General features: G+C 38.8%; 1 protein-coding gene across 2 annotated transcripts; it reads left to right on the forward strand.

Moving 5' to 3' along the window:
* On the forward strand, positions 43,618-56,840 carry LOC109716172 (soluble starch synthase 1, chloroplastic/amyloplastic). Of its 2 annotated transcripts, XR_002217864.1 has the most exons (16): positions 43,618-43,876; positions 45,587-45,945; positions 46,358-46,435; positions 46,741-46,865; positions 47,796-47,877; positions 47,962-48,135; positions 48,216-48,297; positions 48,378-48,469; positions 48,612-48,674; positions 48,758-48,847; positions 49,305-49,429; positions 49,502-49,610; positions 49,705-49,760; positions 49,964-50,003; positions 55,679-55,942; positions 56,215-56,351. XR_002217864.1 is itself a non-coding variant. In XM_020241495.1 (15 exons), the coding sequence occupies exons 1-15, from the start codon at positions 43,774-43,776 to the stop codon at positions 56,371-56,373; spliced, it is 1,737 nt and encodes a 578-aa protein (XP_020097084.1). In that variant the 5' UTR covers positions 43,622-43,773; the 3' UTR covers positions 56,374-56,840. The 2 variants fall into 2 exon arrangements, 1 of the variants encoding a protein (XP_020097084.1); XM_020241495.1 differs by lacking the exon at positions 55,679-55,942 and having other exon boundaries at positions 43,622-43,876; positions 56,215-56,840.

Below are 71,297 nucleotides of genomic sequence, written 5' to 3' on the forward strand. Positions count from 1 at the left end.
TCTCAAGTTTTAACCTATATATTTAGAGATATTAAAAATTATTACGAATTAAACATGCCTTTCTAATATTGTCACGCCCGGGTACCAGCGGAAGCATATCCGGCACGTGCACAGACCCGCCATACACCTGCAGTATATAAGGCGTCTACAAAGAAAGCAAGTCGATAGGAAGTGAAACAACGAAAGTCCTGTCCTGATATCAGAGCAATGTATAAGTCTGTATACTAACAGTAAAAGAACAAAGGAAACTACAATCCCAAAATATCGACTAAAGGGCAAGTATCACAACAGAAACATCTGGATCAACAGTAAATATACATCACGGGTATACAAAAATAGGTACAATGGTGGTCACTCTATACAATGGACATCACCCTCGGCCGTAGCCCGAGTAACAAGGTGATCGACTAGCACGCTCCTAGTAGTGCCTAGCTAGGCGCGACTCCCTTGCCACGATCCCTAGAGCATGATTCTAACATTTCCACGTTACGACAGCTGTATTATCACGTTACCAATTCCTTAGGACTGCGCAGCCCACTTGTCTGGCTTGTCGTTTGTGCCCCACACCGCTTATCGCACCTTATAATGCAAAAGTCGCGCGCCCGTGTAAATTACGAACGCCTTTGCATGCATGTCATAGCACATGCAATATCACAGAGAAGCCGAGTGGCTTCTCTGTGGCCGCACATATAGCTTCGACGGAGCCCTTCAATTCCGCTGATAAGTTTGCATAAAAGCAAATCAAATTTATACGCAAGATGTCTAAGTAATGGGATTTTCCGCAACGTGTCAATAATCGTAATAACGTGATAAGTTTTGTATCAATGTGAGAAAAAAAAGTCTCAACAAGTTAAAAAGTATAATCAATTTGAACGAAATGATTATTAATGTACATTAGTGGTTTATCCCTCTATTAAAATGTGACGCATTAGTGAGCGACGACGTAATTACACTGCGTTTTTCATATGTTTGCCATTACGTAACATGACGTAACGTGATAATGCTGCTTACAATGAGATCATAACCTTGTCATAACCTGCGAATCTTCGAAAGAACGTGAGAAAATCGTGTACAACGTGATAATAACGACGAATTGCAACGTGATAATAATATGCCAACTTTCTTCCATCACTCGTCAAAATTCTATCATAATCGATGAACTCAACTCATTATTGATCAAAGGCAAGGGCGTCTTTTCAGCTTTAAGCGCGCGTAATTATCCGTCACTGGATTTACCAATGTGTTGGGGGGTCAGCAAGCTATCGCAGAGAAGTTCGCGGAAAAGCAAAACATATTTTGCCAAAAAGTCTACGTAACGACCATCGTAATGATGTATATCTTTCCTGAGATATCCCTGAACCCGTTGGCTGCTGTTTCTTTACCGCTACTATCTCCATGTGCTCTGCTCCCCTCTCTAAGCTTACTCTGGAGCTGCTGCTCCGCCGAAACAGCATTAGCCTCCTAGCTCGTTGCTCCGCAATTCTAACTAAGCGAGATAAACCTCATAACACGAACCAAACGCTGATCGGTGGAGATATAATCCAAGAATTTAAGACGTCTGGAAAAAAGAATATCTAGCTAGCTAGGATTCGAAAAAGACTGATATGAAAAAGAAATGCTTGTTATATCATGGTCTTGCCGTTAGGCTTTCCCACGAGCAGGGGTACTAGCTCCGAGAGTAGAGCCGTTAGTAGAAGACGAGAAAGAGGGTCGTAGTATAAGGAAAACCTTCTTGTCACCGCGGCCAAGTCACGCGCAGCTAAAAGGACGGTCGAAACTACTATTAAGACATGAAAACATTTTACTTTCTCTAGGTCAACATATTAAACAATGATATAATTATTTCTCTTGGAAAAGTAATGTAACAATGCTGAATTACATTTGTGTAGACATATATAGTAATAAAACAACGTGGCTAAACTCTACATTCTGTGATAATGTTACCTACAACGTGATAATTATGGCGACGCCATGGGAATGTTAGGTATAAATTTGTTTATACCCAACATTCCCATGCTTATCATAACACTATTCTACTTATATTGTCACGTTTATTCATGTAATTCTTCTCTTGCTTGTCGTTTGTGAAATCTAAGGTGAATTTCCCCAACGTGGCAATAATCGCATAACGTGATAATTTTTGCATTAACGTAACGTGACAATGCAGCTTACAATGAGACAAGGGGCATGTCATAACGTGGAAATCTAAGTAATAACGTGAGAAACTAACAAGCAACGTGATAATGTTTTTATATGAACTAGTTAATAAGAGATGCAATGTGATAATGGTTAATCGAAACTTGATAAAGTTATTCCTCACACCTACAATCCTACAAAGGACGCCACGCGGGCGCCTACAACAGCGCGCGCCGATCAAACGAGAGCGGTCTCCTCCCAAGAACGTACTGGAAAACAACACGGGGGTGGAGACCGTTAAGGGCATGGCGAAGAAATAATTCGGCAATCGTTACCTGAGAGAGGCGTGTTGGAAGGAAGACGGGCTAACATACGGGTGCAAACCGCTGGCGCCGTCTTGTTGCAATGAACCATAACATCCGGTAACGAGAAACGAAGACCAGCCCCCCTGCGTCAGCAACATCCAACGCGCTATTCAGCTACAGAACTTGGTCAGGAGCTGTTTTAGTATGCCTAGGGCGTCGGATTTACTTTAACGAGGGTACCACACTAATATACCTTACGACAGTTACAGAGTAGCGAACGTCCTTGTACAGTAAAACCTTTCTAGGTGTTGTAGGCATGCCAGCCCACGTTAATGGACTTTTTGTTGTTTGGTCTAGTTTCCTACCCTGTTTATCACGTTACTCATGTATATTTGATGTATAATATGAAAGTAATGTGATCACGTTGTTATACATTATACCATGTTGTGCAGGTTTGAAACCATATTGTCTAACTATTCATCACATTCTATGACAATTTTACCACGTTTTATCTGCTATTACGGACTTTCTCCTGTAGCCAGCTTCCCAAGTTGCACATTTTCGCCCTGGGAAGGGAGTTTGAGGGATTTTAGAAAAGACGTATCCCGCAATCATGTGAACATTATAAGAGGGGTCGTAAAAAAGAGACCATTTTTATTGTTCGACAAAAGAAAGCACAAAGGAGCTGTTCCATACATTAACCTTCCGGGAAATTTACAGCTTATTATAACAAATAGCAGAGCCGTGCCAACCTTCACTCGTAACTTATTGCGGAAGGTTCCTTCGTTACCCATCGGGTGGATACGGCTCCTTCGAACTGGTGTATAAACATGACAAGCCCCAATTTGAGGAAGTAGAAGAGGTACAAAAGCAACTTGAGGAGCTGTCACATACGTGCGCGGCGGCGGGTTTTAGAAGAAGTGCATCCACATAAGAAACCACGCACGCCCTCTAACCATCTGTCTATCATTTACGTTATTGGTACTCGACGTAGATCTTTTTGTAGTCTATGTTGAAGTTAGTTTGGAAAAACCGCCAACCTTTGTTATCATTCATGTGACAAACGAGACGAGTGCAGCGCTAATGGCTGCTGCGGTAGGGCGTTGACAAGGTCTTTGATCACGGTCCTTATCGCTAAAAGTGGAAGGTGTTGACGGGTGCGATTACCGTTATACGTCAATAAAGGTAGTTATGTACTGCGGTAGTCGTCTAGTGGAGATTTGAATGGTCAATCCTTCCATGGACCTTCTTAATGTTTCGCACATATAATAACACATTAGTACATTTTATGACATAAAGTAAGTAGTTAATTTATATGTTATTACGTTATATCACTATATTACCACACTTTCAACGCATTATCACGTTATTGCATGGTAGGTCAGGTTAGTCGCCGGACGTCACGAAGAACTTACGAGCTTAGCGACGTGGCTTACTGGTCTTTTTTGCCTCCTTTGCTGGGAGCAGGACCATTTCATCGACTTCTGTACAAAGACGTAGAGATGAGGAGTCGAGAGCGTACATGCTCCCTTCACGTCGCTTGCTCGGGAGCTTTAGTGGCGCGTGGAGAACTTCCTGGGAAAGAGATCGGGCCATCCGAAAGGTTATCTTTTAAAAATGTGGCACGACGGCCTCTTAGAGCCAGACTTGGTAGAAGCCGCACATAAAGAGCAAACAGTGCTGGACGAGGGGTTGTTTACGACGCTATTTTCGGCGTAGCGTTAAGGACACCGGGTTAGGGGGATAACGGGATGATGTTCATACAACGCTTAGTTTAAAGAAGTGGGTGGTAACTCGTTCAGGACCATGAACTGTGCGGAAATGAGAGGTGCCTGTTAGACACTGTGCTGTAGCACGCCAATAGAATTCCTGCAACGTAAACCAGACACGCATGAGTTTTGAAGAAAAGTAACGCATACGAAACTCTCGAGTAAACTTCAGCGGACCGCAGAACATCTCGACCGGGAGCACCTGTAGCAAGAGTAGACGCTTCAGTGATTGACTGAGGTAGCATCGCAACAAGTGTTACTCCAGAAGAAGGTAGAGCAGCAGCGGTTTAACTAGTCGTCATTCAGGGTGACGTAGCGAAACCACGTTACCCTCCTGTAGGTACCGCGACATACAGGCTACTTCAGGCAGCCCTCTTCTGCGCTGCTATGCCTACGATCACAGCCTTAGGCAGAGCAGAAAATCTAGTCGCTATTATTTTGGCGGCAGTGACAGACGGCGTAGGCGTAGTAGCTACTCTTATCCTACCCTTCTAGACGTCGTGTTCACTTTCGTTCGTCACGTAATATTTATCATTCATCACGTTTTTATATACATCTTGTCGTTGGGAATAAACATTTCAAGTATGTCCACGTTCTCCATTTTCAATTACTACGTTTTATAATGCTTGGTCGCGTTGTATTTTTCAATCAGCACGTTTTTAATACATTATCACGTTGGTAATTTATATTTAATGAATGTCCACTTTCTCCATTTTCTATTACAACGTTTTCACGAATCTCTCATCACGTTGGCAAATGTTATTACTCCAATGCCCACGTTATTCCGAAGCCATTACCTCGTTTTCTCATTGTTATAACATTGAATGCTCGGTTGATAAATTTTTAAACAGCCGACTCCTCATCTACATCCACGTAGGGGCTTTGCCGACAATTAGTTGTCGAGGTCGGCAAGCAGACATTCGTGAAGCAGATATAGCAGCCCTAGTGTACATCCTTGGAAAGAGAGCTGATTCAATAAGTGTCGTATTTCGAGATAGTCTATGCGTACCTAAAATATCTCACAGGTATATAAAGCCTGTAGCAACAGCAGTTGTTATAGCTACTCAAACGACTCCAAGGGTGATATCGTTTCAAAATAAAGCTAGAACGTCGTAAGGCCACTCCATAAGTACATGAACGTCTTGTGACGAGCGTCCCTTAATCTTCATAGGGGAACGGACTACTTTCGCTCGGTCGACTTAGGAGGATGTATCTCCTGTTACGGAGGAAGGAGAAATTTATTGGGTAATTTTACCGTCACGTGACTTTAAAGTCACAATAGGTACTGAACATTCTCAACCTAAGTTCTTTAATCGACTTTCATCAAGTTTTTGTGAGAAAGTAGTTATATATTATATTAAATCAATTGCACGTACTCAACAATTCTATACGTACCCCGCTTTTTTTCATCCGGGCAAGGGCGGTATTAAGTAAAAGTTGGGCAGACGTATGATGCAACCCTATCGAAAGTTAACAGCCGACTACTATTATTTTTCGGCGTTCAGAACGTGGTAAAACCTGTTAAGCTGTTACATACGCTAATATAACGTGATTAAAACTGATCACAATGTGATAATACAATTGATAACGTTGCTATAAAATTTTAGGACATAATATAAGATAAAGCCATTATCACGGTAAAAGTTGACATGGAGTTGTTCTATATAGCAGTGCCGTACTAATCGTAATGTAAGACAGGAGCTCTACGCACGTCAACGTGAAGGTTTATTAATATTTTGGATTATCGTGAAGGTTTATTAATATTTTGAATTGTCATTTGTGACCGAGATCGCTTATCTTATAGCACCGAGCTTTTGACGCAAAAAGTGCGGACGACGTAAATACCGAGAAATTAACGACGTAAATTCCGAGAAATTACGAGCACATTCTGAAGGATGTCTTTGGACATAAACTCCACTCCGCTTCACTGCGGCCGCACGTATTGCTCCTTCATTTTAGACCAGACCTTTGCATTTACTCTCCTATTGTCAAGTTGTAAGAAACATTTATCACATTTACTCTCCTATTGTCAAGTTGTAAGAAACATTTATCACATTGCTCCTGGTGTTTCCAAGTTGTAAGTACGTTGAAACGATGAAACGAATTGTTTAAAAGTTAGAATGTGATGAATCTATAATATACACCGCTATGAACTAAACAATGTGGTAATGTTCATTTAAAGATTGGTAAGACATATTTTTTACTTACTCTAAATGTTATAAATGTGCGTTACTCAGTTACTTTTTTTTAACTGTTATGTTTAATTTCTGAACAATTAGCTTAGTACGAGCTTAATAATGCTCATTTTTACGGCGTTGTTAAGACGACGATAGAGAGGCGCAAAGGAGCAGTATAGAAAGACCCTCTTCAGGTTCAAGGTGGGGAAGACATCCATAAGAAGCATACGATTTTCCTTCTGACACGTCATTAAACTGACTAAGACGTAGCCCCACAGTAGGGACAACTAGAAGAGGGTTAGTTACCCTGCCCATGGCGCCGCCGCTTTATTTAGCCCTTTAAATCAAACGTTTTTAAAAGATGCTTAAATGTGACGTATTCTTTTGCAACGTGATTAATCTTTATATTATTCCATTAGGACCATGTTAAAAATAAATAATTCTTTTATGAATGGCGAAACAGTTTGGGTCGCAACATAAATCCCAAAAATTATCTGCTATTCACGTACATGAAGGGCAGATCCTCTAGCTGGCGGTCGTTTACGGTCACCAGCCTCAGCTTCTCGCCCTACTTGGTCATGAAGCGGAGTCATTAGTGACGGAGCAACTACAGAACGTTTTTGTAGAGCCCCAAGTAACCACAAGGATAACAGACTGTTTCCTTTCGGTACCACATATACATGGACACCGGAAGGCGGAGGAGGTCATTTACGACCATCCGCAGTTATTGTAGCCTCGACTGCTTATGGTATACTGAACAATCCACTTACTTCAGTCGGGTGGGCTACAGTTAAGGAAAACTTCCGTGAGAATGGCCAAGCCATGACCACGAACAGTCCTTAAAAAGTTAAGCGAGGACTAGGAGGAAACCATTGAGAAGGAACGGCATCATGAAATTTAGGGGCCAGCGACTTCTATAACGCTGGAAGTTAAACTCAAAACCCCGGAAACCAAAATAACTACAAAGAAAGTTGCTACCCTACAGCTACTAATCATCCCCGATAAATCGTTAGTTTATTTTTCAATTTGTGAGTGTCTTAATGTGGTAACGACCTGTAAGAATGTGATAATATTCTACATAGCGTAATTACTTTACTTAGCAACGTTATAAGTGTTTGGCCATATTACGACCCGCGTCAAACACATCCGCGGAAACAACGACAGCTGTCTGCGTGGTTCGTAGAGAAGCCCGCTCCGAACAGGTTAAAAAGTTATCGGACATGTTTCCTTAAATTTCATCACGTTGTTTATTCCAATATAATGTGCTTATCGTTATACAACGTAATAAATTTTCCATAGCTTCATTATATTTGAATGTACAAATCTACGCGCTCAGCAGAATCACACATAGCGGCTACCGAGGCCACGTTGGCGGCCGTGGTGATTGAGCTTGAGGAAAAGGAGGCGACCGCAACAGCGGCGGCGTTGGAGGAACAGGTGGAGGAGGCGGCGGCGACAGCGGCGGAGGTGGAAAAGGAGTCGCCGGCTCTGAACGAGGTGGCGGCGTTGTCGGCTGAGGTGTAAAAGGAAGCGTCGGCGGAGGAGGTGCTGTAGGAGGCGGCGGCAGCGGAGGAGGAAAAGGAGTAGGAGACGGCCGCGACGGCGGCGGAGGAGGTGGAAAAGGAGTCGCCGACGTAGGAGGAGGCGACCACGACGGCGGTGGAGGTGGAAAAAGAGGCGGCGTCGGAGGTGGAGGTGGCGGCGTTGGCGGCTGAGATGGTAAAAGAGCCGCTGGCGGAGGAGGCGCCGGAGGAGGCGGCGGCGGCGGAGGAGGAAAAGGAGGAGGAGGCGGCAGCGATGGCGGCGAAGGTGGCGGCGGCGTCTCTGGAAAAGGAGGTGGCAGCGGTTGGTTCCATGGGGGCGGCGCAGGCCAAGGCGACGGAGCCAACGGCGGCGGAGGAGAAGGCGGAGCAACTACAGACAATGGCAGCGGCGGTGGCCACGGGGGCGGCGGCCGTGGAGACCATCACATCTATTGCCAACTTGCAGAAGTGTATAAACCTACTGCTACAATACGTCGACTGTAAAACATATTTTTAAACCGCAGTTAATGTGATTAAGCAATCCATAATGTGATAAATTAATGGCGAATGTGATAATGTATGAAGTAGCGAAAAGTTTTTTCTCAGAGGTCGCTTTTCTGGTCGACAAGCTGCCAGCATAAGAAGCTGAAAAACAAGTATATATAACTCGCCCGCGGCGGACGCCCGGCGGCGAGGCAGAGTTGCCGCCTTGGACGTATGCTTATTACGCCCAAATACAATGTGATGAGTTCATGTACTACGTGATAATTTTTTTTTAAATGTGTTTATGTCTTGATTTTGAACTAAAATAATTAGATTCAGACCATGTCAATGTGATAATAACTCTACGTTATATGTTTAGTAAACAAACAACTCTTACATTTTATTATTCCCGCAGTGTATGCAGCCGTTAACCCAGTAGCCGCAATAAGAAAGCAGGGGTCGCGCCGGCCTCTAGCATGCCCGAGGCTTTAGCAAACGGGAAGGGGCCGCACGCTAAGAATGCTGTGAGGACCCCTCGAAAACCGCCTGAGCCATCAAAAACCGCACGGGGTAGGAAAGATCTAAAGCTTCTTGAACCGCAGGCAAGAAAGGGCTAAAGCCTTAAGAGGAATTACCGGCTCTAGCCACGCCCGTAGCGATTATGCCTGCAACGATAGGAAGGAAAAAATTGAGGGATACTGCTAGCGCATCTACTAAATCTGCCATCCCCCCAACCATGAACGTGAGGAAGCACGGAGGAGAAGAATGAAAAATATGAAGGTTATCCACGACTCCACCTAAAACCACGACCATCTTCACGGCCTAACGAGTCATACGTCCGTTGCCTCCACCGTTCTAACTTGTGGTACCTGAGGTCTGCCGATTAACGGCGGTAGTGGAGAAATATTGGGGGGCCTCCAAGGAGTAAGGACGCCGCCACCGCGGCACCTTGAACTCGGTGCTGTGAGTGTTCGGCATCAAGGAGGGCCCCCTCCAGCTCGGCCGCCGCCGTGCATCACTTAAATTTTAGGAGGAAGTGAGAGCTACTAGGGTTGCTTGCTGCTCAGGTAGATTAGCATAGGGTGGAGACCTGTGCTCCTTTATAACGTGCCGTCCTTCCGTCTCCTGTAGACATGGATCACACGAGCATATAGGTGTGGACTAACATTTCTGTTATAATGTGATTATAGTCTTATTATAATGTGATCTCAAGTGTGTCAATGAACTAAATTCGTATGTTATCGAATAAAACGTGCTAATGTGATGTTTAGACGTGGTAAAAAGAGATGTGAAGTGTGCGTACTTGCTAACTTTCATGTCGTATTAATAGAACGTGCTTATGAACTTGTTATCTGTGAATGACCCTCTTCGCCCCACGTAGGTTCTTGCATAAGGTAGGCGAAGCTTAATCGAACGTTAAATTGCCGCCGCCTCGTATCCGACAGCTAATATTCGGCCACATGAGGAAGGCCGGTTAACATCGCACTATCACACCCCTCTAGTAGCTGTTCTGGGTGGTCAGGAAACCCCGTCTCTAATAACCATAACCACTTTTCTTATGTTGTTTTTTTCATTTCTTATTCATTAAAGTGCTTCAGCCATTACAGGAGAAGCAGGACGAATCCACTGTAGAAGAAGTTTTGGTGGAGCTCCAAGAACGCCAGTTGGAAGAAGGGGAGTTCTTTTGCTAAGACTTATAGGCTGGGATGTAACTCCCAATCCTGATCTCGGACAGGGCTGTCCCCATTAGGTTCTTCTTAACGGTGGAGGACTCGGTACTTCACATACTGAACTCCCAGATAAAGCTTAAGATGTGGGAGGAAGTTTACAGCCTCCTACTTGAGGTCGTACCCGGATAGACTCCACTACAAGCCCTTCACATTCTATAATGGCTTATAACATGAGATCTAGTACCCTTCTACTACGCCGAAGTGCTGGCTGCGCATTCAGAAGGCCATGCGAGGCTGCTTTGTGGCGCTTAAGTGTTACTTAGATGGCCGCCCCGGCGGCCGTTGGCCGGTGTTTCCGCGGAACGTCGGTCGCCGTCTGCTACTTAGTCATCTGAGGCTGCTGAAGCTGCGGTAACGTTCGTTACATCTAAATCTAACCAGCACATAACCGGCTACCCTAAGCTTCGCCTGCTACCACCAATGTTTCTCTTTATGCCAACTATCCCATTTACCGGCGACATTCCGCCAAGTCTCCGACATTTCCAAATATTATTCCATTATCCCTCGTTGTCGTCAAACTTTCAATCACCCTACGATCATACCCGGTTGGATAACTGCTTTGTCGCATTCTTAGGTATGTTTTGGACTGTGTATTCGTGAGGTTTGTTGGTTGTCGCTCCTACACTTAAGTCTTAGCTTTATAAATAAGCATATATCATGATAAATGGTGTATACAACGTGATTATATTCCAACTTGACGTGAGAAAATCCTTACTACGTGATTACATCAAAGTAAACGTAGTTATTAGTTTAGTGGCCATCGCATAAGAGGGTTTATAGACTCTTGGTTTGTCGTTTGTGGCGGTTGCCGCTTATCGTAAAGTGCGCGGTCAGCGTAATTTACATCGCTGTCTAAGCATGTAACTGCACTTGCAATATGAGCTCATGCACTCGCTTCTCCGTGACCGGCTATTCACTCCTCTTCTCTGTGGTGGATGTGTAGCTTCAAAGGAGCCGTCTTAAGTAGGGCCTAAATTAGGCACTAATTATCTCTAACATAAAAGATAATGTTAAGAAGAAGAATGAGAGACCCGAGGTTTTCATTCAACATTAAAATGTGACCAATTGAAGAATAACGTGGTAAAAGTTGTTTGACGACATCCTCATAATATTTTATAACATGGTAGTTATTTAACAAGATTGTTATCAACCTGAGGAACGTGGTAATGAATGTTTGGTAACTAGCTAATAATGCTATCTTAATGTTATAATGCTCGACTCAACTCGAGCAAATGTGACGCACCGTGATAATTAGCACAAGTTGCAACATTTGAATTAGCACACCATCAAGGGGTTAATCACATTATTTAATTGATTTATCACGTTGCTGAGAGATTAGTCACGTTCTTTTTTAGCAACCACGTTCTTCACAATTTTTTATAAACATTGTAATAAAAGATTCATGACATTCAGCAGTTTTTTATCACGTTTTAAAAGAGACTTAAACAAATATTATACTTACATTTTTACGTTGTAGTTAAGTTTTATTAACATACCGAATAACTCAGTCTTTATTATCACGTTGTAGGCGATATTATCATATTATGTCGAGTTTCGCCACGTTGTTTTCTTACTTAATATGTCTACATAAATGAAAGTTCCGCATTGTTACGTTTCTTTCCCTAGAGAAATAATTATATAATCGTTTAATATGTAATAAAAACTGCTTTTACGTTGTATATTATATACAAAACGTATGTTATGCTACAAGTGTTGTAGGTGACATTGTAAGCGTAGTTGTAATTATAACTTATTTTCATCCGATAATAAAATGTTTTCATGTATTAGTAGTAGTTTCGATCGCCCGTTTAGGTGCGCGTGTCTTGTCTGCGATGACAAGGAGATTGCCTTCTACTTTAACGCTTCTCCTCTTCCGAGCGAGCCTCCCCATACAGCTCACGAAATAAACGTGATCCCTGAAACCGTAACTGCAAAGCTGTGGTGTAAAAAGCATTTCTCTGTCATATCAGTCTTTTTTTAATCTTAGCTAGCTATTCTTATTTCTAGACATTCTTAAATTCTTGGACCACACGGAGCAGCGTTTATTTCGTGTCATGAAATCTATCACGCTTAGTTGGAATTTCGGAGGAACGAGCTACCATGTGAATGCTGGCTCGGAAGAGCAGCAGCTGCAGAGGACGCCGAGAGAGGGTAGTAGAGCTAGTAGCGGCAAAAGAGCAGCGGCCAACGGGTTCAGGGATCTGTTAGGAGAAATATATAACATTACTTTGCTCGTTACGTAAACTTCTTGGCAAAATATCTTTTGCTTTTCCGCGAATTTCTCAGCTCAGCTCGCTGAGGTGCTGACCCTCCAACGCATTGGTAAATCCAGTGGCTGATAATTACGAGCGCTTTATAATCAAAAGGAGCACTTGTTTTTCATCGATTACGAGTGGAGTACCCGGCATAATGACATTGTAGTGAATTTTTTCAAGTTATGGAAGTTAGTTAGCATATTATTATCACGTTGCTATTCGGGATTATTATCACGTTGCGGTTCATTGTCTTACGTTATATCGAAGATTTTCACGTTATGACGGCGCTATAATCTCATTGTAAGTAGTATTGTCACGTTGCAGAAATGCCCCTTACGTTGACTTCTTGGGTATAAATTTGTTTTGCTTTTATGTAAACTTATCAGTGAAAATGAAAACAGCTCCGTCGAAGCTATATGGGCAGCCACAGAGAAGCGGAGTGGTTTCTCTGCGATATTGCATGTGCAATGCGATGCATGAAAAGTGTCGTAATTTAGCGGGACGCGCCCCTTGCATATAGGTGCGATACGCGGTCTGGCACTCAAACGACAAGTCGCTTAGGTAACGTGATAATACTACGTAGTAACGTGGGAATACTAGAATGAAGATGATAAAATGGTATGCAACGTGATGATAAAATAGTATGCAACGTGATAATTGGCACAACGCGCAACGTGATAATAAGTTCCTAGAGCAAGGTGATAATTAGGGGCCGTATATTACAATCTCCGTCTAATGTTGACACTGCATAAAAATTAGAGAATTTATACCTAAAAAGTCTACATAATGGAGCAATGGCGCTGTGATGAAAACCAGTTCCTCCATCTTTGCCGTTGACGCAAGGGGCGTTCTCCTTCGCGTCGCCGCCTCATCTTCTTCCGCCGAACATAAGGGTCAGCGATACCGCCGCGGCCGCGGCCCAACGCCTCTACATCTGTGGCGGCTGCCGCGGTGGTGTCGCTGACTTTGCTCCTTAAGCTCGACGAAGTACGAAGCCGTGTGGACCGGGTGACCTACGGATATCGACAATCGCAGTCGTTTCATGCGCACTTTAAAGTTTGTTCGATTCTACTAATGTATCAAAACTATTCATTAATAATATTTCTCAAACATTAGCAACTACATTTTCTTACTACATTATCTTGCAATACAAGTTACGTTTAGGACAAACTTTCAACGTTTCAAGATATTTTAGCACATTAGACGAAGTTTATTTTTCATAAATAACATATGTCTAATTACTGTACAAATGCTTCAACCATGTGATAAATGGTTTGTTATATCGTGATAAAACTAGTATTGGTTTACCATCCTTAACAAATGTGACGACTTGCTAAGCAATGTGGTAAAAGAGTTTCGTAATATGATATTAATGCTTGTATAACGTGTGAATCGTCTGTCCAAAGTGTGGAAATGGGTGCATCGTAACGTGATAATGTTCGCAATACAACGTGGAGAGCATGCGTGGAAATGTTCGAATCAACGTGAGAAAAAATTTAGTACGTGCCCACATTTATCTCATAACATGGGAATGTTCATATCAATGTGATAAGGAAGTTGATAACTTGACAATAGAGGTGATAAAACGTGAGAATGTTCAAAACAACGTTATAAAAATTTGATTACAAGACAGTGGTAACGCCATAGTGATGTAAGTCTTTTGTTATACTAGAAAAAAAATATGTCAATTTTGACTTCGTAACGACGTTAAAGAAAACAAATTGTTTAAAAAAGTTGTAAGAACGGATATTTGACATCCAGCAGTATTTGTCACCTTGTAGATAATGTTTACTAATATTCCCGTGGCGTCGGCATAATTATCACGTTGTAGGTCACATTATCACATTATGTCGAGTTTAGCCACGTTGTGTTCTTACTTTATATGTCTACACAAATGTAGTTCAGCATTGTTACATTACTTACCCAAGAGAAATAATTATATCATTGTTTAATATGTAACAGAAACAGCTTTTACGTTGTATATTATATGCAAAACGTATGTTATGCTACAAGTTATGTAGGTGGCATTGTTAGCGTTTATTTATTTATAACTTGTTATATTACTTTACCTAGAGAAAGTAAAATGTTTTCATGTATTAGTAGTAGTTTCGACCGTCCGTTTAGGTGCGACAGTGCGGGGCCCTGGCCGTCTCCGGGAGGGCCATCGCACGGGTCTGGGTGGTATACAGTCGTGTATATTCCGCAGATGTAGTTGTCGCTTTTTTATTTGGTTTCTGTTTATTATAGATCTCTATAGTTTCGTGTTATCTCGATAGTAGGTGTTGTTCCACTTTCTTTTTTATGATTTCATTATTTTCACTTTGTATTTCAATATGTTATAGACAGGTTTTTCCATGTGTTTTTCCACCAGAGATCATGTGACCATGTCGAGAGTTGGAGAGGTTTTATTTTTATAGCTCTCCATTTGGTGGATAGTTCAGCAGGGAGTGTCTTCTCGATCGAGCTTCGTTGCGGGAAGGGCACCAGGGATCGGAGAGGGTCGCACCTTACGAGACTTTCTTTTATATTTTGTCTCCTGCACTCTTGATATTAAATATCAAGGGTCACCTGTTAATGACTGGAGTCGAGTTACGTGGTGATCCGGGGTTTCTTTCCCATTCAGTTTTTTTTCTCGTTATTATTACTTATTAAACGTAAATTCTTCCGTATTAATTTTGCGATTCTATGATGTAACAGAGTTAATTCTACGTGGAAATTAAGTATTACTTGTTCATACAGGGATGTACTGGTGTTCATTGTTAGTATTAAACAATATACTTGAATACTTCTAGTACGAAATGATATCATTTGTTACAAATGTACTTACGTTACTTGTTGTAGAGGATCGTACGATGTACATATATACATATGAGTTCACAGGTTGTGATACGATCTTCGTTTAGATTCATTAGGTTGATGATGAGAGATAGATCATCACTAGTATTGTGTGAGTTATGACACAGCTAAAAGTAAAGGTTAATTCCTGGATGGGTTCTATCAGGTCGAACGCGGCGGATTCACGGACACTATCGGGTTGTAAGGATGAGAACCTTACACAGACAGGGTGAGCTGGGGCATCCGAAGAGTTATGGCGTGCTCGCTTGTATCCAGCGCATCCGATTGAGGCCTCACGGCCGAACATCCCTCGCTGGGAGTGTTCGTACACGCTTACTCGTGTTAACCGTTCGTTCGCATCAGTTTCCGAGTTCATATATCGGTGATCATTGGGTTGCCAGATCGAGATACAGTGTTACATTATAGAGTTGTGAATGAGCGAATCACAGAAAAATACTATGAATTCGTAGTGTTGATTAGTTCGGGTTAAGTATAAGACACAGTGAATTCGTAGTGTTGATTAGTTCGGGTTAAGTATAAGACACAAGGTTAATTTTGTATTTATGGTTACAAGTGATATCGGGCCCGGGTTATGGAGAAATACTGTAACCGGGTTAAAGAGTTTATCAGATTCAGGGTTCAGAGAGATCCGAAGGTTTCAGGGATTACAGTGTTTACCCGTATTTCCAATTTACGTACTTTCGTTACAAGTAAAAGTATTATCCTTAGTATCAATGTTCAGAGTTGATCTTACGATATAGAGTGTACGTACGTGAGATGGTGTATCTCCAGGTTTTTAAATGATATGTAATGTATCCATACAATTCGTAAGATTTTAAGTATTATTTATATAGATTGTACTAATCGTACAAAATAGTAAATTGCTATGAGTTTAGTAGTGTTTACTCTAAAACAGTAACACACCGATCCAGTTTGGGTGGCTTGGCAGCGCATCAGGGAGCAAAGCGGCTTGCCTCAACAGGTGCTCAGAATTTTATGGGATTTTCATTACTCGCTTCTCTATGTGCCCGTAATGCTAGTTGGTACTCTAGTTTGTAATTGGTAGTTCCTTTTTCCCGATTTTAGAGTGGATCCCACTTCTTTTGAGGGTGTTCGAGCTTTTCTTCCGATCCTAGGAAGATTAGGTCGGGTTTCCTCCCAAGATTATGTTTATTAAATCGGGGTTTTCGGGATCTAGTTTTACGGGTTTTATTCGAGATTCAGAGGTAAGATCCCAAAGTAGAGTTTTGGTAGTTATTTTAAGGTTAGATCTCCCTCTCTTGTTCAACGAATGGAGAATCTTCGAAGTTAGATCCGAGATTCAGGAGATTGTAGTTTCTAGAAGGGAGTTGTTCCGAGGTTTAGATTCGAAGTTCGAAGTTGTTACCACTTCAACGTGGTTTCTCGTTTTTCTCTTCAAATTAGAGAATTTTAGGGTGGTTTTAGGTTCTTATTAGTTTCTTTTTAGTTCGTCCCGAGGGAATGGAGATAAGGACGACACCGTTCGAGTCCTCTTTCGGGATCCCCGCACCCACGATTATATCTCTTCGGTGTTACGTTTTTGTGAGGACGTCAAAACTGGTAAGTTTTAGACAGTGACGCATGGTCATGTGCCCGGGTGCATGGCCATGTGTAGGATGCTTTATCGGTTTGGGCTCGGAGCCCAACCGACTCTTCGTCGGTTACAACTACCGACATGGCCATGTCGGTAGTGGGGCATGGTCATGTGTCGGGAGATTTCCGATGGGCTCTCGATTGGTTTTTAGACTAAAAAGCCTAAAACCACGATCCGAAATTTGGAGTGAAGAGCCCCAAGCTTGGTATCCAGCCTTGTGACAGTTGCTGGGTGGTCTTTCAGATCTTTTCGAGTCCTGTGTAGGTTAGTGAGCTTGGAGCGTTAAACGTTTCCAAGTCACACGATGTGCGCGCGTGACTTGGCTACGGTGACAAGCAGGTTTTCCGTATACTACAACCCTCTACTCGTCTTCTACTAACAACTCTACTAAAGGATCTAGTACCCCTGCTCGTCGGAAAGCGTAACGGTAAAACCGTGATGTAACAAACATTACCTGTCATATCAGTCTCTTTATAATCCTAGCTAGCTAGACATTATTTTTTCTAGACGTCTTAAATTCTTGAACTATCTCTCCACCGAGCAGCGTTTATTTCGTGTCATGAGGTCTATCACGCTTAGTTAGACTTGCGGAGCAACGAGCTACTATCTGAATGCTGGCTCGGCGGAGCAGAAACTCCAGAGAACGCCGAGAGAGGGGAGCAGAGCACATGGAGGTGGTAGCGGCAAAGAAGCAGCGGCCAACGGCTTCAGGGATCTTTCAGGAAAAATATACATCATTACTTTGGTCGTTACGTAGACTTCTTGGTAAAAGATCTTTTGCTTTTCCGCGAACTTCTCTGCGATGGCCTACTGACCCTTCAACGTATTAGTAAATCCAGTGACGGATAATTACGCGCGCTTAAAGCTCGTAAGAAGCCCTTGCCTTTCATCGATAATGAGTGGAGTTCATCGATTATGTTATAATTTTGTCGAGTATGTTAGAATTTTGTCGAGTGATGGAAGCAAGTTCGCATATTATTATCACGTTGCAATTTGCCGTTATTATCACGTTGCGCGCGATTTTCTCACGTTCTTTCGAAGATTCGCAGATTATGACAAGGTTATAATCTCATTGTAAGCAGCATTTTCACATTACGTCATGTTAGTCAAAACGTATTTCTCACCTGTCAACCACTTTGTATAATGTTGCCAAACATATTAAAAACGGATTGTAATTACGTCGTTGCTCACTAATTCTTCCATTTTAAGAGAGGGATAAGCCACTAATGTACATTAAAAATCCTTTTGTTCATGCTTTTTATACTTTTTATCTTGTTGCGACTTAATTCCTCACGTTGATATTAAAATTATCACGTTATGCGATTATTGTCACGTTGCGGAAAAGCCCTTTACGTAGACTTATTGCGTATAAATTCCGGTATAATTTGGATTTGCTTTTATGCAAACCTATCAGCGAAATAGAAGGACTGCGTCGAAGCTATATGTGCGGGCACAGAAAAGTGGAGTAGCTTCTCTATGATATTGCATGTGCAATAACATGTATGCGAAGGCGTTCGTAATTTACGCGGGGACGCGCCCTTTGCATTATAAGGTACGATAAGCGGTGTGGGTCACAAACGACAAGCCAGAGAAGGGGGCTGCACATTCCGAAGGACTTTGGTAACTTGATAATACAGCTGGCGTAACGTGGGAATGTTAGTATCAACATCAGAAAATGGGATGCAACGTGATAATTAGTATCACGCGCAACGTGACAATTAGGGACACCGTAAATTACGATCGCCTTCCGTACTTCTCACTGCACATCCAATATAAGCTAATCCACTCCGCTTCTCCGTGGCCGCCTAACCACTCGGCTGCTAAGCAAAACAAATTTATACCCAAGAAGTCTACGTAAGGGGAAATGCCTCTCTGATGGAAACCACTTCCTCCACTTGAGCTGTTGCCGCAAGGGGCGTTCTCCTTCGCGTCGCGGCCTCATGTTCTACCTCGGAGGAGGATGAGGCGGCACGGAGAAGGAGGACGCCCCTTGCGGCAAGCAACGGAAGCGGAGGAACTGGTTATCATCGCAGCGAAATTGGAGCAGCGGAAATGCTTCTCTACTCAGCGGCGTCGGCGGTGTTGCTGACCCTGCTCCGATGTCAAGCAGATGCTGCAAATCCGTTGTTGTCATCTCTCGACTTCGTTTCAAGCTCCTCATTCGCCGAGCGAGCCTTCCCATGGTAGGTCGTTACTCCGCAATTCTAACTAAGCGTAATAGATCTCACGAAATAAACGGTGCTCGGGTAACCGGGGGGAGAGTATATCCAAGAATTTAAGAACGTCTAGAAATAACAATAACTATCTAAGAATACAAAACGACTAACTTGACAGACAAAGTAGCATCTCGCCTCGAGGTTTCCCGAGCTCCGTATATTTCGTGAGGTCTATCACGTTTAGTTAGAATTGCGGAGCAACGACTTAGCATGGGAAGGCTTGCTCGGAGGAGGAGGAGCGTTAGAGGAAGCTGTCAGAGGGTACCGGATATGGACAATGGCATCGGATACACGCGCACCTTCACGTCTGTTCGAAGCTAATAATGTATAAAAACAATTTATTAATAATACATGTCAAACAATATCAACTACATTATCTTCCAACGTAACATACGTTTAGGACAAACATAAAACGTTTGAAGATATTTTAGCACATGAGCCGAAATTTCTTTTACATTAAGAACAAGTGTCTAATTACATGAGTAATCCTTAAACAATGTAATAAATGGTCAATGTTATAAATGGTTTATTACAACGTGACAAATGTAGTATCATATTATAATTAAAGCGTGAAAAAACGTGATAATACAAATACAATAGTGGTTTAGACACTTTTTAAACACGATGTATAGCATGACAATGTGCGAAATCGCCTCTTAGAACTTGAGAAAACTAGAATCAATGTGGTGAATTTTTGAAGCAATTGATATTTAAAGTAAAGTGGGGTGGAACGCAACGTGATAATAGCCGCAAATTTCAACGTGATAATAATATGCAAACTTTCTTCCTTCATACTAAAAATTTCTCTACAGACTGATAATAGAAGAAATTATTTATTCCGCAATACAACGTGAAAAGCTTTCGTTGTAATTTTCGAATCAAGGTCAGAAAAAGTTTGGTAACGTGACCATAATGTTGGCATAACGTGAGAATGTTCGAAGCAACGTGAGCAAAAATTTAGGTAACGTGACAATAATTGAGGCATAACGTGAGAATGTTCGAAGCAACGTGAGAAAACATTTGATAACAGAACGATAAGTGTGACGGAACGTGATAATAAACGCAAATTGATACCTGAATGAATAATATTTTAACTTTCTTGTGCAGTCGAAAATACTCTTTGAAATGTATTTTAATAAAAGAATTTAGCAAATCGGCAATACAGCGCGGAGAGCTTGAGGCCTGGGGCGGCGGCTGCGAAGCGGACGTAAACCTGCCCTGCGGTAAGTAAACGTGAAAATTGAAGTCTAATATAATTCTTTATTTCTTTCATTTTAAAACTGACCAATACTGCTCTAACGTGACCTCCTTCGGATCGTTACGTGACAATCTTCCCGCCAATGTGGTAAAAAGGATCGCAACGAGGAACCGCAACGTGATAATAGGAACAACGCCCCGCACGTCAAAAACAGTAAATCGAAGTCTTTAAAATAATCATTTTGGCTGTTGTTTGTCGCCCCGGCTGCTTATCCCGCCGCCTACACCAGGCCCAAGGCTATTTACTCACTCCAACGTATTCCGCCTTCGCCGCGTAAATTACTCGCGATCTGGCATCTCGTCCTATCATATGCATACGGTTCTTTATGCGCCCTTCGATAACATATGCTCCCCGTAAAACCAGTCCGTCGCCTTTTTCGCTTGGTTTAGACGTTTTTGCTTTTTCCACCGCGCCAAAACGGTTTCGGGTTTTATTCACTTAAAAAATGCGTTTAACCGGTTAATATTATTTGAGATTGGTTTCCTTTTCTTAAGGTGGTAAAAACCCAAGGGAATAGGGTTTCTATATATTTCGAGATTTAATATTTAAGGTTGTATTTTAAAATTTAAAGTTGGATCTAAATTTAAAATTTAAAATTTTAAAATTTTAATTTAAAATTAAAGTTAAAATTTAAAACTTAAATATCAAACTTAAATATAAGTTTAAAATTAAAGTTTAAAATATAAAACTCAAAATTTAAAATTTATGTTTTTTAAATTTAAAATATTAAAGTTTTAAATTTACAGTTTAAAATTTAAAGTTTAAAAGATGAAAATATTAAAGTTTAAATTAAAAACTTATAATTTAAAATTTAAAATCTAAAGTTTCTTATTTAAAGTTAAAAATTTAAAATTTAAAGTTTAAAAGATTATAATATTAAGTTTAAAATTAAAATTTTAAATTTTAAATTTTAAATTTTAAATTTTAAAATTAAAAGTTTAAATTTTAAATTTTAAAATTAAAAGTTTAAACTTTAAAGTTTAAAATTAAAAGTTTAAACTTTAAAATTAAAAATCAAATTTAAATTTAAAAATTTTAGATTTAAAGTTTAAAGTTTAAGGTTTAAAGTTTTTAAATACAAAGTTTAAAATTTAAAATTTAAAACTTAAACTTAAAAATTAAAATTTTTAACTTTTAACTTTAAAATTAAAAGTTTAAAATTAAAATTAAAAGTCAAATTTAAAATTAAAAATTTTATATTAAAAGTTAAAAGTTTAAAGTTTAAAGTTTTTAAATACAAAGTTTACAATTTAAAATTTAAAACTTAAACTTTAAAATTTAAAATTTAATATTTAAAGTTTGAAGTTTAAAGTTTAGAGTTTAGAGTTTAGAGTGCAAACTTTAAAGTTTAGAGTTTAGAGTTCAAAGTTTAAAGTTTTAAATTTAAAATTTAAATATAAAATTTAAAATTCAAGATTTAAAATTTAAAATTTTAAATTTTAAATTTAAAAAATAAACTTTAAAACTTTTAATTTAAATCTAAAAAGGTAAAGTTTAAACTTTAAAATTTGAAAGTTTAAAGTTAAAATTTAAAGTTTAAAGTGTAAAGATTAAAATTTAAAATTTAAAATTAACTTTAAAGTTTAAAATTGAAAATTAAAATTTTAAATCTCTTTAAGGTATTTTAACGTACTACGCATAGGTTTGACAAATTTTTAATTTAGGCACCTTAAAAAATTTCAATGTCTTAAGAGATAAAGTAAATCTGGTTTTGGTGTCAAATTTTCAAGGCACCTATAAAAAATAACACGTAGGTTTGTCCGGGAATATAAGAGAGTCCCTTGATGTTCGCGTAGAACAATACATAAGAAACGTGGCCCACACATACACATATATGTAGTGCGTGAAGTTTGAGAAATTATCTCTAAAATTTTAGATTAAATAATTTATCTTAAATTTAATAATCTTAAACATTTAGTATATATAAATTAATTCATAACTATAATTTTATAAATAATAGATTCTTTTTAACGCCACATATCTTACATTTTTTATATATATATTACACGTATATTATCACAAAAGAAAGACATTAGTTAAAATTACTCTATTTCTGTAGAAAGGAAAAAATCGTTAAACTTTATTTAGGAGGTTAAAATTGATAAAAACAATTTTTAATAAATATCTTATCAACCTCTTTGATAATTTAAACTAACTTAAAAATTTATCTTAACAATCTTATTAAATCAAGAAGTTTATGATTTTCAATTCTTTTATAATTATTTTTCCAATAGCAAATATTACACGTATAATGACAAAGTATTAAAAAAAATAAATGAACATTAAAAAATTAGAATTTTAAAATTATTATATAAAATACATCGATTTTATGATAGATAGGACAACGTTTCGCGCCCGAGATATGATCATACAGAATTTTCAAGTCATTGTCACACAAAAAAAAAAAACCCGAACGAACAGTTCATTTAGCCTACCGGGTCTGCGAGATCAGAATCGTGTGGCCTACACCTACCCACAACAATAATATATGTTATATGAAGTTTAAAGTTATCCCTATTATACTCAACTCGACCTTATGATAGCTATTGTTTGTCCAAAGCAACGATGGTTAAAATAAAAACTACTATCTCGGAGGTTTAGCTGCTAGCCGTGGCAACTTGTACTAGATATGGTGAACTTCATAGATCTTTAGTTTAAAGTATGAAAAAGCTATAACAAAAGAATAGGTAGCTCACCTGTGTTTTTACTTGCCGACTTTTACTTATAAGAAATTTTTTACTACTATCCTCAGAACATCAGTTCTAGTTCTCATATCTAGAACAAAATTTATCAAATTTTTTAAAAGATTGTTTTTAAGTTAACTAAACCTATTGAAATGCGGCAATTTGTTCTTTTGCAGAGTATAGCTGGTAATTTTAATGTTTAAAACTTTGGGAAACTAGTAATCCGTTTACTACAGCTTTTCTAAACTTTAAATTAAAGATTTGTGAAGTTCACCATATCTAGTATAAGTTGCCACGGCTAGCAGCTAAACCTTCGAGATAGTAGCTTTTGTTTACTCACCGTTGCCTCAGGCAAACGATAGCTATCATAAGATCGAGTTAAGCCCTATTATAGATTATATAATAAATTTTAAAATTTTAGTAAATTATATAAAGACTAACGGTTTTATAGGGATAACTAATGATTTTTAAGAAAATTCATAGAGGTTTTAGAATCTTAAATACTCTAAACTCCAAACTTTCCCATAAAACCCTTATCTTTCCGTTTAAATTTTAAAAGCTTCAGGAGCCCATATATCCGTTTTCCGGTTATTGTTATTTTGCCCCTACAAACCAAGTTTTATTTCTTAATTTTAGCTTTATCCTTACTCTTAACCCGGCGTTAGTATTTGTCTTATTATCTATGACATCGAGCAAGCCAGTTATTTTTCTTAGTCTTAACTTTAGTGAAAATTTAATTTTTTAGTTTTTTTATTTTAAAATTAATTGTTAAATTCAGGTTTAAACATGAATCTTAAACTTGAATTTTAAACTTGAATTTTAAATTTAAATATAAGTTTCAGTTTTTAAAATTTAAATTTTGATTTTAAGTTTATAGTTTAGATATAGCCTGAAATTTGATTTTGAATGCTTTAAAATTTAACTTAAAACTTAGGTATTAAGTCTAAGTTTATATTTTAATATTAAATTTTAATTTATATTTAATTATAAATTTAAATTTATTAACACCACTTCCTTTTTTTTTCAAGAAAAAGGCCTTAGTTTTAACTAAGGATGTAGATTCTCCCCTGTAGTAAAACTTCCCTTACTTTTAGTAAAAGTTAGAGGGTTCTTACTTTTAGTTTTACAGTGTTTATGGTTGTCGCCTTTATTTAATAAAGCTAAAAGTAAAGTTCGGAGTTTAGGAATTTTGGTTTTTACAGGTTTTTTATTGAAGTTAGGGGGAAGGACATCAAATCGAGTAAGAATGAAATAATAGGATACTAAGTTTTTTAATATTGAATTAATAAAATATTAAAATAGAATAAAAATAAGTTTGTTAGATGATTATTGATCCTATCGTTTTATTTTATAAAATTATTGATGTACTATTGATTCGCATTAAATAATTTGGTGTAACACTGTCTTTTTTATTTGATTTAGTGTTCTATCAATTTATATTTGAAAATTTGGTGTTCTATTGTTGCATTATCTATTTGACATCTCCTTGTTTCAGTTAATAATATTTATTTAGTTAATTCTTGCTAAATTTCAAATTTTTCCGCAGTTAGTTTTCTTCTTTCTTTTCTTTTTTAAGAGTTGGTGATCTTTTAAACTTCACCTCCTTCTTTACTACAATGTGAACTTCTTGTCCAGTCGGGGTTGAAAGTGTAATCACCTTGTTTACATAGTTTGTTACTACCCCGGTTTCCACCTTTAACAATTTTCGATCTCCTATGACACCTCTAAACCGTTTCTGAATCTCTCCGTATAATAACATTCAATTACCCGTTGGACACTCCCCGATTTTTTAACTCCCATGAGAATAAATTGAAACGCTCAATCTCGGTATGAGACTATACGATAAAGAGCCATACGCAATCAAAAGCATACCGTTGAACAAAGGCAAGAGCTTCTTTCGACTTACCTCGCGAGCGTGCGTGACGAAACGGAGCGACAGCACTTGCTGGTCACTTTATAAATGGACGTAGCAATCTCTAACGTTCTACTCTAGTAATCTAAATCTTTTACTAAATACAAGATGATCACTTACTAGTAGGTGTTATGTATACTCTTCCTTGATAGTATGGAATCTTCGAGGAACCCTCTAGTAGACTTGTAAGTGAGGTAACGAAGCCTCTTGCGATTTACGGATTGTAAGGTATGTTCTTCTACTTACGATTTCGTTAGTCAACCCTTCTATGTCATACCTTTGCGTCTCCATTTTTCTTTTTCTTTTTTTATTTAGACTCTGTGCGTTTGGAAAAGTTCCTAGTTACTACTGGCAACGTGTAAAGGATACTCTCTCTAATAGCTAGAAACGACTTCTTCTACTTGCTGGCGATAGAAGAGTTCGAGAAGATGTTCTACTAGGTTAAGGACTAACTATTACTATTATATTGTATCTGTATTTTGTCAAATCACACCTTCCTGCTCACCTTAACAAACGTTTAAAAACAACATTACTAAATTTAATTGTTTTTTCTTTAAGTCTTAATATTAGATAGACTTTATTTTAAAACGAGCATAATTTGTGATTTGATCGTAACGATTCTCACTAGGTCGGTAAAAAATAACTCGTATTAACGGTCTTTGTCATCTTATACCCCTTTTTTTTTTTTTTTAAGTCGTCTGTTCTGCGTGACAATTTGTCACCGAACACGAGTGATCTTTCTTAGTGAACAGTAATAATGTCCGGATCAGTAATGGGTATTCGTCCTGGATGTACACAAATTCGTGACCTTAGTGAAATCACATTCGAGTTCCTCTTAATATTTTTCCCTATATATTATCCGTGTGCGTGTTTTTACGATTACAACCTTACTTTATAATTAGTAGTCGATGTATGCGAACGGACGACTTAATTAAGAGACGAGGTTTAAAAACTTCCCAGGTCACAATCACTCTATGAGTGAAGTGACCACCGATGCGTTAGCTGTCTATATGGGTCCAGAAGTTTATATCTCTTTTGGACGTAATTGTTATAACGTTGTTTTATAACCTCTCATTGATTGATTATCTTTAGTTTTAATTGTGTTGTTTCTATTACATCAGGACTTATACATTGGGATGGAAACGATCCTTTGGTTTGACGGGATCGTAGGCTCACGAGTGCTATAGGTTGTACCACTATAAACTAAAGTTTTGTTACGACCAATTATGTCGGACCTTAATACTGCCTATTCCTAGTCTACTTGAAGTCATCTATTCCGTACTTTTCATTTGTATCATAACCAACGACGTCTGGAAAGAGTACAGAGAACAAAATCACTACTGTCATGGTCCTCGGAATCCCAACATACTCAAGAACTGGGATTGTCCATATAGTGGAAGAGATCGGCCGGAGTAGCTGACCCCTACGTTTTGGACGTGAAGGCGTTCTTCAAACCTCATTTTTTTACATTTTTAAGAATCTAACTTTTGGTTAAACAACGTTACTCTTCCTAAACCGATCATCGTACTGCATGGACACGTGGTTTTATACGGTCGAGTCGGCGAAGGAGTTTGCAGTTTACTCCTTGTCCAAGACGGACGCCTGTTTAGAATCCTAGTGTACAGTTTTGTGGTAGTTGTAGGAAGGTCTGGATAATTATCTTTAGGTATATTTACAGAGTTGTTACCGTATATTTTAGTGTATTAAGTCATTTACTTCGGTCAAATATCTATAGACTTGAAAGGAACTAGATTTATAACTATGTATTAATCACTGTCGCATTAATCACTTCTATATTATTTGTCTAAGACTTTCAACTAGACTGTTTTCTTCTGTTTAACGTACAACGTTCCAGTCTATCGACTATTTCATTGGTAAATTTAGTTGAGCAGCTTGGACTGGACATAAAGAACATTCGGGTTTCGAAACGGTTAACAACATCGACAGTTTAGTGACGGCGGGGAAGGATTTCAACAGTGGCGTGTCCTAAAGGTTGGGATATCAATCTTTTCTTATGTATACGTGATGCATAATGTACATTGTAAATATTTTGTGCTTGAGCCGGTCTTTTACTAACCTCAAAATCGAACTCTTTCATTGGAAAGGTTCTTTAGGTCACTGTTATCCCTAACGTCCTAGTAATTAGGTCAGAAGTACGTTGGAGAAACGATGCCGACCTATTCAACGAAGGTTCTATAGCCGTAAACATTTCAGTAGACACCAATACTTAGGTTATAGTTTACGTAGTATGACGTTTTGTAATAAAACAACAGTCAATTTACGATGATACGTCCCTTTACTATTGAAGACAAAATTACTTTGTTTATATAGTATGGTGACCTTTTGTCTATCAGTACTATTGATGAACGTTACATGTAAAACAGTATCATAGTCATAAATTATCATTAAGTGTAACGACGAATTGGTACCTGTCCGTCTTATATTTGTAATTCAACGTCGTTTTATCTTTGAACGAACCATTGATACTTTGAGTTTAACAGATTGTCAATGATAAACATCAACAAAACCTCTTGGGTTTTATAATAAAACTCAAATAAATAAGTAAGTAAATAAGTAATATTTAAATAATAAATAAAGAAGATAAATTATAAATAAATAAATAAATGAATAAATAAGAAAATAAATAATTAAAAATTAATAAGTATTTAATTCACTAATTGCAGTGTAGAACCTCGACTGTAAAGCACGCTGCAAAACGTACCTGTAGTTCGTCCTGCACCTCAGCTTGCAACGTAGTTTCAAGCTAAGAGTGTGAGTGGAGGGATGTATTTACGTGGGGAAAAGATAACAATAAGTATACTGAGTAGTTGTAACGTCTCTTCTATCTCTTTATTTTTTTTTCTCAAGAAAAGGAGAAATTTTTAAGATTAAATACTGAAAGAATGATGAAAGAACTAAAGAGATTAACGGCCCACATTTTGAGGTAGTTGGAGGAGGTGGTAGCACGAGCGTATTTATCCTTAAGGCCAATATGGACCCCGTCAAAAAAACCAATTTGGGTGTGCTTCCTACCTTTATGCTGAATCCCGTTACGATGCGTGCGAAGGTCTAGCTCGCTAAAAGTCGAGGGATAACGAAGTTAAAGACCAAGTGGATCGCTCAAAAATACTCAAACGATAAAATAAATTAGTGTTTTAACAATGTATTAAATTAGTGTTAAGTCTAAAATCACGTTAAAAAGGATTGTCCAACATAACGTCAACGTTTTATTTTTAGTCTGCTTGTTCACGTCTCCTAAACTTCTATGAACGGATTGGGAGATTAGGTCAATATCTTGCTTATTAAGTTTCGACAACTTATCCGATTTCACAACAGAATTCGTGGTGACTCCATAGATCCGTGAAAAAGATCGGCTTGGTGAATAGTAGATAGACCAATCGATCGCCATTACTGGAAGGTTTAAAACCAGAATACATGTGGGTAATCAACTATTATTTTGTTTGCTTACAGTAAAATTAATTTTTTTCCTCAACCATGTTATACAGTTAGTTACGTGTGGAAGAGGGAGTTAATAAGGTTTGGATAACTCAAAAAAGAAAAAAAACCAAAATACTCCATGGGAGATGGTGGGAAAACACGGGAGGTGATTCGTAGGCTACTGGAGAGTCCCTCGGTAGTTTTTGTAAGAAAAGAAAAGAAAGGATAGGGGAGATATATATACACATATATATGTAAAAATCCGAAAAAAACGTAAATCGGGAGAGTTGAAAAAAAAATAAATGTTTACCGGGATCGCTTAAATATAAACGTATATGCTGGGAGAGAAACGGTGCGCTCGCCATGCAACCATAAAAATTCAACTTGTGCCACTAACTTAGTGGCACAAGTATAGGTATGAAATTAGGGAGAAAAAATTGAATCTTCGCTATTTTTTATGTTTTTCCTTGCGCCACTAACTTAGTGTACAACTTGAATTTTGCGGTGCATCCACGAGTGCACCGTTTCTTTCCCGAGATAAATACGTTTATATTTAAACAGTCCCGGTAAATAATTTTTTCTTTCAAAACTCCCCCGATTTACTTTTTTCACGAAAAAAATAAAGAACACGTCATAATCTCTGGTTGCTGTGTGGTAAAGAGAATCTAAAGGACACGTTATAAAGGATATGTTTTGACAAAAATAGTACCTGCGATAGTGGGCATTGTGGTTCAAGTGACAGTGTTATTTTTAGAGGTAAGTTTATACGTTGGTTATACGAGTAAATCTGCCTTTCTATCTTTAGTGGGGTGATAATGTAAAATTATACGTTAATTGTTGTATGGACAGCACGAAAATATGGTTAAAACAAGTTCATACGACGTTTTTAAGAGCATCTGTACGTAAGTGGTTTCCTTTGGTTTATCAGAGAACATGCTTCCCAGTAGAGAAAGTAGTAACGTTACGGAAAGTTTTCAACGAGGTCAAGTAGATTATTACGATGGTTTATGTTGTTCTTATTGCATCATAGTCTTCTTTTTTTTTTTTTTTTCCTCTTTTTGGCCGTTGTTCAACTGTTTTCAATTAAGTTCTATTATGGTCTTAATGATCTACTTCATTTTTTAAGTATGAGTTAATCTCATCTTTCAGAGTTTTGTTAGAGGGTGTATTTAGTTGAAAAACGATCTCTCCTTTATATGTGTTTTCTCGTTTTTCTTTACGGTTCCCTTCCTCGTTTTGTGTTGTTTGAGTATTAATAAACTACCAGTCGTTGTCTCACTTATTGTTTGGATATTGATCATTATCGGTTTAGTGGGGTAAGACAATGGTGATGGTACATTAACCATGATTCAACAACAGAGGTAATTCGGGGTGTTGTCTCTGTGACGAACGGTTCTGTATATTATATAGAAAGGTGTTCCTATTAGACTTCTGAAAAAAAAATAATTATCTGAATCTTTTATGATATTAATATTTTTATTAAGAAGTTTTTTAAATAAATGTTTGATCCAGATATGTCACTTACTTAATGACGAAAGATTTACGCCATTTAGTAAGTGGCGAAAGAAGTTTCCTAATTTTGATAAAACACAAATTATGATATGTACAAAACGTCAAACCTATATCTTTTGTACATTTAATCCCATTTTTGCCAATTACTAAGTGGCGAAAATCTTTCGCCATTTACTAAGTGGCAAAAATAGTCAGATAAAAATGTTTATTTTTAAAGCCTACGGATAAAAATATAAAATTTCCAAAACATCCGAATCATCGGGTTTGTGAAGATTAGACTTACATTCAGCTTTTATGCACTTGTTTTAGTATATGATAGTGATCTTACAGAACTGGTTTTACAAGAGCCTTTTTTCTCCCTTCACTCTACTCCTTCGAAACTGCCATTATACTGATGGTCGTATACCAAGCCTCCGAGTCTTAACTTGGGACGCTGAGTCGTGTTTTAGTTCATTGTTTTTTAATATTCTTCAAATTCTTAGCGTCCAACAATCGGATCAGCATGTCAGTATTGTTCTACTGGTCGTATATGATGGACAGATTGTTACTTCTGAGGTATTACAGAAGAACATTACATCAAGAATAAAAAATTCTTTTAATTGTATCAAATTTACTAAGAAAAAGCGTATGTGTAGGTAAATTTAACAAAGGATTGTCCTTATACAACCTCTTCCTAGTCCGGGAAATTCTGAACTACATAGTCATTTGAGAGTTTATTTATTCTTGACCGAGGTTTTTTCTTCTTAACTTATTCTAAACTTTGTATTAGGATGATTTTTATAATTACTACCCGGTAGAATGGAGTCAAATTAGTTAATGACTACTAGAATGTATTATAACCTATATTTACTACAAAAGTGATTAAGTTTAGTTTACATGTTGTAACTCCAGATATTTCGACTGTGAACCCTTATGCTCAACTGGTAACTGTTATATAACCAGTTAGCCTAACAAGTCCAGCAATATGTACTAAAAAAAAAGTTATGGACCTTCGTATGTAGGCATATGTCATATGTGTAAGAATTGTGCAGCTTTGTTGTCGGTTTCAACAAATCTACGAACATAAGGTAGTTCTTTCTCACTTTCGTGTTATGATATACGTAGTTAGTCCACGCATGGTTGAAGTTGAGTGTACTTTAAAACAACACCGTAAAATCTTCGATGTTTACTGTTTATTCCTACGACTAGTAATTACGTTTAATTTTTCATTAATCTCCTAGATATACGCATGGTTAATTTCCTAGATATACGTACTTTGTAAAACTTTTGTCGTGACTATTCTCTCCTTTTTGTACCGTTTTCTCATCGACAATTTGTGTATTAAGAAGGTTCTTACTTGTTCTTAAAGACCAGGTCGTTTGGGCTAAGGATTACCAAGCTAAAACCAATACTTTCGAGCTTGAGATCATCAAATCTTTCAGGATCAACCTAGACTTGGTTTCTTTAAACGTTTTTAAGGAATACAACATTTTCTTTTTCCTTATTTCTCGTCTATTCCTAAATTTGAATCCGAATTTACGTGGTCTTGGTGGACCTGAAAGTACGACATCTATCGGTCGGTTCGACAGTTTTATAATATAAAGGTTGGTTTTGAAAGTTTTAAAACGTTAACTGTTGGTTGTAATTATAAAATTGTTAAATTTCGCTGATCAAATCGGTTTACTAATTCTTTATTATTTCCTATGTACAGCCGTTATACCATAAAAGCTGGAGTTTTAAATCAAACGTCATGTTTGTAACTAAAAATCGTAAACTCAAAATCTTTAATTTATACTATTAATACCAATTGAAATATGTAGTTTCACTAAAACCGTAGTTCTTCTGAGTAGACATGGCGATCGAACGTAAGAAATAATAAAGATGGTTAACTGATTACGATTAGTGAAATTTAACTACTTTACACTTAGATCCACCAATCAACATTTTAAAACTTTCAATCCCACCACTTATGTTTTAAAACTTTCAAATCTGCCAATAAACGTTTATCCGTTTTCAAGCTCATCTTAAACTACGTAAGTTGGGAATTTGAATTGACTTGATTACTACACATTTACTTTTATTAAACCTTTATATTATATCTTTCGTGCATCTTCCGTCATTTGTTGTTTTCACTTTTTTATTGTCGAGTCTGTTCTCACTTCTTATTGATCTAGTATATCGTCGTTTTTCTTAGTGTCCTCTTTTTGACTATCAGTAGTATTTTATTACCGTATCAAATTTTATGCCGGATATGCCAGGGTATACGTAACACCTGTTATTTGGTGTGACGTATATCAGATACGACCGTTATACACCACTAGGCGTATGCGTCGACGTATCTGGTGTATACGTCGGTACATAACAAATGTTCCGGGGGGACAAACCCTATTACCCAGCCCAAAAACAGTATAAATCTAGTCCATGAGTAACCTCCAGTTCGGTAAGTTTCCACTTTTCTTCTTCTTTGGAATCAGTAAGGATATATTACTAATATGTAGATTTACAATCGTATATGAAATAATAACTATATACATTAAACGTATTTAAAAATTAAAACAATTAAAGAACCTATTGAGTCATAACACTTACTGGCAAATTTATTTTTTAATAAAGAGTAGTATGTAAAATCGGTTAAAAATGACGTATGTAAATAAATATTCTGATACTCTGCGTTAATAACGTTAATATACATATAAAGGATTATGGGAACTGTCGATTTGACGTATGCACGGTCATATACGTGGGCGTATGACGTATATGTCTTACACCACCCATCTGACGGGCGTATGGTGTATCGTGAAAACCTTTGTAACTTATTACCGTAACTTCGATTAGCTTGTAAAAATCTAATTGAAGTCAGTGATTACCCCGGATCAAAGGTTTTAATATAAAAAGAACTGTTAATTGTCGTATTTATTATGTTATACGGACGACAAACTATCCTACAAAGTGGTTCGAATAGTTCCTTCTCGACATTGAGTGGACGTTATCATCTAGATAGTTAAGGTTCAAGTAGCTGACATGACTTGTATCATTGTTTTGTTTTGGTTCAGTGCAAGTTCTCGTTTAGATGACGATCGTTTCTCAATATATTACTTTTCCTTAAATGCTTGTGTGTGGATAATACGTTAAGAGATTATTACGAGTTGAGACGCTAGAGACGATGTAAGCTATGTGGTGTCGATTGACGAAAAAGGGGTCGGATCTAATGTCTCGTAAAAGTCATCCCTTTGTTTTACTTATTCGGTTGGTTCTCGTCCCATGATCTTTTTTATTTCTATGATCTCGAAGTTCGACGTCATCTTTCGACTCGGAGTTTTCTACTTTGAGGTTACACTTCGAAGACGAAGGTGGGCGTCGTTTAACGACCAATTCTCCGATACTTTTTCGCCATTCTTCGAAGTCGTCCACGGTTTGTCCCGGATTTGAGTCAAGTACCTGTTTCAATGGTAATTTTCTAACAAGCAGCAGAAGGGGTACCGGCTTTCTTGTTGGTGTCCGGAAAGAAGGCCTTTCAAGTCCTACTCCAACCGTTGGAGGAAGTAGGATAGGCGGCTGCGATGGCTGCTGGGAGGCTTGAAGTAGTGCTGGCAGTCAACGAGTAGGCTGTGTAAGAGCAGCCGCGCAACGAAGCACCAGAGTTGGAAGGAAAGACATTGTCGATGCCGGGCGGGGAGTGTAGAGTGGGAATTAGGTGAGGAGAAAGGGGAGAGGTGGTGGGTAGAGGACGGATGCTCGAGTTGTCTACTTAGTTTAGGGCAGTGTGAGGCGCTGGAGAGCTCGTTACGTTTCCTTCGTTAGCTAAGGGAAGATTCGGGTTGTGTCACTCGAGCCTGTGGTTCCGCCTCGCGCCGGTGGTATAAATCTTGGGTTTTTAAGTGATGAGAGAGGTTTAGACCGTGGTCTCTCCGTAAAGGTGTTCGTAAAACGCCCAGTTAGGTGCATTTAGTTTTCTTTTGTGTTCTTAGTTTGTTTTGTTAGCTTCTTTTTGCGAATTTGGGGATTTCTAGCGAAGTCGTTCTTTCTCCCCCATCAACTCTAATTCTATCGCCCCACGCTCTTAGCTTACGCTTGCCTTTCTCATGGAGCTCGAGCAGCTAACCCACCTCTCTCTCTCTCTCTCTCTCTCTCCCCTTCCTCGATCCCAAAGGAAAGAGGGAGAGCGCAGCTCCCCTCCAGCCTCTCTCTAGCGACGCCGCAGCTGCCACCACTTTACCTCTTCCCTGATCCCTCCACCACACAGCTCCCCACGCAGAGGAGAAATATACACGTCTCGCCCCTCCTCTCCCTCCCTCTCCCTCTCCCTCTCCCTCTCTTTCTCGCCCGGGAGGGCGGGGCGGGGCGACTATGCTTACCTGCCACCCCTAACTCCTCGCGCTTAGACCTTCGTAGCCTACGCGCTTATGACAAACCAGAGAGTAGCCAGGCAAATAATCGGCTCTACGACTCACTACCACGGGAGAAAGGCTTAGGCTGGAAACTGCCCTTTCAAATGACATAGTATGAGCATAGCATACGAGTCATTATTTAATCAATATATATAAAAAATTTTTTATTATTATTTTTATAAAAATATAATTAATACTACCCTACCTATTTAAATTTTTTATAATAAAATAACCAGCGTTTGCAGTAGAGTCATTATATTGATTACGTAAATTTTTTTATTTTATTTTAAAGACTTCCTCTAAGGCAGTCGTTTAGACTTTCAAGTATTAAAGAACTCTTAACAGTTTTAAAGGCCTCACTATATACACACTTCTGACTTTTAATGTTTATTCACACTACTGTATGTAATCTTCCCAGAAAAATTAAGTGCTTTACGCATGTATAAACATTATGTGACTTGAAAACGTTTAATGCCTCAAGCTCATACACCTTATCACGCACCTAGTGAGGATGTACAAGATTTTCTAATCTTGTTCAAAAACCTATTCAAACTCCTACTAACCTTACGATTTTCACTCTTTAACGTAACTTGACCGCTTTTAGTCGGAAAAAGACGAACGACATGGCCATGTCGGTAGTGGAACATGGCCATGTTCGACTGTCTAAGCACCGTCGTTCCAATCAAAGCATTAAAGTGTAAACTATGGATGGATAAACTAGGGTCGTGCTGAGACCCTGAAGTCACCTCACACGATCTCGAGTCGTTTCCCAAGAAAGTGGAAGAAGAGAGAGAGAGAGATCCCAAAAAGAGAGAGATGAAGCTTAAGCGGCTAAAGCGAGCAAAGGCAGCGTAGCGCACAAGAAGCGACCAGTGCTCGCAACACCTCGGAGGCACCCGCACACTCTCTCACAAAACCTTCTGAGAAACGACAGGACTTGGTCATCCCACGACCAACCTTCGAGCCCTTCCATTTGCTGAGCTAAAAGAGGTAATCGCTGCAAGCTCATCTGAAAATACACAACGAAAACTCAATAACGAAGATCAACGAAATTAGACTCAAAAGTCGTTAATTTTAACCTAATAAATCGACACTTAATTCGAGGAATCTGGTCCCTATTCGATGAAACCCCGAATTAACTCTGTTGATCAAGTTATACTTTGTTTAAACCTTAATTTGCGCTTGATAACGGTGTTGAACTACATCAACCTGAACAAGAAAGCGTCGTCCAAGCGCTCGAGGAACCCCAACTAAACCCCTGGTCCCTCCGATCAAACCTTCCATGAGGTTGATTCCCATTCGACCTTAACGTCGATCTTTTGACTTTAGCGTATTAAGGCTGATATAAACGATATATACTACTAAAACTACAGCACAAACACAACTAGCGTCGCCCTCAAGCTGGCTGGAAACCCAGTAGGAACCAACCGAAACCCTTCGGAAATCTCTGAATTAACCTCCATGATTTCACTTGGTTTTGTCGCTAAATACAATAATGAACTATGCTCTACACTTAACTCGGCTTTAGCCTGTAAAGCCGGCATCTAAATTAGGCTAGAACTGCAAACAAAAAGTCGTCGTAACCCCGAAGCAACTCGGCAACACCCTGAAGAACACCTATTAACCTCGGATCATGATCCACCCAGCCTGGATTGGTCTCGTTCACTTTGAGGAGATACAAGATATACATAATATCTTTACCAGAATAACACACGAATACACTAACTATTCCCGAGCTGCAAGCAATAGTATTACAACTTGTATAAGCTTTACTTCAGAGATATTTCATCTCTTGTGAAAATGTACTTTCATAAATATAAGCATAAGTTAAGTCAACTTACTGAATACTTGTTCACATCTTACGTGAATATGCCATCTCTTGATACTGTACGAATACTAATACAACTATCACGGTACTATCATCTTTCTGAGATTACGGTATATACTTGATCGTAATGAGAATGTACAAACAATAGATCACCTATGATCAGCAATAATTATAGCCGATATAACTTTAAGGCTAGTTTCCTAGCTCTCGTTCTTATAACACTCGATTAACACTATCGACTCTGTACAACCTGACACCTATACGAACGAACGGTAGCACGAGTAAGCGTGTGCGAACACTCCCAGCGAGGGATGTTCGACCGTGAGGCCTCAACCGGATGCGCTGTCAACGAGCGGGCACGCCCTAACCCACGGCTTCACCTAACGGCACTCCTCACATATGATGGTGCCCCGGTAATCCGCGCCGCGTTCGACCTGATGGAACCCATCCAGGGACACTTACTTTCCTATCATGAGTTACTTTTTCCTGTCATTATTTACGAATAATTAATTTCACATGTCATCAGTGAAAGTATAAGCACGGATATAAGTACAGATACAAGTACTAATGTCTTTAACGGTATAGGGATAATACGTTTACTAAGTAATGACATCTTACGATAATGTACAACTAATGTACGAGTAATGAACAATCGTAGTACGAATATTTAGTACGTAAATAGCAAAAACGAAAGTTAATCATGTAGTACTCGGATCACCACATTAAGCGGCTCCGACCGCCGAATGGGTGACCTTTGATAACAATTATCAAGAGTGCGGGAAAAACCACCAACAAAAATGTCTCGATAGATGTCCTCTCCAATNCAACTTGCTATTATCAATAATATTGTCTCTCTCTCTCTCTCTCTCTCTCTCTCTCTCTCTATGTATATATATATATATATATATATATAATAATATTTTAATTATATGTAAACTGAGCGAGTCACTTGAGTTTTGTTAAAATTGAGCCAATGTTACTGGCCCATAAAAAACAAACCTCATACGCCAACAAAAGGAAAAAATCTCGCTAAATTTACACTCTCTATAAATAGTTTGTAGAGGCAGTTTAAAGCGCCTCTAGAGGTTAAAAATTTGTTGAGACAATTTTAATTATCTTTATATTTTTAATAAATTATGAATAAAAAAAATCTAAAAAAATATTAAGGATAAATATTGGGGCGGTCGAAACCGCCTTTATATACTGCCTCTAAGCTTCCCGGCAATCGCTGGCGCTGTCTACACCGGCGATCTAGAGGCGGTTTCCAATAACTAAAATCCGTCTCTATGATTGTCTTTTCTTGTAGTCTCCCTCTCTTTTTTTTTTCAGAGAGCTCTAAATCCTTACTGTTTTTCTCTCTCTCTTTTTTTGTCTCTCATCCCAAGCGACCCAGTCTTAAGCCCCAAAAGTTATCAAATAATAGTACACGCTGTGCAGTATCCCTGGTGTTCTGCAGCTCGTGTGTTTCAGCATCTGAGACTTGTCAACACATCTGGAGAGTGTTGAGACAAGTCGGAGTTGTTTTGGACAAATTGGATGCAAAACGGACTCAGTGCGATGCGAGAGCAGAATTCTGACATTGGAATCTGCAAAGTGCAAGATTTCAGTGTTGAGTACCGATACCAAGGAGAGGAGTACTGGTACCCCAGTAGAATTCCAGAACTGATGCTCTCGGGTTGCGCCAATCGATGCCAAGTACCGATACGGCATCGCGCGAGTACCGGTACCCTGTGTACGAGCTTGCGGGTTGAGATGCCGAGTACCGGTACTCCAGCTGTAATTTTGAGTAGGTGAGGAGTCTTTTAGTCATTTGAGGTGTCGATAACCCCAACCTTATTCCCAGCCACTATATATTTTGTAGAGAGCTTAGAGAAGGGTTTTTGTTTGCTGCTCTCTCTCTCCTTCTCGTTTTTGGACGTGCTCGTGGTGGAGGACGCGGTTCGAGCTCGGGTGAATTTCGACGTTGCTCCAGAGGGCCGTTCGAGCGTGGGGCGTTGCGGTTGCGCCGTTGGAGGCCGGGCGAGCGCGTGGATTCCCTCCCTTCGACTTCTCGCTGTGATTGGACAAATTTTTCGAGGTGGGTTAATGTTACCGAAATCGTCGAACTACCTCCTAAGTCCTAGCGTTGTTATCATGTTCATTGTTTTGGTTTTAATTGCTAGTATCCGAATTCATAGAATTTGTATGTTATAGCATAAAATCTAAATTTGGAGTTAAGCTAGTGATCGTATGCATGTTGTACTTAGAAATTGACTTAGGAGAAAACCTTTAAACCCTACACTGTCATTTTTCTGAAAAGTTATCAGATTTAGCTTTAGGAGCTGTGGTTCTTTTGTATCGCCGCTGTTAGAATGCGGTGGATACTCAGATTAGTGTAGGATGAGTTTATACTTGTGCTGAGATGCCGAGCTCGTTTTACAGTAGGGTGTAGACCGGTTCGTACTGTTTGGTGCCGTCGTGGTAGACGGTGCACCCAGATTTCTGTATTTTGCATTAGATTGTGCCAAGAGCATGTGAGACTTGGTTGTTAGACCAATTAGATCCATTTACATTGATTATAGCCTGTGAGAGAGCCTGATTGAGATCGACAGAAACATGCTTGCATACTTGGTTGGGTCGCGCCCACGAGTGCCTCTCCGGAGTCTGGCTACTTTGTTTTACGTTGATGTCGTAGTTGTTCGGTTTAGACTTGTTCTCTACTGGCAGCCCTTGGAGTGGTGTTCGGTGTAGTTTCGACAGGCGGGACGGGTGTATCACAGTTCCTGGTGAGATTAGGTCAGAGATTGCATTTTTTCATTACATCTACGGATAGTCAGTGTTGGTTAGCGATAATATAGTGGCATATAGTTGTAGGATTTTTACATTTTCTTACTATCTCTTGCACACTTTCCTGTAGACTTGTGCGTGAGCCGTTGAGGTCGGTGACGGTACCCACTGAGGATTACTCAATTTTATAGTAGTTCTCACATCCAGTTGTTGACCCGTTTTTGCAGAGCCTTCTTCTGCGACTGCTGCTGTCGCTGATTCAGACCGTGGGAAGAGAGTCGCGAGCTAGATTCCTACCCGTCTGACCATGGGAAGGGAGTCGCGAGGTAGATCTCTACCCGCCTCGTTGTCGTGCTAGAGGAATACCTTCGACAGATAATTTTGGGCTTTTTTTATACATACTGTGATGTTGTTGGGGTACACGTTGGAGCGAATTGTGTTGTAGATATTTTGTATGTATAGTATGTTTGTTTTCAGTTTAGCAGCTCTTTATCTTGTGGTTATAGCTTGGCTTATTTACAGGTACAGCTATCGTTTCGTATATAGGAAAAATTTCTATGTATATGATAGGTTGTTGGCATGCTCGAAAAACTATGGTAATCTGGGGCGTGACACGCTGGCCGTTGCCCATATTTGTAGAGATATGTATGAAATTAATATTTTTTAAAAAATATATAGCTCAGAGACAAAGATATATTACCCAAAAAAGAAAAACAAAAAAAAAAAAGAGCGGGGGCGGCGATGGGCTTGCTTTGTCATTCACGTGACGTGCTCCCATCGATTCACGCAGGCCACCGAATCCAACTTTTCTCTTTACATTTCACGGCTTCCAATGAAACCCAAACAGCGACGCAACGCGGGCGCCCAATCCCCACCGCGAATCCGCGATCAAACAAAACGGTACGGATCACGGCGCGCCGAGACAGCGCATTTCGTGTCAAATTTCGGTCCAACTGTTTCGCTGGTGAAAAATGTGTGGAGACCCCTCCGATAATAGGGTGTTTAGTAAATACTCCCTCAAACTTCTTTTTTTATTTTTTGTTTTGTTTTTTGACTAACTCGCTGACTTTTATCAAATTAATTACATCAAATTCATCAGTAAAACTATTAAATTTAGTAATATTTTATTAGTTCTTAGCAAATAAAATTGATGAATAATAATAATATAATTAAATAAACTATTTATCTAAACTAACAAATGAACATAAATTATAAAAAGTTAGAATTTGGTAGTATATCAATCAAATCAAATGGACAATTGAGTTGAGGGAGTGATGGGGCCTACTTTAAAATAGGAAAAATTCTAGAATGCAATGGATATATTAGTGACGTGGCGTAACAAACCAATCAAGTTAATCTTTTTAAGAATATATGTCCCATCATGATTGTAAAAAAGTATTTTTATTGTACTTTTATTTGAAAAGAAGGAATATGATTGGCTTGTTATTGATGACGTGGTGCAAGTGTGACAGTGTAGAATTCCTCTTAAAATAGGGCTGTTAACGAACACAAGCAGACTGAGCCGAAAAAGAACTGGCTCATAGACAACAAGTTAAATTATTAGGTTTATCGTTACACAAAATTTAAAAAAAAATTAAAAATATAATATTTTGCCTTAATAACTAAAATTTATAAAATATAATTTTTTAATATTTAAGTTGACCTAAAATACAAATAATTAAAGTACCAAATACTTAGTGCTTGTAAGTTTTCAACCGTTAGATTTATTTTGTTAAGTAATTTTATTCTTTATATTATGCTATTCCACCAACTACCCAGCTCAATTCTAATGGATCATTATTAATTCTAACCCTACAAATCTTTATGTAAAGGTCAAAAATTTATAAGCACCAATAAATTTGTGCTTTTAAAAGCATAGGAGTCGTTAAACATGATTTATATCATTTGAAGTGTTTAAAAACTACGTTTCAAATCTTTACAATATTATTGACCTAATAATCAAAAGATTTCAAAATTTATAATTTTAATGGTCAATACGAAGCATTTTTTTATTTAATGACGTAAAGATATTCAAATTAATTAAATTTTGGTTAGTAAATTTTTTAAATTATTTAAAGCAAGATCTATACTCTTGACCTTAATTACAAGATTTCTATCATCACTTTTTAAAAAATATTTATTTTCAGTCGTTAAGTTTTGTATCTACTCGATGGATAAGAGAACAATACAAAAAAAATTATGAAATTTGGCTTCTAAATACGTCAAACGTATCGATCACGTTCAACGATGCGATTCCATCATTGAAAATAAGTGGGTGGTAGTAGAGCCTATTTACTACTAATAGTATTCCAGCTCATCTCTTTCTCACCCCCCTCTCTCTCTCTCTCTCTCTCTCTCTATATATATATATATATATGAGCTAGGCTGGTATACTATCGGTAGCACCAAGTTGTTTTCAATAGTGCGGCTTTCAAATCGACGATCGGCTCCGTTAGACTTGATCTACACTATAAAAAATATTTGGAAACTAAATTTTATAATTTTTCGGTGTCATTTACCTATCAAACGAGTAGTTTAAAAATGAATGGCTGAAAATAAAAATCTCATAAAAAATGATGATAAAAGACTTAAACTTAAGATCAGAGGTACTGATCTTATTCTAAATAGTGAAAGGAATTTTCTATAAAAATTTCATCAGATTTGAATTGTTTTACACCGTTAAATTCACAAACGCATCACATCTACCATTAAAATTGTCAATTTTGAAATCTTTTGATCACTAGCCAAATGATGTCGAAAAATTATGAAATTTAGTTTCCAAATACTTTTAATAGTGTAGATCAAGTCTAATGGAGCCGATCGTCGATTTAGACACCACATCATTGAAAACAACTTGGTAGCACGGAGGCCTCCGTGCTACCGATATATATATATATATATATATATAGGATAGGGCTACTACGCTACTATACTCTTATGAGTATAGAGCCTTTTGTATTCATAAGTTTTCGATCGTTTGATGAAGAGATGTGCGCGGTTAGGATGATAGTGGTCTCCGGTTAGAATGGTATTAGTCCCTTAGGGTTGAGTGGGTGATTGGTTGAATAGTATGATCAACAGATAAAAATGGTCAAAGGGGTAGATCTAACGGTCGAAAACTTATGACTACAAAGAGCTCTATACTCATAAGAGTGTAGTAGCCGGACAAGTCGAATATAAGCGAGTTGACCGCAGCTCGTATTAGGCTCGCTAAGATTTCGAGTTGAAAAATTCAGCTCGTGTTCGGCTCATTTATTTAAACGCGCAATTGATTATGGGTGCATTTCGAGCAAAACACGAGCTGAACAGTGAGTAGGATTGCCAGCCCTCAAGCTACATCAAGCCAAACACGAGCGAGCTGATCACAGCTCATATTCGGCTCGTTAAGATTTCAAACTAAAAAATTCAATTCGTGTTCAGCTTGTTTTTTTAAACAAGCAATCGATCGCGAGCGCATTTCAAGCCAAATACGAGCTGAACAGTGAGTTGGATTGCCGGCCCTACTTTAAATTAGGTAAAAATTACTTCCAGAACCCCAGCATTGGCCCTTCTAATATAACCTCCGCTGATTATTGTTTTTCGATTGAGGCTCCCTTAATTTTTAATTAATAAAAATTAAATATTTTTTATTCAATAAATTAAAAATTTTATTAAAATAAATAGTTAAAGTATTTAATAGAAATTTAACTGCTAGTAGATAATTGAGCCATAAATTTTACTAAAAGAATTTAACTTTAATTAACTATAAACATTAAAATAAATAAAAGTAAAAAGTTAAAGAAATGCTGATTAAAAAGGACTTCATTCTAATTACAATACACTTTATTTTTCAAGTATTTTTTTTTTTATCCCCTTCATTATACTAATTATATTTCTATTAAGTACCACCAAATTATCATTTTTTGTCAAACCACACACTACGTTACAATAAGCATATAATAATTTAGATAAACGCTAGCAGTTTTCTTACAAATACTGTTTGGAAATACCATAGTGTATATTTTGCTCATTTTAATCCCAAAAAAAAGAAAATAGTTAGAAATAACTGCAAAAATAATTTAAAATAACTTGATTAAGGTTTTTTTTAAAAATAATTTAACTAGTACCTTTCAATACCTTTCAATAGCGTTGTTAGCTTTTCTTTAAATAGTAGACATAGTAACACTCGTGTAAAGTTTGGTGTAGAAAATAATAATTTAATAATGATTTTGAAAAAAATTAGTATAAAAAAGAAAACCAAAATAAATGTAAAGTACGGTGCAAAGATTTTTAGGAAAATGATTATTTGATGATGTCATTGTTAAAATAATAATAATAATAATAATAACAATAATACTATATAGCAATAAAAAAAGAAAAATTCTACATGTGCAACCCACATACGGTCTATTTATTTCACCAAGTGTGAGGTTCAATATTACTTTCTTTAGCCGTGCAATTGATTTTTTTTTTTATTTTACTATTTGTTTAGCATGAAATCTATAGCTCTATATTTTTTAGATTTATTTTATCAAAAATTGTTCGAATCCTTCGTATTATTATTAGGGTGACGAAAACCGGTTCGCCAACATTAATATTTTATTAGCTTTTTTCCTCGATTAATAGGCCGGAGAGTTTAGAAATTCGAGTGAATTTATATTACGGAACCAAACAAGAGAAGTGAGTATCCACAATCGAAAATAAGTGAAAAAATTTTAGTTACGGAGGGGTTAGAGTGTAAAATTTACACCGGTAATCTAGGTGTACAAATAGCCATTAAAAAATTACAATTAAGATACCCATTTGAGAATTGCCCATAGTTTAGGGTGGTATCCGTGTATTTTTAACCTTCTACTGTTCTACACGCCTGCGCCTCTGTTTCCTTTCATTTCGAAGCGGAGAGTGCCCGGGTATCCGCATGGGGGCACTGCGCGCGTTCTTATCCCCCGCCGCCTCCGCCGCCTCCGCCGCCGCGCGAGCGTCGGATGTACGGGGCCCTCCGTTGCGTCGGAGAGAGAGATCGTCTAGATCGTCTAGATCATCCGGATCATGTGGTACTCGAGGAGGGTGATGTTTCCCAACCTAATGGTACTAATCTTTGTGACCTTTTCTCGATTGCCTTTGTTTGGGGCAGGAAATGGGAATTGTGAGCAATTTTGATTTGATAATTGTTTACTTGTTGTGATTATTACTCGGAATTGCTGGATGTTGTATAAAGCCTCGAATCTATGATTTGATCGGGATTCTAGTTCAGGTTTTTTTTTTTTTTTTTTTTTTTTTTTTTGATCTAAGAATTAGATGGAATTGAATTACTTTATGCTTCAGGTATTTTCATTTAATCGGACTTTAAGTTGAATTCACCTGATATGGAATGAAATCGGTTTGGGTTCTGGCAAATCCGGTTTGGTTGCGTGGAGATGAGATTTGCTAGTACAATTTAGTTTACTTCTCCAATCAGAATTTGAATTTAAAATTTGAACCAATATTTAGATTTAAATTTAAAATCTGAATTTAAATTTAAACTTAAATTCAAAGTTTGACATTCAGATTTCAAATAAATATGTGAGTAAGGATATTTTTGGAATAGCATAAACTTTACTATTGTAATTGTAGCGGTCGTGGCATCGTGGTGGTTCATTGGTGGCAATAACTATAATTGAGGCAAAGATTGTTTGGTAGTGGCTGCGTTTCACCATCATGCAATAGTAGGCAAATTCACTTGTAATTGTGGCTATATGCTATTAACTATTAAGTTAAGTAGTAATCTTCATTCATTCTTGAACTTATTTGTTGATGCATTACTGGGTGGGTACTAAAGAAAAGTTCAATTGCCTCGTTTAGCTTTTACTCTTCTAACAAGTTTTGAGGAGATTGACTATAAAGAATGTAAGAAAATGTGTTAATTGGTGATTTGAGGGCAGAAAATGTCCTTAATTGTGGTTTGAGGGCTGAAATTGTCCTTAATTGTGATTTGAGGGCCAACACAAGATAGGGATATTGTAATGCCCTAATATTCCCACATCGGATGGAAAAAGGAATTTGATTGGGAATATAAAAAATCAAGAAACCTAGTAATAATAACTAAGTTTAAGCATTTTAGGCTGGTGGTATCAGCCGGAAGTGTGAGACCTAAGTACTGTATGGCATAAAGTGCTATGCTAATGAGTTAGGTGGGAGTCACCTCTTGAATTCGAGCTGATAATTCGTGGCGGAAAAGGGTTTGTGTCTACGTGTGTGATCGGGGAACGGAAAAGAGTTTGTGAATAGGAATATAAGGATTAGAGACCCTATTAAAAATAACAGGGCTTAAGCATTTTGGACCGGTAGTTTGGATCTAACGAGTTATTAGTGCTAGTGGGTTTGGAACTATCCTATAGTGATTCATTGCCATCCATGACAGTTGACTGTGAATGAATAGTAGTTTGTTGATAGTAGACTGAATGCATCTGGCTCATCATCTCGGAGAATAGCCCTGCCTGTAAGAAAAAGTTGCTTACTTGGTATCTATTATAATAAGTGAATAGGTCATTCACTTAACAACTTTAGCAACATGTGATATGGTCTATTTGGTAAGATATATTTAGTCAGATGAGAGTCATGCTAAGCCTTCCTACATGCCCTCTTTCATTGCTATAATCTTCCAGGGACGATCTCAAGAATATCTTCTTATATTACAAGTATTCTATTTCATTAGGATTCAATAATCAAAATTATCTTTGTAGTTTGACCTTTTTTCTTCTTATATATATTTTTTAATTAATAAATTATCTGATTTAAAGAGTTTTCTCTTTCATGTAGGAGACACAGAAAAGTCAGTTTGCAGCACTATTGTTATTAATGGAAGTGAGGAAGAAGCTGAAAGTCCTAAAACATCTGAGAAAAATCAAACTAGGGAAATATATAGTATTGTGTTCGTAACTGCGGAAGCTGCTCCATATTCCAAGACTGGCGGATTGGGTGACGTCTGTGGTTCTTTGCCTATTGCTCTCGCAGCTCATGGTCATCGTGTGATGGTAATATCTCCGAGATACTTGAACGGAGTCTCAGATGAAAATTTTGCTCATGCATTTGACACTGGGAAGCGCATCAAAGTTCCATGTTTCGGAGGAGAGCACGAAGTTGGTTTTTTCCATGAATTTAGGGCAGGTGTTGATTGGGTATTTACTTTATCTTGAGGAATTATTATTCATAAATATTTTATTTTGTGGAATCACTTGCTTTGAAATTTGCAGAGTATGTAAGTACCTCGATCATGGCAAATAAATGTTCTTTAATAAGAAATCTAAGTGTCAACTCATTGGAAGATTTTTATTTCAAAAGCTAATGATATTATCCCTTTTAAGATATGATGATGGGGCATTTCAAACCATGACTATTTGAAAGTAATTAATATGTGTTAGCGCATTACTATGACTGTTCAGTTGTTGGACAGTTGAAACTGAACAAAAGCAGTACGATTTTTTTTTTTTTTTAATGTGATGTTAACTATTATTATGGCGGACATTAATTTGTGCTAAATGTTGCTTGGTCATGCAGTGTTGAATTTTTCACCAATTTCTGTTATTTTAGGTTTTTGTTGATCATATCTCCTATCATAGACCAGGAAACCCTTATGGTGATGCACATGGAGCTTTTCGCGATAATCAGGTATTGTGAAGTTGCTATACCTGCATCTGATTCACCATGTCAATCATGCACTACTAGTTATCAACTCTTTATCCCTTCTCATACTTCAATCCTGTTGTGTAGTGGGTTGCGGTCTTATTTTGTTTTAAAGGTCATTTTTGTTCGGATGGTAGGATTGAATGTATATGACTAAATGGAGGGCATATCAATGAACACTGCATGAGCTGACATGGTGCAATAGATTCAAGCAATAATTTCTTTTACTACAGGAGCTCAAATAATTCTGCTTGCACTTACCACTTTGTCAATATATAAATTCTTCGCAGTTTAGGTTCACAATACTTTGCTATGCGGCATGTGAGGCTCCATTAATACTTGAATTAGGAGGTTACACTTATGGCCAGAAGTGTTTATTTCTCGTCAATGATTGGCATGCTGGTCTTGTGTCTGTGTATGTTCTCAAACTTCAACCTCTTACGATTTCTCTTTTTCTTTTTCTTTTTCTTTTTTATTTTTCATTTTCTCTAAAGCCAGTGGTGGACTTCAATGGTGAAAAATTACTTTATTAGAATAATGTCATAAGTATGTTCAGAAAATCATCGAATAAAGGTATACAAGTATATGATATCTTGGTGCACTGAGTTTACGCTATATGTAGCCAAGTCGAATTTTCTTGGAGGCATTAGGCTCGAGATGGAATACAAAGATTAGTGAAGATTATAATTAGAAAACAAAAATCATAGCATTTTACGACACTTTCAAATGAATAACCCCGTATGTTTGACTCAATTCTAGACTCGATCAAGCTCTATTTATTCTAGGATCTGTAGGTTAAAAGCATGCTGCCTATCACTGATTTTCTATATTTTAGGTTATTCTGTTAATAAGTCTCATAATTCCAGCTAACACCAGTATTCAGTGCATTCTACTAGACTTGTCAGATTGTAGATGTATACCTCCAATCATAGCTTGAGAAATCAGTTGTGAATAATAAGAAATAGGGTTCAGATGGTACATTGATAATTGAGGAACTAAATAACTGGGATATGTATGGTGTGTAAGATTTCCTGCGTTTTCTACAAGACCAACTGAAAAAGAAATCTAAAATAATATCATTTTTCAGTTACTAGTCAGAGCTTCAAATTTTCAATCTGCACTAATTTAGGCCTTCCAGAGGGGGAAAAAAAATGGCAAGGGCAGTCCCCAACGTGCCGCCCCATCCCCCGTTCCTTCAATTTTAATATTAATGCCATCTACATGATGGTCGCGGATGGGGAGTTCTCACGTTGGGAACAGTCCCCACAAAATTTTTGTTCCTTCTAGGGACCCATGGTGATATCTAGTGATTTTCCTGCTGTTAACTGCATGTCTTTTGGTTTAGTCTATTGGGTGCAAAATACCGTCCACATGGTGTTTACAGAGATGCCCGGTGCATTCTTGTCATACATAACCTAGCTCATCAGGTACACTGACTCCTTAATTTGTACTGATGATGATTTTGGATTGTTGGCTTTGGTTTATTATATATTTACACTTTCTGCACAAAGGGGGTGGAACCAGCAACTACATATCAAAACTTGGGATTGCCACCTGAATGGTACGGCGCTCTTGAATGGGTGTTTCCCACATGGGCAAGGACTCATGCCCTTGACAAGGGCGAGGCTGTAAATATTCTCAAGGGTGCAATTGTCACAGCTGATAGGATAGCAACAGTTAGTCAGGTAATATTGTAGATAATGCTATAGTTCCATCCGTCGATTCAGCTTCTTTTTAGATGTAAAAAATAACTTCCCTTCTTCAGGGTTATTCTTGGGAGGTAACAACTGCTGAAGGTGGGCATGGCCTCAATGAGCTTTTAAGTAGCCGAAAGGCTGTATTAAATGGTAACTTCTATTGGTTGATTTCTTCCACGGGCTTCAAAAAAATGATGAGAAACTCTATTTATTATCTTCTTTGTGTGTAGGAATTACTAATGGTATAGATGTTAATGACTGGAATCCCGCTAATGACAAGTACATTCCTTTTCATTATACGGTTGATGACTTCTCTGGAAAGGTGTAGTAAAGGCTCAGCATGTATCTCATGTTTATCTTAAAAAAACCTTTTTTTGGCTCCGTTGCTTCAATTGTTTATAGAGTAATCTTCACATGTTGGTTTTTATAGAGTAATCTTCACATGTTGGTTTTTCCTGTTTTAGGCTCAATGCAAAGCTGCATTGCAAAAGGAATTAGGTCTCGCAATCAGGCCTGAATGCCCTTTGGTTAGTTTAGTAGCTAACTAATAAAATTAGACTTGTATTACTTTTATTTTTCTCCATGTTAATTTATTGGTTGGGATTCATAGATTGGATTCATTGGAAGGTTGGACTATCAGAAAGGCGTTGATCTAATTACTATGGCCGTACCGGAGCTTATGCAGGAGGATGTACAATTAGTGAGTTCTTCAACTTTATGCATGTATGAACTCCCATGAACACCACGTTTACCTTATGTCAAAAGGCACCGGTTCTCTAGCTATGCAAGTTATTCTTAGATTACACAAGTTAAAGAGCACTACACCTTTAAAAGATGGGGTTGCTATTCTTTGCTTTCAATTGATAACTGGAAAGATAATATCTATTATTAATGTGGCTGTTGTTGTTATTGATGTCCCTGGTAGACTCTTATTCGTATATCTTTATGTAACTTGTGTGCTACCGAATGAAGTAATTCTACTAGTGTTTCGTCTTATTTTTTTTCTTTTTTCCATACTGTCAACAGAAGATAAATAAATATATAATTGGGTAGTCTATAATTATGATCGTCATCCATGTCTTGTAATTAGTGGTAATTAATATTACTAGCATATGACAAACATTTACAATATGGTTATTCTATTTTTCATTTTGCAGGTCATGCTTGGATCAGGGGACCGAGGAACTGAAGAGTGGATGAGATCAGCAGAGTCTATGTACAAGGAGAAGTTTCGTGGATGGGTTGGATTCAATGTTCCGATATCTCATCGCATAACAGCTGGGTACGAGATACTACACTGAGATAGTAATAATGAGATGATTTTCTCAAGCCTACTAATCCCTACAATGTGCAGATGCGACATATTGCTGATGCCCTCTAGATTTGAGCCTTGTGGTCTGAATCAGTTGTATGCGATGCGATATGCGACTATTCCTGTTGTTCATGGCACCGGAGGCCTTAGAGTATGACGGACATAGCAAAAAACAAAATTCACTTACCTATAATGCTGAGAGATTTTAGTCTTCATTTTTTGCATGTTTTATATATTTCTTTCAGGATACGGTGGTAAATTTTGATCCTTTCGCTAATGAAGGTAGAGGGAGTGGTACAGGGTATATCCTTTCTTCTACATTTATATTGTCAAAGAACTGTTTTACGAGTTAAAGATGAACTAATAATTTAGATTTATTTGATTCTAAGTTTCTGGTGTGGTCTCTCTCTCTCTCTCCTCCCCTCTCTCTCGTGAATGTGTTCACTCAAGATGAAAATTTGTGACCAGATAGCTTTACTAATAATATTAATTGGTTATATGTAGGTGGGCCTTCTCACCACTAACAAAGGAGAGCATGTTGTGGGTAAGCTCATTTCTTATTATACAGTTGAAGGAAAGCATCACTGAGACATTTAACATAGCGTTATTTGCCTTAGAGTAGAAAATTGCTATATATTATTTATTTACCTGACTTTTTTTCTTAGATATTATCACATATACAACGCTAAATGCTAGAAACCCCTCATTATTCTTTTGATTGCTACTCTTTCAATAGTTTTTCACTTATCACCCTTCTTTAATTCTCCTTTCAAAACATGGTGCATAAGTGCCTCTCTAAACCGATTGTATAGTATGCACTATGCAATTAGTTGGAGTTGGAGTATTATCCTAGCGGAATTGCGTCCGCGTCACACACGAAGAGGCACGTGCGCTCTCCCTGCAGCACGTGCACTGCCCTTGCCACTGCCACTGCTACTGCCACTGCCTCAGCCACGTCGCATGACGCGCACCGGGAATTGCTAGTTCTCTAGAGTTGGCCAAGCTTCCGAAGACGGGCTCGTCAAGTCACGCGAGGCTGCGTGGCGACTCGGTATAGAGCTCCACCGCGATGTAGTTACTGGAGCGTGGGAGGCTGAGAAGGAAAGGCACGCAGTAAGGCTTGCAGACGGGGAAGAGGTGCCCTGTGGTGGCAGTACCCCCTATGAACGTCATGTCGTCGCTCCAGATCAGGTCCTGGGGGAGTCCGTGGTTAGAGAACCTATGCTCTGAGTAGACTCCGTCTATTGCCTGTGAGATGTTCGACAAAATGCTACAGAGGGATGGGAATGATGTTGGGGGAAATCATTGAGGTAGAGTGAGTAGTTTGGGTTGTTATAAAGCTTTCAAAGAGTAAAGCAGGTGATGTTGGGTCTATTGCTAGAATTTTCTTAATTCCCATTCTCCTCTTTCTTTCTTTTTTAAAGATGGTTTTCCAGTACACCCTTTTTTGGAGGAGAAGCATAGGTATGCATGGCAAAATTGAACTAAGCTATAATAATGAATTGAGCCACACCAAATTGAAATTGAGAGGAAGGATGAATGTGAGGAGAAGGCGAGCAAACCCAACTGTGTGAAGCTTTGAAAGATGAGACAGTTTAGCAGTATAGAGAGCTGCAACGCTTCCCTAGAACCGGATGTTGATGAGCGCTTCCAAAAGCTCAAACTCTACTTGGGTGAGGAAGGGGTCGCAGAACTTGCTGCCTTTAAGAGAAAGGTGGTGAACTTTGCTCTGCCTAGAGCAGTTAGGAAGGAGAGCAAGAAGTTGAAAAAAGTCATTAAGAGAGTGGCATGGGCGAATGAGGTTGGCCGGGCATTAACTGTTTGACACTCAAGTAAAGAGGAAGTTTGGATTTAGGAAGGAGCCAATGCGAAGAGGAAATAGAGATGACAATACCTTATGTGGAAACGAAAAAGATGAAAGCAATTCGAATTGTATAGGATTAGTGGGAGTTCAACCTCGTGCAGAACGCATCACTGCAACTGCCGCTAGGTGGACCCAATTAGAGGGTCATGCACCCGTGAGATAAACAATAATGTTCATTCGGGTGGGAGTGATAGAGATGGAGGGAATGAAGGTGGGGCGGACAATGAAAAGCAGGACAACCAGTCGGAGAGTTCGGTAAATCAAAGAAGGAGAGGGCTATTGCCAGAGGGGTGGCGGCGGTCAGAAAGGACAAGGCCGACATCGACCAGGCCATGGTCCCATCAATCAGTTTAAGTGTGTATCCCAAGGAGAAGCTGCCTGCATCCAACCAGCTGGGCTGAGCCGGAGTGAGTAGGCAAAAGGGTCTGGCAACTGCCGGTGGAAAAAAAGGCGCAAGGGAGGGCCAAAACCTAAGTTTACTTCTTTGATGTGTTTTCGGGTGGTCAGAGTCCGAGAAAGTGATAAAGAGGCGCCTGGGTTACTATCGTGCAAGAGATGACGCTGAGGCTGAGGACTCTAGGTTGAGGGACTTTGTCTACTCGATGGGCAAACTTTTGGTGCATACGAGGACTCCCCATCTCTTATCGTTTTCGAATGGGGGAGGCGGAGGTATTGGTCGTGCGGAGTGTTTGGCCAAGATGACAGAAACAATGACTAGAAATAATTTTTTTGAGGGGTTTGGGCCAAATGAAATAGCCGGGTGATACTTATCCAGTACGCAAATGACACCATCTTCTTATGTAAAGCGAAAAAGAAGCTCGTTCCAAATCTGAAATTTCTGTGGAGTTTATTTGAATAAGCTTTGGGGCTTATGTTAAGAAAGACAAATTAGACCTTTTTCTATATTGGATACAGAAGTGGCAGAGTGAGAAGGCTAGCTAACATTTTGGAGTGTAGGGTAGGAAAGTTTCTAACTAGATACTTGAGCCTACCGTTGACAAATAAGGCACCTAAGAAGGAGAACTGCTTAGGAATTATCGACAAAGTATAAAAGAGAATAAGCAGTTGGCAGACGAAACTTTTCTCGCAGGGAGGACAGCCGACGTTGGTCAATTCCTCCTTTACAACCTCCCTTTCACTTCTTCTCAACCTTTAAGGCGTCGATATAGGTAAATAGACGCATTGAGTCAATAAGGAGGGACTTCTTCTGGAAATGGGGCTCGGACACAATAGGTGGGGGATACTTGGTAGCCTTAAAAAGTGTCTGTAGGAGTAAGGAAGGAGGGTGAAATGGCTACAATGAATGATGCTCTTTTAATTAAATAGTGGCGAAGGCTCTTTACAGAACCAGATCTACAATAGAATAATCTGCTTAGAGCACTTTACTATAACAGAAGGAAACATATCAAGGAGGGAAAATCGTTTAGGCCTTGCTCATAATGGTGGAAGAATATTCTTAAACAGAGGGAAGTATTTAAATGTGGTGTGAGCTTCTCTTTAGCAAACAGAGATTGTTGACCTAGGCAGATAGGTGGTATGGTGAAATTGCACTGCTTTCTGACTTTTCTGAAATTCATGTAATGGTGGTGTTGAAAGAGATTAACGTCAATGAGTGTTTCGCTAATAGAGGATGGAGGTGGAGGAAATTTTGATGGGGTTCGCTGCATCAGATCAAGGCAATGCCGTTAGAATTCGTGAATTTAAAGATTAACTTTCTACTTTCAGAGTAAAAAATAGGTCTGATAGGATTCTCTGGCATTGGAATGCAAGTGGTAGCTTTCGGTCAGGTTTGTTTATTTGGTGCTCATCGATGGGGGATTAAGGGACGCCTCCTCAAAGAGAATTTGGAGACTCAGGGTACCTGTTAAAGTAAAGATTTTCTTCTGGCTTGTGTTTAAGAATAGAGTACCCACAGTGGACAACCTTCTCAAGAGAGGATGGGTAGGGGACCCGTCTTGTGTTTTATGCGGGGAGGTTTGTGAGATGGTCAATCACCCTTTCACGAGATTTGTCTTTAGAAGATATATTTAGGTGATGATCCAAGAGGAATAGGCAAGCAGGAGCCAGTCGGAGACGTTAGGACCCTTTGAAATAGAGCAAATTCAAAGAATATGTACTTGATAGCAGCAAATTGGTTAGTAATCAGGCTAAGAAGAAACAATGTGATCTATAGGAACTTAGGGTCCGTTTGTTTGGTGTAAGTGGAGGGATGGAACTCAAGTTCCATCACTTCCGTTATTTGTTTTGGTGCAAGTCAAAAATATAATATAACTCAAGTTACGTTAGACCTCCACTTCATCTACTCTCGACTTTCTCCTTTAAAGTGCCGAACTCGACTTACGCCACACTCAACCTTCTCTAAAAAATTTATTAAATAGTAAAACCTAAACTCTACTTCCTTTATAATGGGTTAGAATTGCCTTATGTATAATAAATTAGGATTACCTTTACATAAGAATAAAAAATTTAATTATATAATAGGTTAAATTTTATAGCGGCAAGTTTACCACTATATTTAGGAGGTAACGGGATCCACTTACTTACATCAAAACAAACAATGGAACTCAAAAAACTAATTTCACCAACACCAAGTTATATCGAAACAAACAGAAGAAGTAATTGAATTTAACTTTCGGATTGTACGAGTTACGTCAAAACAAACAACAGGAAAAATAATCACACTTCAGGGAAACTCAAACACCACTACACACTTGAGTTACGTTGGATCTATGGATTCGTCAATCCAAACGCCCCCCTTAACCTGAAACCTACTTGTGCATTGGTGAAAATCAAGTGCTTGGTGAGACAGTGAAAAAAGCTTTGATCTCGTACTTGACGCGCTCTTGGACCTTAGTTTAGTCTTTCTTATTTTGCCTCTTTGTGTTTTTGATGTTTTTATTTACATTCTCTTAGCTATTTTTTGTTTTTCCTTTTTTCTTGTTTCTGCTCCTGAGGCCGTGTTGCCTCACCTCTGTAGCTAAGTTTATTTACCCAATAAATGAAGCAAGTAACGTGCTATCTCTTTCTCAAAAAAAAAAAGGTAATATTATCCCAGCGAAGAGCTTTGAAGTCTTTCCTTATAAGATAAAGACGTACGTACATTGGCCAAAATGCTTAGCCTTCAACAAAAAAGAGATCAAAGTTAGAGGGACGAGGGAAGCAATAGTTTCATTCCTCCAAAAGGGTATAGTAGGTATTTACAGTTGGGTTAGTGGCATTATAGCCATAGAACTTTTATCCAAAGTTTCACTTTGCACACTGTTTTTCTAAAATGAACTTAATGCCCCCTACACTTCTATAGATATGTCAAATTGGCTTATTTTGCCATCTAATGCTGATTTTACTGATGAAAGAAAATGATCTAAATGCTGGTAAGTGATTTTTGTACCCACGTGCACTAAAGACACGAATTAGAGGTTACTATGTAAATAAACAGATGGTTAAAGCCTTGTTTAGCATTGTTGCCTCTTTTTTATTTTTTGAAATAAAATTTCTACATGAAATAGTGTATGAGGAGATGGTGGATTGTTTGCAATTCTTGCATCCAAGGTGTTTGTTTGACAACAAAAACAAAAAATTGAAAACTTCTTCTTTTTGTGCTTCCAAATTTTTTTTAAAGAAGTTGTCATCAATCGCTTGGCCAGATTACATTGCAAGCTAACCAAAAATCCGAAGGAGGTTCTCAGCCGCTATATCAAGTTACATAGAATTAGTGTTTAGAAAAAAAAAAAAAACGGCAATGATACCAAATAAGGTCTAAACTTTTTAGGAGTATAGCTCATTTTAACTACAGATATTTTCTTCAGGTGGAAGGGAACTTTTTGATCCCTATTTTCTTGTCAGAAAATGTTGACTTAATGTTCATAATCTTTTTGTCGATAAAGTTAGAATAAGGACCAAAGTGGGTACTAGTGCAATTTTCACATTTAGTAATTGTTATAGTCTACCTTTGTAGGGCAGACAAACGAAACATGCAAGAAAGGGGTTAAATGACAAAATATATACATATTGAGGGGGTTAATCGTAAACTTTTGCGTAAGAGGAGCCAAGTGATAAATGCAAAAATCTCCGGAGATTTTCTGCCATGTAGTTTATTATATGCATATGGCATATTGATTTTATTCTTGTGAATATTTTGTAATGATTCGACTTGCTAGCAATAATAACTTGTTGGGTTCAAACCACCGGTCCAAAATATTTAAGCCCAATTATTATTATTATTATTATTATTAGGCCTTATATATTTCTAATCAGAATCTATTTCTATCCGATGTAGAACTATCGGGGTGTTACATATTTACTTTTGTCATGGGAGGTTTGCTTTTTTCTAAATTGGGTATCAAGTTGATATGCAGGTAAGAGGTACGAAAAATGCAATTTGATTGCTATGTCCGCGCATGGTTCATTTGCATGCAGCATCACACTGACTCTGAAGCTGCAAACATTGGATACTGCATATAAACGTGTGTATGAAGTGCCATAGCTCTGGCTGGTAGTAACGAGCATGGCAATCATCACCTCTTTTGTTTGTTGGAGTCTATTCTATCACTTGAAACATCCAACATTTCTCAGCATCTGCTTTTAAGACGGCCTTTGGAGTCCATATTTACTTTTATGAGGTCCATATACTTATAATATCTTTGTTACAATGCTTTTTCGCTTCTGAGTCCTTACCAACAAGGGTTCATCGCCTACCATGTTTTACATTATTAATTTTGCATTTTTAAGATCAATTTCTATGAATTTCCTCAAATTAAGTTATATTCCCCTCATCGTTAAACTAATTGATTTTTTATTTTCTATTTTTTCGTTTGGCTACTTCATCACTTTGTGATTGTTTGTAGTAGCGAATTAGTGATTGTTTCTTTAATGATTATTCTGCATTTTGCAGGCACTGAGGTTGGCGATTCTCACATTTAAGGAGCACAAGTCATCATGGGAGGGATTAATGAAACGAGCGATGTCGAGAGATTTCACATGGGACAATGCTGCGGCTCAGTACGAGCAGATAATCAAGTGGGCCTTCGCAGACCCTCCTTATGTTAGATAAGTATTTTTGTCACGGCGCGATCAACATCTCTTTTTCCGACCTCTCTCTCGTTCTTTTACTCATCATTTCGATCTTGCCTATATAAAATTTCTCTTGCCTATATGCTGTTCAGGGGGAAAAATAAGTAGCTTTGGATTCACTCCAGGACCTTTTAATACATCAGGTTAAACATGACATGTCACAAAAGTACTATGACAATGAAAAAGAAAAAAATATACGGTCAACAAGAGTTAGCCCATTGTTGTCATGTTTTTTTGCTTTTGCTTTTTTTTTTTTTTTTTTTTTTTTTTTTTTTTAACTACTACTTTTATTATTATTATTACTATTATTAAGTTTTTAAAGATGGGTACTGATGCAATGTCAATGTAGTCTCAAAGCCATTTTGGCCGTTGTTTTGTATGGATTGAGCACCTATGGTTGCTGCTCACTGGTGATTCATTTTGTTTAGAATTAAAATAAAGATCAAATTATATTCTCTTCATATCCAATGTAATTGAAATGAAATAATAAGATACATCTACCCTATAGATTTAAGTCTAACTTAAATAACACATTTATATTATTTATATTTCTATCTTATAGATTTGAAGTTGGATTGATAAAATAAATTTAATTTTTTAAGGAGGTTTTCTACAAGAGTGGTGATGCGGGTTTATGTAAAATCGTTTGAAATTCTGTAGTTTTATTTATGTTATCTTAACTAATATTTATATACAACATAAATTTAAAGCTGCTGGATTTTGTTTGGGATTTTGTTGTTTTTTTTCTTTGGTTGTTCTTGGGTTGCAAAGCGAAATCGGTCATCCGACCGATGACCGATTTCAAAGTTTTTTGTTCTGAACTAGTTTTAACCAGTTAAAATTGGTTTGTTCAAAATTTGAACCGGTCTCAAAAACCAGCTCTACGGGGAGCCGATTACTGCTACAAGCGGGTTTGAAGCTACAGGTAGACTTGACAAACGGGCGGATTGGATAATCCGTAGACACGTCATTGTACCTGCGGATTTTTTGGGAATGAGTAAAATTTGAGTAGTCAATATCTCCTACGGATTATTTGGGCATGAGTAAAATTTGGGTAGTCGATATCTTTATCCATACTCGTCCGCGGGTGGGCGGATGGGTATGCAAGTTATGCGCAATTTTTTTTTTTCTTTTTTCTCTTATATTTTTTAAATACAAAATATATATATAAATTTTAAAAACGTAATATAACTCATTATTTAAAATATCATAATATGCAATAAAAATATTTAAAGTTTTAAAGTAAAAAAAAATTATAATATAAAAGGTATGTGATAAGAAATTAGGATTAGGATTTTTAGGATGAATAAATAAAAAATATATATATTTTGTAATTAAAAAATATATGTGCGGATATTCGTGGGTACCGGTGGGTTATCTAAAATACCCACAGTTTAATGAGTATACATATGTTTTATTCGTATATTTTTAGGTTAGAAAAGTTGGTATCCATACTCGTAAATTTGTGGGTAATCCGCGGGCACCCGCAGGTATAGGCCGAGATTGCTAGATCTAACTGCAGGCTGGGAGTGGGGGCAGATCCGAATTGGAAGGGGCTTCGTTTCCCATTGAAAAAATTGTATATACATTATTTTGAAAAAAAAATTAAATGGGAAAACAAATTTAAAATTTTGATTTTTGGAAAACTGTGAGTCAGAGTTGAACTGATTTGTTAAAAATATTTAAAATTTCGATTGGGTTTTGATTTGGTTCAGCTTGATTAGGTGTTTTTTCGCATTAAATCTCAATTTAGTCACCTGTCAGCCCTGTCTGATGGGTGAACGAAAAGACGTTTAGAAACGCAGGTTATGCATGCTTGCTTCTGTTTTTCTTTTTCTTTTTTTCGTTTTTGTTTTTCAGCGTGCCACAAATTATCGTGCAACAAATTCTCTCTCAGATTGAATTCCCTTTCACTGAAAACATAACTCTGACAAATCTAGCAATGGACCGAAATCGAACTCTTAAATTATAGAAAAAAAAATGTATCTAAAAATCATCATAACTCTGACATTAGTGATTTAGGAATCGTTTGGTTACATGTGGTTCTAACTGCACAGTAGTTGTAACTGCATAAATATACAAATTCGGCGTTTTTTTTATATATTCAACTCCATCGGCTCCAGTAAGAACTGCAGGAGGAGGTTCAACTACAGCAGTTGGAACTACGCCCAAATTGGCCGCAGTTCCAACTGCAGCAGTTGGAGAGAGTAACTTTAAATAAAAGATAAGTTTATCTTCTTAATTATTTTCTAAACAAAAAATAAATTTTTTGACATTCGAGATAATCTCACCATCATACTTATGAAATAATAAAATTTTAAAAATCATTTCTCAACTGCATGTGATGCAATTAAACTAATTATTTGTATTTGCAACGCTTTCTACTACATCCGGCCAAACAAAATGAATATAGCTGCAACTGCTGCATTTTCTACTACATCTAATCAAACGGTCACTTAGTAGAATGGTATATTTTTATTACGAAATAATTTATTTTATTTTGTAAAAAGTAATTTAAAAGCTGAATTTAAAAAAAAAAAAATCTAATATAGCTATTTAATCATACTTTTTATCTACCAAATAATGCATGTTTATTGAGTAAATTAAAAATATATTAAATAAGATATTTATGGCTCTAAACAAAATCTTATGCACCGAGTAGCACATAAAAGGCTAATGTAGTTGCTATGTATGGACAGGGTCCAATCCAGTGGTTATTACATGCCTTGATTTTGGGACTGGGGCTCTTTTTTAGCTTCCACATTTTTGGCTCGGTTATCTTTGAAATTTGAGAAGTAAAAGGTTAATTATTCTTGCTACGAAATTTAAATTCAAAAAAAAATATTTTGTCCACTTGTAAATTTCACAATTTTTTATATGCGTTGATATGATGCTTTTTCATCAGTTTGTTGTAGTTAATATAATTATCATTCTATCCATAAATTTATACTTTTGTAGTTGGATTTTGTAACTCCCACTGTTGAGTTTAGTGTAGAAACCGTAAGTAGGTATGGCATTACTCCTTGTTGAGCTAATTATATTGGGCTTATTTGTTAATTGGACTTTGCTATTTAGGCTATATAATTTGGTAAAGTTAAAATCTCATCTTTTTGTATTTTTTTATTATTTATGTGGGCCTCCTGTTTGTAAGCCTTTGGATCATAATTCTTTTGATCCAAAGGCCCATATTGATAGCTTCTTTTCTTAGGGGCTAAAGTGGGATATTAGAATATAAGCCTCTGGTATGGGGTTAAGGGGTGGAATAACCCCTTAACCCCATACTTACTCCCAAACACCCATATTTTGGGGTGGGGTTAACAAACCCCACCCCAAAAGGGGTCATCCGGGATTAGGCCCTCAAGGGTGGGGTTTGTTAACCCCTCCTCACGGGTTTGGCATTACCCTCGCATCCCTCCCAACGCACTACTGTAGCTCCTTCCCCAACCTCCAAACTCCTTCCCCGATTTTCTCTCACAGCCGCTGCTCCCATCAACCTCGTTGCTGCGGGTTGGACAGCGTTGTGTCCCCCTGAACCGACAACTCCCTGCTTCACCTCCTCGCCGTCGGTCGCAGGCCATTCACCGCCGGTTGTAAGGGTTTCGGCAAGCCCGAAAATCCGAAGCCTGTTTCGCGTTGCCGTTTCGCGTAAAGCCTTCACTAACGACGGCACCGCTTCCTCCCTTCTCCTCCTTGCTCCGGGTTGCATCACACCCCTGAATTGGGTAGATCTGGGTAGATCTGAGCCGCCTTCACCTCTAATTTGGGGGTTTTGTCTGTTCCCCTCTCCTCTTGTTCATCTTCTTCCTCCGAACGCCGAATCCCTCCCTCTTCTTCCACCGAACGCCGAATTCGCCCCTCCTCGGTCGCTGCGGGTTGAACGGGCTTGCGTCCGGCCGAAGCAAGTCCTTGGTCGCCGAAAATCCGAAGCCCCCCTAATCGTCGCTGTTGCTCGTAAACCCTTCATTATTGGTCACCGGTTGTAAGGGCTTCGTGTTTCATGTTGCCGCATTATTTGTGGAATGACTTGATGTACTTAAATATTTGTGTATTATTAATGATATACGAATGGTAATGCTAATTTTTATCAAATTTCGCAACGTCTCGTATGAGCGTCATAAGTGAAGTGCAAAAGTTGGGCGTACGCGTTGTGATGGTTACAGGTGCTTATTGGAAGTAAAAGTGTTATTGGCACAAATCGGATTTGAAAACCCCTAACGGTACTCACCTCTATTAGGAGCTAAATTTGAAAGGTTGAAAATTAGTATTTTTCGAGGGTTAAAATGCAATTATAAGTAAAATATTAAAATAGTTTGGGAAATGCAAACAACAAATGAAATTTGAAATTAAGACAATTTTAATATAGTTGTTCTTAAATTTTAGGATTTTTTAAAGTCACAAAAGAGTATTTGGAAATATTTTTTGGTACAAAATTACGCTAAAATTTATTCAATTTTAATCATCACAATTATTTGCAAGTATTGAATTTTAAAAACCAAAAAAAAACTTTTATTTCAATACATTAATGTGAGGGTATTTTCGTCTTTTTATCACTTTATCAACTACTATCCTTCTTATCCCACCTATTCCAACCAAATACTATTTTTCATTATCCTGGACTAACTTTAACCCCCAACCAAACACAAAAATACTTTAACCCCACCTTAACCCTGAACTTAACCCTATCCCTGGAATAACTAGTTTTTCCTTAATCCCGAACGAAACGGTAGCTAAGAGAAAAGAAGAGAGGAAAGTAGAGAGTGAAAAAAAAAAGAAGAGGGAGAAAAGAGAGGAAATCTTAGAGCTTGGTTTTGATTTTGGTTCTGTCAAGAAGGAGGTGAGAAGGAGGTGAGATCTTTCTTATGAGATGTGGTTTACACTATTTGAATAGAGTTAGAGATTGTTAGAGCTCTCTTTTATATCTTGGAGTTCAGGTGATATTTCTCCTATTTGAATCTATCTTATAATATTCAAGTTTCTAGTGAAAGTTTTTTTCGCATTGTTCTCCCGTGGATATAAGTATAAGTGAACCACGTAAATCCTTGTATTTTTGTGATTTTGTTTAGTTTGTTTTTACTCTTGTGATTGTCTTTCCATTAGATACTTTTAGAAAGTGAGTTGTCAAATTGCCCATCAAGTGTTTGTGAAATTGCCCACCAAATATTTATAAAATTACCATCAATATTTTTCACTCTCATTTTACTACAGATTAATTTTAATTGGATGGTTGATATAATTTACGAAAATAAAGATTAATTCATAAATAGAAGAGCAATGTGCTACACATGCTTTCGATTTGAATGTACAAATTGCGGTATCACTATCCAGGGGCCAACTTTTCCGCGCTACTCTTATTACTTTCTGTTATTTAAAAAAATAATACTACTTATTATATGCTTATATATATGACGTAAATTTTACGCTCTAACTATCAAAAAAGTAATATTTACTCACTAGTATTACTAATCTCTTTTATTTTAATATTAAAGAATATTAAAAACATTTAAAATTCTTAGATGGGTGAGCGCGAGATTTACATCATATATAGATAGCATTTTTTTAAATATTAAAAAGTAAAAAGAAATTGTCTAATATCTAAGATAAAAGGTTATAAGATGTTTATTTTAACAGTTGATGTACAAGTGATATTTCTCTAAATACTACTAAAATTATATTAGTCAGAGAAATTAAACTGTCATATCAATATATTTAAAAGTTATAAAAAATTTGTTAATGCACAGAGTAAATCTCATGCAATAATTACAGAAAAAATTTTACTTGTACATTTCAAAAAGCGGTGTATATTTTACATTCTCCATTTTAGAATTTACAAAAACTCAAATAATGTTTAACGAAAATAAAAAAATTTGATGCGATAAGTAAATAATTAATAGCTCTTAAATGGAATAGGGTGTAATATATACCAGTAGCATTTTTCACATTTGCCCTTATAACTTTCAAATAGCTCTAATATCATAAATACCCCTTATAATATTGAAATTTCACATTTGCCCTCTAGAAGAATGGAAATTTTCAAAAAATGCTGTCATAACTATATATTACTCCCTCATGTTTAGGTATAACAAATTTAAAATACTGAATTTACCCTCCAATTTATTTTCATCAATACCCTCATAAATTTTCTAAGGTTAATTAATATGTGAAGATTCCCTTAACTATTATACATTACGAAACAGCCCCCTTAATTTAATTTTTTTGATCAAAGTCTTCTTAATATTTGATTCCTTGAAATTGGATTGAACTTTGTCAATTAAATTACAAATTTTATCAATCCATTGATGATTCCAACAAATTTAATAATTTGAATTACTCCGTAGAAGTTAAAATAAGAAATAATAATGAGTAATAGCTAAAAGAGCAATTTCAGATAAATAAAATTTTAAATACAACTAACTAAAATAAACAATGATCAAAAGTTAGGAGCTAAATAGTATTAAAGAATACCGGTGAACAATATTAGCTTTGATGTTTAACAAATAACGAACAAACATTAGGGGCTGAATAGTAAAATTATATAATTAATATACTTTCCAAAATTCTCAACTCACGGGCAAAATAAACATTTCGAATTTCAACCTGTGTTAGAGCACCATCTAACTAAGGTAAATGTGATTTGAAGAGACGCGTGCAACGGCGAAGGTATGTTGGAAAGAAAGTATGTATTTGGAGGGATAATTATGCTATAATAAAATTTATAGAAATATTTATAATATTTTTAAAATTTAGAAGGGTACGGATGAAATTAATCCTTAGAATAGACATGCGCTAAACATTTATGGAAGCAAAATGAAAACTGAGCATACCCTTTACGCGAGCGACCTTTCTGTGGCTTCTTCGCTACATGAGAGGAATCAACTCAAAACTGAAAATACCTCCTCATCTTCTCTGGTCCTTTTTTGTTAATCTCCGTCCATATTCGATTAAGTTGATAGTATAGTAGCATATATATATATATAGAATTAGGCTGGAATACTATTAATAGTAAGACGCTCTTTTTGCTATCAAGTTTTTAATCCTTGGATGAAAAATTATAGCATCATGATGATATTAGTCGGTTAGAGTTGAATGATCCTCCTAGGATTGAGTGGTCCCTACTGGGTTATAGTATTTCATCCAATGGTTAGAAATAATGAAAAGAGTTGATCTAAAGACTAAAAAACTGATAGCAATAATGAAATTTTACTACTAATAGTAGCCCAGTCCAACTCTCTCTCTCTCTCTCTCTCTCTCTCTCTATATATATATATATATATATATATATATATATATATATATGCCATGGCTACTATACTATTATGAGTATTGGAGCCTTCGTACTCATAAGTTATTTTCGATGATGGGGCTTCCGAATCGACTATCCACTCCGTTAAATATGATATAGAATATTTGAACTTTTAGAAAATAAATTTCGTAAATTTTCGAAATCATAATAAAGCCCATCAAGTGGACATAAAATGAACGATCAAAATCGAACGACGTCCTAAAAAAGGATGATCGGATCTTTCAATTCAAGATCGGAGTTATTGATCTTTATCTATGTAGTGAATAGAATTTTTTATCAAAAATTCAACAAATTCCGATTCTTTTACACCGTTAAACTAGCAAGTATCCCATACCGGCCGTTAAAAATTGTCAAATTTTTGACCTCTTGATCGTAAGATAAATGATGTTGAAAAATTATAAAATTTGATTTCTAGAAGTTTTAAATGCTGTAAATAACGTTTAACGGTGTGGATCGTCGATTCGGAAGCTTTATCATCGAAAATAACTTATGAGTATGAGGGCGATCGTACTCATAATAGTATAGTAGCCGGACCCTATATATATATATATATATATATATATATATATATATAAGTTCGGCTACTATACTATTGATAGTATTAAGTCCTTGGTACTATTAAGTTTTCTACCGTTAGATCTACCATTTGATCATTTTCACCCGTTAGATTATACTATTAAACCAACCACCCACTCAACCCTAGGGGATCACTATCATCCTAACCGCACATCCTTTCATCCAACGGCCGAAAACTCAATAGTATCAACTCAATAGTATCAAGGGATTGGTACTATTGATAGTATAGTAGCATATATGTCACGCCCCGGATGTCTCGTTCCCCGGGCACGCCGACAAATAGTAGCATAGAGCTGCTCAATAAACAAAAGTACCTGTAGATGTACAATACTACAAACAGTAGCATAGAGCTGCTCAATAAACAAAAGCTAAACAACTGAGTTTCATATACATAGTCCAAATCCAAAATACAGGGTTACTCGCACTGACGCGTTAAGCAAGCTATGTACATAAACTCAAAACAAAACATCTACCTAAAGTAGGGGTGCCTCTAGCTCTGTCAATCGGGTAGGGCTCTAGCTCGCGACGCCCTTGCCTCGATCCTGATCCGCGGAAGGCGCAGCAGCAGAAACCTGTGGCTCTGCAAAACAAGAGTAACAACTGGGCGTGAGAACTACTGTAAAAACAAGTAGTCCTCAGTGGGTACGGCCCAAAACAACATCGGTCACCCACTAAGTCTACAGAAGGGAGCAAGAATAGTAGGAAAAGCAGGAAGTACACTCTACCGCTATCAATCACTACACTATCATGCTCTACACTAACCAATTGTAGAAAATGTCAAATCTGACCCAATCCAATCGGGACTGTAAGCATACCCGTCCCCGGGACTGTGAATACACCCGTCCCTGCCCCGTTGCGACTATCAGGCTCTATCCACACTAACTGGTCCGTGGAGAGCAAGTCCAACTGGCATGAGCGACACCAACGCGAAAGCACAAGCCTGACTCCGGAGTGGCACTCGTGGGCGCTACCCAACCGAGTATGCAGCGTATCTCTGTCGAGCTCAAACAGGCTCTAAAAAGCCAAAGTCAAGAAATCGACTCTAACTGGTCTAACAACCAAGAAGTACGTGCCCTCGGCACAATCAGACGCTAAAAAGGTGATACGGGTCCACCGTCCACTCTGACGGCACCCAACAGTCCGGAACCACCTGAACGACCCTGAAAAAATAAATCCACTCGGCGCACCAGTACGAGCGTAAATGTATTCTAAACTACTTGGAGTACTCGTCTTGAGAATACTGCGACAATATAATTTTATAACGGCTCCTAGAGCTAAATCAGGCAGTTTATACAAATGACAGGTCAAATCGCAGGTTTTCTCCTAATTCACTTTCCAAGTCCAACATGTATAATCTACTAAATTTATTACCACATGCTCCAAATTCAGATTTGCAATCAATCAATTAATCCATGAATTCGAGCTAGAATAGAATACCAAAAATCGAGTTCTATACATGTCGACGATTATGAACTTAGGAGTCAAAACCGATGTAACCCACCTCAAACGCTAATCACAATCCGGTGCGACATCAAAAACGGCAGAATCGGACCCTCGCCCGGCCTCCCCACGCATCAACTACGACGCTCGTGTGCTCGAACGGCTCCCCGGCGCGACGTCGGCGTCGATCCGAACTCGATCTGCGATCTCCACAAAGCCACGCTCAATGTCTGAGATGAATACGAGATAATTAATTATCTCTCTACAATGGCTACCTATATATATATAGGTTGAGTTGGTGGGGTGGATAACCATTAACAAAAATTACAGTAATACCCCCCACCAACTCAACCAAGGGTATTACATCCTCTCCCACTATAAAAAGTTTCGTCCTCGAAACTTAAAACATACCTCAAGACGGGGCAACGAACAAGTCAGGGTAGGACTCCCTCATCACTGTCTCAGGCTCCCAAGTCGCCTCCCACTCCTCGTGATTGCTCCACTGCACTTTCACATACGGGATGACCCGGTTGCGCAATTCCTTTGTCTCGCGAGCAAGAATCCGCACCGGTCGCTCCTCGTATCTCAAATCCTCTCCAATCTCTAGTGGAGTGAAGTCAATCATGTGAGAAGGATCGAAAACATATCTCCTCAGAGCCGAGACATGAAACACATCATGAATCCAAGCTAGTCGGGGTGGTAGAGCAATCCGGTAAGCAACTGGTCCAACTCGCTCCAATACCACAAAAGGGCCAACGAAACGTAGACTGAGCTTTCCACGAACTCCAAATCGGTGAATCCCTCTGGACGGTGAGACTTTGAGAAAAACATGATCTCCAACTTGAAACTCTAAGTCTCGTCTCCTGGTATCGGCGTAGCTCCTCTGGCGGCTCTGAGCTGTCAAAAGGTGTCGTCGAACGACTCTCACCTTTTCCTCAGCCTCAAGTAAGATCTCCGGTCCAAGTGTCCTCCGCTCACCCACATCGCTCCAAAACAGGGAGGATCAACATCTGCGTCCATACAACGCCTCAAACGTAGCCATCTGAATGCTCGTTTGATAGCTGTTGTTGTACGCAAACTCAACCAATCTCACATGTCGATACCACCCTCATCCAAAATCCAGGACGCATGCTCTCAGCATGTCCTCTAGAATTTGTATGGTCCTCTCTGACTGACCATCTGTCTGTGGGTGGAACGCCGTGCTAAAAAGCAACTGAGTGCCCAAGGCGGTCTGAAGACTCCTCCAAAACTGGGATACAAACCTCGGGTCTCTGTCTGATATGATCGACACAGGCACGCCGTGTAACCTAACGATCTCATCCAAGTATAGCTGCGCGAGTCTCTCTCTGGACCAGGTAGTCTGAACCGGTAGGAAGTGAGCAGACTTAGTCTGTCCACTATCACCCAAATCATGTCGTGGCCACCCTGCGCTCTAGGCAATCCAACGACGAAGTCCATCGGGATGCACTCCCATTTCCACTCGGGCACTGGCAGACTGAAGTTTGCCAGTTGGCACCTAATGCTCGGCCTTCACCTGTTGGCAAGTCAAACACTGAACCACATATCTACCAATGTCCCGCCTCATTCCAGGCCACCAGAACCGTGCCTTCAGATCCTTATACATCTTGGTTCCCCCAGGGTAAACCGTATAAGGGGAACAATGAGCCTCTCTCAAAACGTCCGCTCGAATCTCAGGATCCACAGGCACACACAGTCGGTCCCTGTACCGAAGTACTCCCGCACTGTCCAAAGCAAATTCCTTAGCCTGCCCCCTGTCTAGCTGCTGTCTAATCCTCAACAAGTACGGATCTCCACTCTGTTTCTCTCGGATCCTATCCAACAGAGTGGGCTGCAACACTAGAGACGTCAGCCTCGCCGTAGACCCAAGGGGTACTATCTCGAGTCCCAGCCGCCGTAGCTCCTCGAGTAGGGGTCTCTGCTCGGTAATCCTCAAACTCAGGCTCTGCACTGACTTCCTGCTCAACGCATCTGCCACCACATTCGCCCTGCCGGGATGATACTGAATACTAATGTCATAGTCCTTCAGTAACTCCAACCACCGGCGCTGCCTCAGGTTCAGCTCCCTCTGTGTGAACAGATACTTGAGACTTTTATGATCGGTGAAGACCTCGCAGTGCTCGCCGTACAAATAATGCCGCCAGAGCTTCAAAGCAAAAACCACAGCGGCAAGCTCCAAGTCATGCGTAGGGTAATTCTTCTCATAATCCTTTAATTGTCGTGAGGCACAAGCAATCACCCTACCATGCTGCATCAGCACGCAACCAAGTCCATTGTGCGATGCATCACTGTAGATCACAAATCCTTCGCCCATAACAGGAAGGGCAAGGATAGGAGTTGACGTCAACCTCAGTCTCAACTCGTCAAAGCTCTTCTGACAGTCGTCGCTCCAGACAAAACGAATTCCCTTCCGCGTCAAGCGTGTGAGGGGTGTGGAAAGCTTGGCAAAGCCTTCCACAAACCGACGGTAATATCCTGCCAGTCCCAGGAAGCTCCGTACCTCAGTCACCATCGACGGTCTAGGCCAATCTCGAATCGTCTCAATCTTCTTCGGGTCCACTGCTACGCCCTCGGCTGAAATCACGTGGCCCAAGAAAGCAATCTCCCGTAGCCAGAACTCGCACTTCTTCAACTTGGCATACAGCTTCTTCTCTCGCAGAAGCTGTAGCACAATCCTCAAGTGCTCCTCATGCTCAGCATCACTCTGGGAGTATATCAGGATATCATCGATGAAAACTACCACCAATCTATCCAAGAACGGCTTGAACACTCTGTTCATCAAATCCATGAATGCGGTAGGGGCATTTGTCAATCCAAAAGCCATCACCGTGAACTCATAATGCCCCTACCGAGTCCGAAAAGCCGTCTTGGGAACATCCTCGGCCCTCACCCTCAACTGGTGGTAACCTGACTGGAGATCAATCTTTGAGAAGACATAAGAACCCTGCAGCTGATCAAACAAATCATCAATGCGCGGCAAGGGATACTTATTCTTGATGGTCACTTTATTCAGCTCCTGGTAATCTACACATAACCTGAGCGAACCATCCTTCTTCTTAACAAATAACACTGGCGCTCCCCCAGGCGACACACTGGGTCTCACATATCCCTTGTCCATCAAATCCTGAAGCTGCGCCTTTAGCTCTCTCAGCTCAGTCGGCGCCATCCGATAAGGTACCTTCGAGATTGGTGTAGTTCCAGGAACTACATCAATCACAAACTCAATCTCCCTCTCCGGCGGCAACGTCGTCAACTCATGGGGAAACACATCCGGAAACTCGCGGACTACTGGAATATCCTCTAGTCCCGATGCCGCCGTAGGTACCTCCACAACTGTCGCTAAGAAAGCAATACACCCGCTACTCAGCATCTGTCGAGCCCTCGTCGAAGATATCCAGGTGGCAAACAGCGTGCTCCTGCAGCCTCTAAAAGTAAACTCCTCCTGGCCTGGCTCGCGGAACGTCACAATCCGCGCTCCACAATCAATAGTAGCATAGTACCACGCCAGCCAATCCATACCGAGCACAACGTCAAAGTCCTGCAGTTGCCCTAGCACCAACAGGTCTGCGGGCATGACCCATAAATCTAACTGCACCGGACACGACCAACAACACTCTGCAACCTGTAAAACATGGTCCGGGATCTGCACCTCTCGTGCCTGTGACAATGCCCCTAACTCTAGACCATGCAACAATGCAAATGCTCGGCTAACAAAGGAATGCGATGCACCAGTATCAAAAAGAGTGCGAACTCTAATGCCAGAAATCAAAGTGATACCTGCCACCACTCGGTCGGCTGCTGAAGAGTCCTCCACCTGAGCTGCATAGACCCTGCCACTCGGAGCCTGCTGTCGCCGCTCACTCGACCGCGGCACAGACGATCTGTCCTCCTGGCGGTAGCTCGGTGCTGCTCCGTAAGACTGCTGTGGTGCTGGTGGTGCCGAAGCTGATGACGGTGCTGGAGATGCTGCTCGGGGACAAGCTGCCCTCATGTGTCCCGGCTGACCACATCCGTAGCACCTGCCCTCTCTCTGCTCGCACTGCCGAGGCCAGTGTGGTCCCCCGCAGATCACACACTGTGGCGTCCTCTGAGTCTGCCCCTGCTGACGGGATCCCCTGGAACGCTGACGCCCCGAAGACCCACGACCCTGAGAACGTGATCGTGGAGGTCTCGGCGGACGTCTGCTGCTCGACTGCCCTCCGTCATCTGGAAAGGGGCGCTTCCTGTCCTGACCCTGCCCCACGGCCTGAGTCCTCTCCTGCAGCGACACCTCACCTCTCTCCACCCATAGGGCCTGCTCTATGGACGCATCCAGGGTCCTCGACCTCTGCGCCCGCACTAACCTGAAGATGTCCGGTCTCAGCCCCTGCTCGAACATGTATACTCTGTGCGCCTCGTCTCTGGCCGCAAATGGTACACAGTTCAGGAGTCGAGTAAACTCCCGAACGTACTCCTGCACTGGGCGATCTCCCTGCTGAAGCCTCCTCAAATCCTCCTCGAGCTTCTGCTTCACACTGTTGGGAAAGAACATCCCAAACAGCATTCCACAGAACTCATCCCAACTCAGCTGCGCCGCCACTAGCCCCTGGTCTCGCCTCGTTCTCCGCCACCAGTCATGAGCATCACCTGCTAGACAGTGTACTCCCAGGGGTACCTGCTCCCCCTCTGGAACGAACAGATCCTCGAATAACTTCTCCATCGCACTGACCCATCCCTCAACAATCCAGGCCTCAGTGCCTCTGCCATCGAAGATCGGTGGATCAAATCGGCGAAAACGAGCTAACCTCTCCGTCCACCGCTCCTGCTCGGCCTCAGTCAACGGTACTGGCCCCCTAGCAGGCGCAACTGGCGCTACTGGAACTGCTGCCGACGGAGGAACTGCTGCAGCTGGTGCGGTCACTGGAGTAGTCGGGGGTGGCACTGGCGACTCTGGTACTCTCGGTGCTGAACTCGGTGGCTGAGCTATCCTCTCACACAACCTCTGCAATAACTCCCCCTGCTGCCTCGTAACCTCAGTCAGGGCAGCCAACTGTGCACTCAGATCAGGGGATGCGCCAACCTCAGGTCGCGCACTCGGCTCTACAACAGGGGGTGCACTCGCCTCCGGTCTGTCACTCTGCTCCTGCCGAGCACTTTGCTCCATCAGCTCAGGTCTCTCAGGAAGTCCCGCACGATCCCGCAATGACGGTCGACCTCAGCGATGATACATAGCTGAAAAGAATAAATCGGGATCAGATACAACACACACTCTCGACCCAATCCAACGAAAGTCTAGAAGGCGGTCCCTGTTTTCCTCCAAAATCATGTCATCTGCAGCCAACATAATTTCTCAGGTCAAAACAGGAACTCCTTCGGTCACTCACTCTGCTATAGAAGGAGTTAAAATAAATAATCATTGACTTTCGCAATTAAATCACGCCTCTCGCGTCTTGCTTCCTAAGGTTTGCCAACTTAGGTTTCCTAGGTCCCAACGACCTATAGCAAAGCTCTGATACCAACTTAATCTGTCACGCCCCGGATGTCTCGTTCCCCGGGCACGCCGACAAATCCGCCGTATACAAAGAAATTTT

Source organism: Ananas comosus, linkage group 10 (assembly GCF_001540865.1).
Source record: "Ananas comosus cultivar F153 linkage group 10, ASM154086v1, whole genome shotgun sequence".
Taxonomy (NCBI): domain Eukaryota; kingdom Viridiplantae; phylum Streptophyta; class Magnoliopsida; order Poales; family Bromeliaceae; genus Ananas; species Ananas comosus.

Excerpts from the sequence above, each read along its gene's own strand:
- LOC109716172 (XM_020241495.1), top strand. The coding sequence starts at position 43,774 with ATGTACGGGGCCCTCCGTTGCGTCGGAGAGAGAGATCGTCTAGATCGT. Across the intron at positions 45,946-46,357 it reads TTAGGGCAGGTGTTGATTGG|GTTTTTGTTGATCATATCTC; the intron begins GTATTTACTTTA and ends CTGTTATTTTAG. Across the intron at positions 48,470-48,611 it reads TTGATGACTTCTCTGGAAAG|GCTCAATGCAAAGCTGCATT; the intron begins GTGTAGTAAAGG and ends TTCCTGTTTTAG.